The 72,089-nt window shown below is 41.4% G+C and overlaps 4 protein-coding genes and 2 long non-coding RNA genes across 13 annotated transcripts; 3 read left to right on the top strand and 3 right to left on the bottom strand.

Moving 5' to 3' along the window:
- Positions 3,475-3,876, bottom strand: LOC8055218 (keratin, type II cytoskeletal 2 epidermal). The gene has a single exon (XM_002445899.2). The coding sequence runs from the start codon at positions 3,874-3,876 to the stop codon at positions 3,475-3,477; it is 402 nt and encodes a 133-aa protein (XP_002445944.2).
- Positions 21,347-28,534, bottom strand: LOC110437103. 6 transcript variants are annotated; one of them, XR_002455213.1, is made up of 7 exons: positions 27,895-28,534; positions 26,952-27,136; positions 26,387-26,696; positions 23,225-23,450; positions 23,081-23,151; positions 21,899-22,126; positions 21,347-21,728 (listed from the first exon to the last, which is right to left on the bottom strand). It is a non-coding gene; the product is annotated as an uncharacterized LOC110437103 (long non-coding RNA). The 6 variants fall into 6 exon arrangements; XR_002455212.1 differs by lacking the exon at positions 21,899-22,126 and having other exon boundaries at positions 27,895-28,527; XR_002455214.1 differs by lacking the exons at positions 21,347-21,728; positions 21,899-22,126 and adding an exon at positions 22,185-22,795 and having other exon boundaries at positions 27,895-28,527.
- Positions 37,029-40,392, top strand: LOC110437364. 2 transcript variants are annotated; one of them, XR_002455460.1, is made up of 4 exons: positions 37,029-37,395; positions 37,648-37,767; positions 38,182-39,784; positions 40,255-40,392. It is a non-coding gene; the product is annotated as an uncharacterized LOC110437364 (long non-coding RNA). The 2 variants fall into 2 exon arrangements; XR_002455459.1 differs by lacking the exon at positions 40,255-40,392 and having other exon boundaries at positions 38,182-40,069.
- Positions 46,396-56,068, top strand: LOC8067015. Its single transcript, XM_002444770.2, has 7 exons — positions 46,396-46,690; positions 46,806-47,732; positions 47,877-47,884; positions 48,183-48,206; positions 55,015-55,096; positions 55,189-55,268; positions 55,379-56,068. Exons 2-7 carry the CDS (start codon positions 46,821-46,823, stop codon positions 55,947-55,949), a joined length of 1,677 nt encoding a protein of 558 aa, XP_002444815.2. The 5' UTR covers positions 46,396-46,690; positions 46,806-46,820; the 3' UTR covers positions 55,950-56,068.
- LOC110436842 (uracil phosphoribosyltransferase-like) lies at positions 59,809-63,411 on the bottom strand. Of its 2 annotated transcripts, XM_021464409.1 has the most exons (12): positions 63,172-63,411; positions 62,239-62,318; positions 62,094-62,172; positions 61,947-62,005; positions 61,648-61,725; positions 61,484-61,565; positions 61,134-61,182; positions 60,677-60,738; positions 60,463-60,530; positions 60,303-60,358; positions 60,169-60,216; positions 59,809-60,093 (listed from the first exon to the last, which is right to left on the bottom strand). In XM_021464409.1, exons 2-12 carry the CDS (start codon positions 62,281-62,283, stop codon positions 60,042-60,044), a joined length of 678 nt encoding a protein of 225 aa, XP_021320084.1. In that variant the 5' UTR covers positions 62,284-62,318; positions 63,172-63,411; the 3' UTR covers positions 59,809-60,041. The 2 variants fall into 2 exon arrangements, with proteins under 2 accessions (XP_021320084.1, XP_021320083.1); XM_021464408.1 differs by having other exon boundaries at positions 62,094-62,318.
- On the top strand, positions 67,140-68,416 carry LOC8067017 (tricin synthase 1). Its single transcript, XM_002444772.2, has 3 exons — positions 67,140-67,384; positions 67,488-67,567; positions 67,667-68,416. Exons 1-3 carry the CDS (start codon positions 67,283-67,285, stop codon positions 68,235-68,237), a joined length of 753 nt encoding a protein of 250 aa, XP_002444817.2. The 5' UTR covers positions 67,140-67,282; the 3' UTR covers positions 68,238-68,416.

Consider the following 72,089-nt stretch of genomic DNA (forward strand, 5'->3'; position numbering starts at 1 on the left):
ATTTCTTATCACATTGAATCTTGCGGCACATGCATAGAACATTAAATATAGATAAAATATAACTAATTATATAATTTATTTGTAATTTGCAATATAAATCTTTTGAGCTTAATTATTTCATAATTAAACAATAATTTTCAAATACAAACAAAAATATTAGAGATACTAAAATTTTTTCATCACAAACTAAACAAGCCTACACAGCCCTCAGCGAGCACAGAAACAAAAAAAACTTCTCTCTCATGTGACACAGCATCTCTCTCTAGTGATTCTCTCTCTAGCACATGTTGCACAGCAGACGTGGCAGAGAGGGTGGAGACAGTATCGACGATTTGAGCGATTCTCCCGTGGCCTTTCTGGGTGAGGATGACTCACATGTTGACCAAGGGCACGTGACGTGAGAGACACAGGGATAGATACTTTGGAATTTTCATATTATATTCCTTTATTTAATTAACTTAGGGATAGATATGTCTATACAAATAATATTTATGACTTTAAATCGTTATAGTATATCAAAACATACTCCTTACGTACCAAACATATCTTGCTTCGAGAGAAATCAAATTTTTAACTTTAATTATATAGAAAATACTATTAACATTTGCATCTATGTTCATTATAAAAATATATTTTATTGATAATTTATTTCTATTTATTACAGATGATAAATATAACATACTTTTTATATATATTATCAAACTAAAATATACTACTTAAAAAATCTTGATGCACACATGGGACAGGAGTATCTCACAACGAATTCTTTTATATAAGGCCTTGTTTAGTTTCCAAAAGTTTTCGTAAAAAAATCAGATTACTTGTCACATCGAATCTTACGACGAATGCATAAAACATTAAATATAGATAAAAATAACAACTAATTATGTAGTTTGTTTGTAATTTGCGAGACGAATCTTTTAAGCCTAGTTAGTTTATGATTAGACAATATTTGTCAAATATAAACGAAAGTGCTAGAGTGTCCATTTTATAAAAAAATAAAACTAAACAAGGCCTAAATTTAGTTTTTAAAAAAATCATTAAATGGAATTCATTCTAGCAGAATTGCATCATTTCTGGCTTTATGGTTCTGGCCGACTACACTCTGCTATAATAAACAGCTCCAAATTGAGACTAACGGTATTTGTGCAAGTGCCTAGAGAATTAGGCCTTGTTTAGTTCCAAAATATTTTGCAAAATGGACACTGTAGCTTTTTCGTTTGTATTTGATAAATATTGTCCAATCATGGACTAACTAGGCTCAAAAGATTTGTCTCGTCAATTCCGACCAAACTGTGCAATTAGTTTTTATTTTTGTCTATATTTAGTACTTCATGCATGTGTCTAAAGATTCGATGTGACGGAGAATCTGAAAAATTTTGCAAAATTTTTTAGGAACTAAACAAGGCCTTACTATGAGATTTTTTTTCTTTGTTCAAAGTTTCTGTGAGACCAGAGGCACTAGCGTAAGTGGCCAGAGAAACTATCTTTGTCCTTAACATAGTGCATTATGATTTCTAAAATTGTATTATAATATATTTATGTGATGCTCATGTTCAGTATAACAAAGTACGTTAAAATATAAATCACAATTTGTGAACAAATTTCTCAATTAGGTTTAATACATGGGTATTTTTTTCTTTTGAGTATTCCTTTTGTCTTAAGATTTTTGAATATATTGTATTACGGAAGGAATACTATGAGGTCCTTTTTCTTTGTTCAAAACTACTATATGAGATAATAGGCAGATGCAATGGAAACCTAACATGCAACACTTTTGGTGTGCAAGCCGAATTTAACGGAAGGAGCACTCGTGTTGTCAATGCTTTTGGTGTGCAACACTCAAACGCCTATTTAAATTAATTCATACTATATTTCAGGGTTGTCTAGTTATGGCATGTGGTTCTTGCATTTCCCTAACTCCGCCAAAAAATGTTTTCCATTACTGAAGGTTCTGCACGGTGTAGGACATGCATATACGGTATCAATAATCGTTGTACTATACTTCCTCCATATTTTGTTTACTTCCAAAATTTTTTGCAAAATAGGAATAGTTGCACTTTCGTTTGTATTTGACAAATATTGTCCAATTATGGACTAACTAGACTCAAAAGATTCGTCTCGTCAATTTCGACCAAACTGTGCAATTAGTTTCTATTTTCATCTATATTTAATACTCCATGCATACGTCTAAAGATTCGATGTGACGGGGAATCTGAAAAATTTTGCAAAATTTTTGGGGAACTAAACAAGGCCTAATAAAGAAAGTCGTTTAGGACAACGACACTGTCACCAAAACCTAACTTTAACTCCTTGTTTTTTATAAAAATATTTATGAAAAGGTGGTATATATATATTTTTATGAAAGTATTTTTCAAGACAAATCTATTCATATGGTTTTCACATTCCAAACTCAATAACTTAAAAATTATTCATTATTTATATTCTCAATGTCTGACCCAAATATTGTCCAAAATGACTTTTTTTATGGGTATGAAGAGAGTATATGCTAGTAAACTCTTTTTTTATATTGTTTAGGTGTGGTTATTAACTAGCCATATTAATTGTTTTCATGTACTCCCTCTACCTATAAAAAAATTGTTTAGGACAGCGACACGGTTTTCAAAGCCTAACTTTAACTCTTTGTTTTGATAAAAAAAATTTATCAAAAAATAATATATATATATTTTTAAAAAAGTATTTTTCAAGACAAATCTATTAATATGGTTTTCATATTTTCAAACTCAACAACTTAAAAACTATTCATGATTTTATATTTCCAATGTTTGACCTAAACTTTATCTAAAACAACTTTTTTTACACTAGTATATTACCCGTGCTAACGCTACGGTGACATTTAGAAAAAATTACAAAACTAAAAAAATCATAAAACTAAAAAACAAACCTACCCCACTAACAAGAAAGTCTATATGAAAATTACGGTACTTTATTTGGGAATATATATTTGGTTTTAACAAATGCTATGTAGAAAAGTTGAGAAACACAGCTCATCTACAAATGCCCATCATTTGTCTTGTAACTTTGGTAACAAGTCTATAAAAAATGAGATACTTGATTGTAGTTAGTGTAGGTGTATACCTGCCTTATTGGACAAACAAGCAAGAAAAACAAAATTGTAGAGATCGATTAAAGGAATAATAAAACAAAAAATGCCTAACAAAATCAGGCACCTATGTTCAGTCTATCACGCAATGCCAAGAAGACAAGCAAGGAAGGGTATGTAGAAAATTTCCAAAGATTTTGTGAGATCCATATGTTTAATTTCATAGTATTGTGTTCTTATAGTGCGATCCATATGTTTATGTATTAAAGTTTAGTTATTTCGTTGCAACGCACGGGCACGAACCTAGTATAATAATAAACTAATAACTACGATGATCGATATTAAAAAAAATACTACGATGATCGATGCCATCGAGATCATGGCACCCTACGCAGTGCGTCCGCGTGTGTCTAGATGTACAAGAGCCAGACGACGGCAAGAAACGTGGCAGCGACTCCAGTCTTCCAAGCGCCGCCGCGAGCACCGGCAGACGAATCGTCGTAATCGAGCACGTCAAGCACGCTATCATCATCATCATAGTTCATGGTGCCTCTCGAACCGCCGCCTCTTGATCCACCGCCGGAACGGGAACCGCCGCCCTTTGACCCGCTGCCGGAACGAGAGCCACCGCCTCTTGATCCACCGCCGGAACGGGAACCGCCGCCCTTTGACCCGCTGCCGCCGAAACGAGAACCGCCACCGCCGCTTGATGATCCACTGCCGGAACGAGAACCAGAACCGCCACTTGATCCGCTGCTGCTGGAACGAGAACCCCCTCCGCCGGAGCCGCCGCTGCCGGAGGACAAGCGCATGACCCCCTCGCTGACGTGCTCGTGGACTTGCTTGTCGTCGACCTCGTGCTCGAGCGGCACGGCTTCGCTGCTGGCCGGTGCTTGTCCTTGGTCGAGGCTGAGGACGGAGAGTAGGGCGGAGAGTAGAGATGTAAGGTCGTCATCATACTTCTAATCTGGGCCGTCTCTGTATGACATGTGCTGTGAGTCGTTGATCTTGTAGGTGGGATTTGACTGAAGAAGATTTTAATTATAGTAGAGATGTATGTACGAAGTACAAAATAGTACCGCCAATAAGAACACCCAAGAACTGACAAGGAGTAGATACAATCAAGGGCATGTGACATGTTTCTGTACGTCTTACATTATAAATTAACCATTAACTCTAGTAAAGCAATTTGGTTAGTACTTCCTGTTAGAAAGAACACTGTAGTACCATAAAAGCTTTTTCTGTGCAAATATTTCAAAGAAAAAGGCAAAAGGTAATGCGTTTATTGAAAAAGTAATTACTGCCTAACGGAAGCATTATTGAACATTTACTGGTCGAGCTTGTCTGAAGTGTATTTATTTTTATACGCTATTATCAAAAACCTGTTCAACACAACATGTTATACTAATATTCTCCCCATGTTCTACAGTTATTCACTTTGACTTTGTCCTATAAATCAAACTTTAACTTTGAAGATGTAAATGTTTCTTTTTCTACCAAAATGAAAAAGGTTTGACTTTTACATTCCACAAAGAAAAATCTGAAACCTTTTCTGTTTTTCGTCACTATTCTTCTTGAGACTGTTCAGAGTTGTCAGTTCCTTATAAATAAAAACAGTCATGCCATGTTTTAAAATAGCGGGTTCTGATTTCTGAAACGACAAGGTGCCATGTTCTTCGTCTGAAAGTCTCTTGTGTGATCACCACTCCTCTTGCTCCTGTATTTGATAATAACAGAGGCAGAACAGTGTGGAGCACACTTGTGTGGATGGTCATAGGGTGATTTTCATAGTAGTGCTGCTGCCTGCTGCTTCAGTGAGTGGCTCTTTGTGGCATCACTTCTAGTAAAGGTTTTCTTGGATTCTGACTGTATAATCCTTCTGAAAGTGAACTAATGAAACCACCGACCAATGGTATTTATTTTAACAGTAATTAATGGAAAACCAAACAATATTTTCCTACTCTAAATAAAGAAGTCGTAATAAGAAACTAATCAATCAAGACAGTTTTGTTTTGGAAGGAAATGAACATGCATGCATCCAAATTCAAGCCCTTCGAATTTTTTAAATGGAAACTAATCAGTCAATTACTCGCCAATTACACGAGTCGATCGATTTTGTGGTCCAACAAAAGAAAGTCCCATCTGATCACTGATCAATTGTTCCAATTATCTTAAATAACGGTCAACAACTCTACCGATTGGACCTGCCATTTGTGTTTTGATTTTTTTTTTGTCACACTGTTCTGGTCTTTCAAACTTGAACCATATTTTTTTCAAGCGCCTGACAGTTCTTACGTTCAAGAATACGTAATACTCCCTTCGGACCAAAACTACTTGTCATATTTGAATTTGAACGGTCCCTGATGTGTAATTGACCACTGCTTTATCTAGAATAAAATTTTGAAATATATAAAATTTACGACAATTTGTGAGCAATGATTTTTTAATATAAATTGTGGTTAACATCTCTAGTAGTAGCTTGCTTTCTGGATTTGATAACAGAGGCAGGCAGGCAGCACAGTGTGGGAGCCACAGCACACACCATCACCATGTGTGTACATGGGCAGGCCATGCTGCTTGCTGCCATATGCCCATATCCGATAGCAGAGGAGCATACGGAATCCGCAGACGGGCCAATTATTTGTTCAGTCAGCGAGAGAGTTACGGCACTGAATGAGGTAGCCGTTGTTTGATCTGTAGTACTCCATCCGTCCTTCCGTGAAATAATGCAATAAGTTGAGATTGAATAATGCAACTCATAGTTGATGTACAATAAGTAAGCAATAAAAATTGCAGACGACCTCGATCGATATATAGGTGAGGCAGCCGCCACTTTCGAGTTGCCTGGAGATGAGGCATCCCTCGGCAGACGTGCATCGTCCTCACTCCCAAGCAAAGAAGAGACCGATAGGGTGGGCATTCAGCTTTCAGTTCGGTTTTGATTTGGTTATTTATGAAATTTGATTTCGAACTGATCGGTTTCATAAAATTTTAGAAACCGAGTATTTCGGTTCTCGATTATTTTGATTCGGTTCCGGTTTTTACTAAATTTTTCAGCAAAGGTTAATATTACAAAAATAATATGTAGGTTTTAAAGCAGATATAGACAACACCACCTCTAATTTAAATAATAATAATTGATAAGGGAACAATAACAATTAGTAACATAAATACATAGTAATTCAGTATGAGACATCACACAAAAATCAAACTTTGTCTTACAAAATACTAGTAAGTAAAGTAAAATTCATAATTTTTTCGGTTCTTTCGGTTAATTGGTTAACCGAGGGCAAGAACCTAACTGTTCTTGGTTATTTTGGTTTCTCAAAACTTGGAAGCGAATAAGGAACCAATTTTTTTGGTTTCGGTTTCGGTTCTTTCGGTTCGGTTCCTTCGGTTTGGTTCCTTAGATTCGGTTAATTGTCCCACAGTGAGTAACGGCACAAGACAAGCTCATATGCCGACAGCCAAACGAGGTGAGTGCCCATATGCTTGTGTTACGTGAGTTGTTCTCTCCGGTTTGACGTAGGCGCGCGCAAGCGGCGCTGCCGCCCGACTATTAGGTCATAGGCCTCATTGTCATCGCCGTAAGTTTAGGTCGATCTCTATCCAATATAACAACCTAGATTACAGTACATTATAGAGGGTCTGAGCTTCCATACAAATCTTTAATGACTCCTATAGCATTCCAAAGCGTGTTGTATTAAATTTTTTTCTCTATTTTAACATAAAGATATACAAATCTTTTGCGTGATCGAGAAAAAAGCTAATTTTGATCTGCTCTATATGCTAATGCGGTGTGGTAACTCAGCATTGATGTGGACCTGGTATATTGAAGCGCCCTGGTAAACCAGGAACTCAAATGTGATACAATACTAGTCCCAGGAGGCTAGTGACACATTTATTACATCAGATAAGTTTCCGCGCAGTAGTCTCGGAAAGCGTGGACAAGGAAGGCACGCTATAATAATAAGACACCAAAATACAACATAGGTCCAAAGGACCCAGAAACAAACGATATCGCCATCGAACATCTGACGAGTCCCAATGCCACAGGCTTAGTTGGGTGCAGACATGACCTTACTCGAACGCCACTTCGGGATCGAAGTCCGGATCTTCCTCTGTTTAATAAAGCAAGGGTGAGTACAAAATACTCAGCAAATCCAACCTTACCCTACGGAAGGGGATAACAGTATATATGCATATGGATAAATCAAGGATGAGGCTTAGTTTTATTTGCATAAAGCTATCTTTTTACACATGCAAGGTTTCATTTCACAAATACTGTTGTAAAAGACCTCTTTTTCCACATATGATAGTATTTCTGAAAATGGGGGTTTGATCACAATTTTAAGTGTTGTTGAACCCTTGTTCCCACAACATAATGGCAGTCAACCATTTATTTCCAAAATCACAATCACTCTCATGGTTTCACTCATCCCAACCCATCTAGTTGTTGAAACCAAACCATAACCCGTCTGAGACCGCGGACACGGCTATCCAGATAGATTTACACTCTGCAGAGGTTGTACACTTTTCCCACAAGTAGGATATCATAACTTACACCGTCGTGCAAGCACAGATCCATCAAAGTCATTACCCTCCATAGCTAAGTAATGGCGCTCACCACGGGAACACTAAGGCCACATTTCATGATACCACAATAATTCACAAAGCTCTTTTCATATATTTCCATAATTTCACATACATCACTTAGTGTCCCGTTGCACACCTGCCTCCAGGTGATTGCCATACTAACTAGAGAGATTTAGACTAAGCCTTTCCCATGCAAGGCGAGTGGTTGTACGATAAATGAGTTAGGCAAGATGAATCATCAACTCAGTCCTTAATCGAGACAAGGCGGATATCTTCACGCTTAACCCCACAAGGTATAAGCCACAACACCAGGGCATCCCCGAAAGAGATCCCATCCGCCCCATCTCCATAGTAATCACATCTATAACTTGTTCATTAACCCTTTCATAATACCCATAATTTATTTTCACCACTCACACCTTTTACTTTTAAAATCATTATATTTGAAAAATATAGCGATGAGTATCCAGGATGAGTAACAAGTCCTAAGCATACTAAATAATGATATTTCTGTCGTAGCATATTATTTGTTCCTAGGTTTGAACAAAACGATTACCGGGTAATATCAATTCAAGGATGGCTATTCAACATGTTTTAACTAAGCAGCGAAAATACTTCGTACATATATCGTACATGCAATATTTAAAACGGCTTCTACGGGTTGTGTTTAAAAATAAGATCAATATGCATCAAAGGGGATCGGTTGGACTTGCCTCCGTCGGCGTCCTCAGCAAACTCTTGCTGACAGTCCGGGTCCTCGGCGTCCAACTCGCGGTACTCGTCTCCAACGTTCTCGTTTTCCGGCTCGTTCACTCCGTCAACTAAAATACGCGACGAACGACACAGACAATAGGCACAGATAAATAATCATATAAATTCAAATGAGCTCCAAAAATCATGAAATTAATATGGGAGGTAGATCATGATTTTAGATGAATTTAGGAAAAAGAATTATTAAAATCAGAGTTAGCATGTGGCATTTGTGAAATGGCCGGAATTTAATCATGCGAAAAAGGCTAACGGTGATTAAGGAATGGATGCTTTACGTGGGCATTTGTTTGGCTGGTAGTGCATGGTGCATGCATGTACTATTTGGAGCTAATGCTTATGGCCCACGCATGCATGGTTAGAGAGAAATTAGCAGGGGTCATTAGAGCTCTTCTGTATGTCATGGTTCTATTCGTGGAGTTCTTGACAGTGAACCGGTACAGACAAATATAAGGAAAAATACAGGAAAATACTACAGAAAGACAGAGAATAGCAAGGAGATGCTCATGAGCTGCTCACCTCGTCTTGCGACGACAGTCGAGCTCGGCTTGTGCGTATGGCCGTATACGGTATACGCGAAGTGAGAGTGAGTGAGCGAGTGAGTGAACGTGTTTCTCGGGTGGTGAGAGTGAGCACCCGAGGCTGGCTTTTTATAGGCCAGAGTGCTCAGCTCGTTGCCATTAAAATGCTACTGTAGCGCATGGTCGGTGCCTAATTTGCATGCACGATGCATGCAAATGGACGGTGCCTAATCACCGTGTCCTTGCATGCAAGTGCATGCAAATAGACGGTGGCATGTCCTGCATGCATGCATGCATGAGATATCTATTCGTGTAGGTGCACTGCTATGTTTTCTTGCATGTAAACTTGCTGGTACTCGCTGTTATTTGTGCGCGAAAAAAATATGGATGGATTAGATGGAGATATTATAGACTCAAATTATTTTATAGTTTTTGAAATATATTTTGAAAATAATTTTTAATGCGAGTGATTTTTGAATGTGAATTTTTGGGATGTTACAAACCTACCCCACTTAAAAGGAATCTCGTCCTCGAGATTCGGCTGGGTCCTAAACAGGTGAGGAAACTCTTTTCTCAGGGCATCTTCTCTTTCCCATGTTGCTTCTGCTTCGGTGTGTCTACTCCACTGAACACGACAAATTCGGACTGTTGTCGTTCGAGTTTGCTTGGTGACTGTATCTAGGATTTTTATTGGCACTTCTTGATATCTTAGGTCGTCTTGTAAATCAACTGTGTCTGGCGATATTTGTTCCTCTGGTACTCTGAGACATTTCTTCAATTGGGAGACATGAAACACATTGTGTATATCTGACATTTCCTCTGTAATACTTGATATGGTCCAATATACCGAGGTGCTATCTTGCCTCTGACTTGGAACCTTCGAGTTCCTCGGATAGGAGAGACTTTGACATACACAAAATCTCCAACTGCAAAACTTAACTCTCTCCTTCTTTTATCAGAATAGCTCTTTTGACGTGATTGTGCCTCTTTCAATTTTTCTCTGATTTCAGCTACACGATCTTCTGCTTCCTTTATAAGGGCTGGTCCAAGCAAGTTTCGTTCTCCAACTTCTGACCACATCAATGGGGTTCTACATTTTCTTCCATACAGGGCCTCAAAAGGTGACATGCCCAAACTAGCTTGGTAATTATTATTATAGGAGAACTCTGCATAAGTTAGGCTTTTCTCCCAATCTTTACCATACGTGAGCACACATGCTCTTAGCATATCTTCCATAATCTGATTTATTCTTTCAGTCTGACCATCTGTTTGAGGATGATAAGCTGAGCTAAAATCTAGCTTGGTTCCCATAGCTTCATACAAACTTTTCCAGAACTTAGAGGTAAATTGGGTACCTCGGTCAGATACAATCCTACTTGGCACACCATGCAATTTGACTTTGTTATCCACATATAACTGGGCTAACTTGTCTCCACTATATTTGGTGCGCACAGGTATGAAGTGAGCAACCTTGGTAAGGCGGTCCACTATTACCCATATTGAATCATTTCCTTTCAGAGTTTTGGGTAATCCATTCACAAAATCCATGCCTATCTCATCCCATTTCCAAACAGGAATAGGCAATGGCTGGAGCAAGCCTGCTGGTTTCTGATGCTCTGCTTTAACCCTTTGGCATACATCACATTGTGCAACAAATCGTGCCACATCAGCTTTCATTCCATTCCACCAATATCTTTCTTTTAAGTCCATGTACATCTTGGTGGCACCTGGGTGGATAGAATAAGCTGAGTTATGAGCTTCATCAAGGATTAATTCTTGAAACTTTTCCTCTTTGGGCACACAAATCCTATTTTTATACCACAATACTCCTTTGTTATCCACTCTAAAGTATGGAGCTTTATTTTCTCCAGTTTGCTCACGAATCTTCATCAGATCCTTATCCTTATGTTGTGTCTGCTTGATTTCTTCCACAAGAGTTGGCTGCACCATCAGACTGCCATTTTGAGGTTGGCGTACTATATGCATGTTCAATTGTGCTATCTCTTTTTGTAGGTGAGTGTTCTTAGGCACCAACTGCTGACCATATGTCCTTCTGCTTAGGGCATCTGCTACCACGTTGGCCTTTCCTGGGTGGTAATGAATCTCAAGGTTATAGTCCTTGATTAATTCTAACCATCTTCTTTGCCTTAGGTTCAAGTCTGACTGTGTGAAGATGTACTTCAAACTCTTGTGATCAGTGTAGATTTCACACTTGTTTCCAATGAGGTAGTGTCTCCAAATCTTGAGAGCATGTACTATAGCTGCTAACTCCAAATTATGGGTAGGGTAATTTTGCTCATGAGGTCTAAGCTGACGGGATGCATAAGCAACCACTTTTCCTCCTTGCATGAGAACACATCCTAAACCTTGTCTTGAGGCATCACAGTATATGATGAAATCTTGGTGAATGTTTGGCAAAGTTAACACTGGTGCTGTTGTCAGTCTCTTCTTTAACTCTTGAAAACTCTTCTCACATGATTCTGTCCAACTGAATTTCTTATCCTTCCTAAGAAGCTCTGTCATGGGTCTGGCTATCTTCGAAAATCCTTCTATAAACCTTCGATAATATCCAGCTAATCCAAGAAAACTTCTAACCTCACTCACATTGGTGGGTTGCTGCCAATGGGAGACAGCTTCTACTTTCTCAGGGTCAACTGCAACTCCTTCAGCTGTCAAGATATGGCCTAGAAATGCAACCTTCTCAAGCCAAAATTCACACTTGCTGAATTTAGCATACAACTTGTGTCTTCTTAGCTTTTCCAACACTACTCTCAAGTGTTGCCCATGTTCTTCAGCACTCTTAGAGTAGATAAGTATGTCATCAATAAAGACTACAACAAACTTATCTAACTCTTCCATGAATACCTTATTCATGAGGTTCATGAAATAGGCAGGGGCATTGGTTAATCCAAAAGACATCACTGTAAATTCATATTGTCCATATCTGGTTACAAAGGCTGTCTTGGGAACATCACTATTCTTGATCTTGAGCTGGTGATAACCTGATCTCAAATCAATCTTAGAGAAATACTTGGCTCCTTTAAGCTGATCAAAAAGGTCATCTATCCTTGATAGGGGATACTTATTCTTGATGGTGACTTCATTTAGGGACCTATAATCCACACACATCCTCATACTTCCATCTTTCTTCTTCACAAACAAGACTGGGGCTCCCCATGGTGAAGAACTAGGTCTGATATAACCTTTCTACTGCAATTCTCTTAGCTGCTCTTTTAGTTCAGCTAACTCTGCCGGAGCCATTCTGTAAGGTCTCTTGGCTATGGGGGCAGTCCCGAGGATAAGATCAATGATGAACTCTATTTCCCTGTCTGGTGGCATTCCAGGTAGTTCCTCAGGGAATACATCAGGGTATTCTTGCACTATTGGTACTTCCTCTATGGTCCTTGCATCCAAGTTGAAGACCATTGGATTAACTTTAGACCCTCGGGTTTGGCATTTCACTTTAATCCCTTCATGGTTAACTAATGATACTTCCTTGGTTGCACAACTAATAATTCCATTGTGTCTGGTTAACCAATCCATTCCAAGGATAACATCTATTCCTTTGGACTTGAGAACTACTAAGTCTGCTAAGAAAACTACTCCACTTAGAATGATCCTTACATTTGAACAACCTAGATGACATTTGATGTCAGACCCAGGTGTTCGGGTTATTAGGGGTAACTTTAGTAGTACTGTGGGTATTTGATGCTTCTCAACAAAACTTGATGATATGAATGAATGTGATGCTCCAGAATCAAATAATACTGTTGCAAGTACTGAATCGACTAAGAACTCACCAAGTACCACTCCTGAAGCAGTCTGAGCATCTTGAGCATGAATATGGTTGACACGGGCTCTACCATAGGATTGTTGAGGTTGCTTCATCATCTGGCTATTATTGTTGGTGTTGCTATTGTTGCGAGGAAAACCACGGTTGACTCCAGACACTGCAGGTCTTGGTCCATTAACTGTGTGGGACTGAGTGGATACTGCTGGTGGGTTGTTCTTGTAGGGACAGTTGGCAATGTAGTGTCCAGTCTCATGGCAATTAAAGCAAGTCCTAACATTGTTTGTGACTTGACCAGTGCTGTTCTGTTGAGTCTTGCCATAAGTTTGATTCTGATAGGTTGTCTTGGGCTGATATGATGGCTGCATTTGGTTATTGGAGACACTAGCAGGAGAGCGAAACTGCATTGGGGCTTGAGTCCGCTGGCTTGGTTGGCTAAAGGTTTTCAGCCTCTGGGATCTAGCACCATCTTGAACCTTGCGCTCTAGAAACTTGCGCTTGTTCTCTTTCCTTTCTTCAGTCTTGGCCACATCAGTCAGAATGGTCCTGTTCATCAAGGTGTTGAAGTCTGGATAGATCTGTGGGGTCATGAGGGTTCTAAGCTCACAGGTCAATCCTTCTATGAACTTTGTCTGCTTCTTGGCATCAGTGTTGACCAATTCTGGGGCATAGCGAGACAACTCAGTGAATTGGAAGATGTATTCACTCAGAGTTTTATTTCCTTGCTTCAAGTTGCGAAATTCATCAGCCTTTAGTTTCATGATTCCATCGGGAATGTGGTACCGACGGAATTCATCCACAAATTCTTCCCATGTGATCGTGTTGGCATTATCCACAGCTCCACTATAGGCTTCCCACCAAGAAAGGGCAATTCCTGTCAGCTGATGAGATGCTAGCACAACTCTATCCCTTCCATCACAGTGGATTGTGTCTAACTTCCTTTCAATCACCTTAAGCCAATCATCTGCTTCCATGGGGTTGTCAGATCCAGTAAAGGTGGGTGGCTTAAGCCTCATGAACTCAGTCATCTTGTCTTGGACTCCGGCTCCACGGTTGTTCCTAGGGCGGTTCATGCCTTGAGCCAAGGTCTCCAGAAGGTGAGTCTGAGTTGCCATGACTTGTGCTAAGTCAATTGCTGGAGGAGGGGGGCAAGTCATCTCCTTCATTATGGTTCCTAGTCTGACTCACTTCATCTTCATGAATACCATCCACATTTGCATTGGCTTGACTTCCATTTGGATTTTGGCTTTGTCTACTAGCTGCACGACCACTTGGTTGAGAGTGGGTAGCTGGTTTGGGAGGCATCTGTTGGTTAAGATGAGAAAGCATTAGATAAGGGTTAGATCTATTGAGTGATGTTCTTTTTTTTTGTTAAAGCGTTATATTTTAGAAAGGTGCAAGTTTTAAGACTTGCTATCCCGTAAGGGAACAACATAGAGCACTCAATTATTTAGCACAACCAACAAGCACAAATATATATTTTGAATAAGAGGGCGGTTTACAACATAGTAATGGAGGAAATAAGCGTACTACAATACGGTTCATCTACTTTGGGGGTTGAACAAAAGTGAAGTAAACTTCACTTCCCCAAGACATAAGGAGGAACTAGGTGCTACTATTCTTCAACTTCTTCGGACAGAACAGCTTCATTCCCTTGGTGTTGAGGAGGATCACGCTTCCGGCATTTGTGGTTCTTCTTTTGGACTAAGAGGTGGGTCACCGTCTTCTTTTGGTGGTGGCTGGGTGAGGAGGGAAAATCCTTCTTCCTTGCTGGGCTCCAACTCTAAAGCTTCATGAGAGGCTTCTGTGGGTGGGGGAGCTGATGGCCCTTCTATGTCCATCTTTCTTTTGGTTTCTAGGGACATGATTGGGATACCTTTTAGGACTATGGGCTCTTGGTCTTCCTCTGCTAACATCCTTCTTTTGATCCTGGTGATAAGGTAGGCATCCTTCAACTCCTGAGCATGGCGGTCTTCAGCTGCCTTCAAGACTTCAGCAATGGCAGTTTCACGACTCTCGGCTGCAGCTGCTTGGGCCTGAGCTTCCGCAAGCTGCACATGGAGCTTTCTAACTATGATCTCGGCTTCCTCCGCACGATGGATGCACTTCCTTAACTCTGAGGCCTGCTCATCATATTGCTTATCTAGAGCAAGTAGGTATGTGGTCATGAATACCACAGTTGGGTCATCTTCAAGTGAGTAACGTCCTTGTAAGAGCTTTATGCGGGTCCTCCAAACTGGTCGGTCTTTTTCATCGGGTGGAAAGAACCTCATGGGTGTACGGGTGATGGGCTTCTCGTAGATCTGGCATAGGTACCTCAAGGCTTTGCGGGCGACGGCTTGATATGTATCTGCAAACCGAAATCCAGTCGCAGTCATGCTCCAAGCTTCAGCTATATTAGGGAAGTCCTCACTTTTCCCAATATAGACGGTAACTTCACACCGCTCAGTCTCATGCTCTTCATATTCTCTGCCTTCATATTCTGGGCGATCCTTGATTCCAAGTTTCTGCATGGTAGCATACAAGAGCTTGGGAAAGCCTTCTACACTTAGACAGTAACTGCTGGTCCAAACTCCTTCTGCCATCTGAGAGACATAGATGAGAGTAAATATTTTTTTCAAATAGAGGGAAGAGGGTAAGAACTTTTGTAAAATACGTTTATTTAGTAAAATACCGGTCCAGAAAAGCCTAAGGTCGCGTCCTACAGCCAACTACGGCTCTGATACCACCTGAAGCGCCCTGGTAAACCAGGAACTCAAATGTGATACAATACTAGTCCCAGGAGGCTAGTGACACATTTATTACATCAGATAAGTTTCAGCGCAGTAGTCTCGGAAAGCGTGGACAAGGAAGGCACGCTATAATAATAAGACACCAAAATACAACATAGGTCCAAAGGACCCAGAAACAAACGATATCGCCATCGAACATCTGACGAGTCCCAATGCCACAGGCTTAGTTGGGTGCAGACATGACCTTACTCGAACGCCATTTCGGGATCGAAGTCCGGATCTTCCTCTGTTTAATAAAGCAAGGGTGAGTACAAAGTACTCAGCAAATCCAACCTTACCCTACGGAAGGGGATAACAGTATATATGCATATGGATAAATCAAGGATGAGGCTTAGTTTTATTTGCATAAAGCTATCTTTTTACACATGCAAGGTTTCATTTCACAAATACTGTTGTAAAAGACCTCTTTTTCCACATATGATAGTATTTTTGAAAATAGGGGTTTGATCACATTTTTAAGTGTTGTTGAACCCTTGTTCCCACAACACAATGGCAGTCAACCATTTATTTCCAAAATCACACTCACTCTCATGGTTTCACTCATCCCAACCCATCTAGTTGTTGAAACCAAACCATAACCCGTCCGAGACCGCGGACACGGCTATCCAGATAGATTTACACTCTGCAGAGGTTGTACACTTTTCCCACAAGTAGGATATCATAACTTACACCGTCGTGCAAGCACAGATCCATCAAAGTCATTACCCTCCATAGCTAAGTAATGGCGCTCACCACGGGAACACTAAGGCCACATTTCATGATACCACAATAATTCACAAAGCTCTTTTCATATATTTCCATAATTTCACATACATCACTTAGTGTCCCGTTGCACACCTGCCTCCAGGTGATTGCCATACTAACTAGAGAGATTTAGACTAAGCCTTTCCCATGCAAGGCGAGTGGTTGTACGATAAATGAGTTAGGCAAGATGAATCATCAACTCAGTCCTTAATCGAGACAAGGCGGATATCTTCACGCTTAACCCCACAAGGTATAAGCCACAACACCAGGGCATCCCCGAAAGAGATCCCATCCGCCCCATCTCCATAGTAATCACATCTATAACTTGTTCATTAACCCTTTCATAATACCCATAATTTATTTTCACCACTCACACCTTTTACTTTTAAAATCATTATATTTGAAAAATATAGCGATGAGTATCCAGGATGAGTAACAAGTCCTAAGCATACTAAATAATGATATTTCTGTCGTAGCATATTATTTGTTCCTAGGTTTGAACAAAACGATTACCGGGTAATATCAATTCAAGGATGGCTATTCAACATGTTTTAACTAAGCAGCGAAAATACTTCGTACATATATCGTACATGCAATATTTAAAACGGCTTCTACGGGTTGTGTTTAAAAATAAGATCAATATGCATCAAAGGGGATCGGTTGGACTTGCCTCCGTCGGCGTCCTCAGCAAACTCTTGCTGACAGTCCGGGTCCTCGGCGTCCAACTCGCGGTACTCGTCTCCAACGTTCTCGTTTTCCGGCTCGTTCACTCCGTCAACTAAAATACGCGACGAACGACACAGACAATAGGCACAGATAAATAATCATATAAATTCAAATGAGCTCCAAAAATCATGAAATTAATATGGGAGGTAGATCATGATTTTAGATGAATTTAGGAAAAAGAATTATTAAAATCAGAGTTAGCATGTGGCATTTGTGAAATGGCCGGAATTTAATCATGCGAAAAAGGCTAACGGTGATTAAGGAATGGATGCTTTACGTGGGCATTTGTTTGGCTGGTAGTGCATGGTGCATGCATGTACTATTTGGAGCTAATGCTTATGGCCCACGCATGCATGGTTAGAGAGAAATTAGCAGGGGTCATTAGAGCTCTTCTGTATGTCATGGTTCTATTCGTGGAGTTCTTGACAGTGAACCGGTACAGACAAATATAAGGAAAAATACAGGAAAATACTACAGAAAGACAGAGAATAGCAAGGAGATGCTCATGAGCTGCTCACCTCGTCTTGCGACGACAGTCGAGCTCGGCTTGTGCGTATGGCCGTATACGGTATACGCGAAGTGAGAGTGAGTGAGCGAGTGAGTGAACGTGTTTCTCGGGTGGTGAGAGTGAGCACCCGAGGCTGGCTTTTTATAGGCCAGAGTGCTCAGCTCGTTGCCATTAAAATGCTACTGTAGCGCATGGTCGGTGCCTAATTTGCATGCACGATGCATGCAAATGGACGGTGCCTAATCACCGTGTCCTTGCATGCAAGTGCATGCAAATGGACGGTGGCATGTCCTGCATGCATGCATGCATGAGATATCTATTCGTGTAGGTGCACTGCTATGTTTTCTTGCATGTAAACTTGCTGGTACTCGCTGTTATTTGTGCGCGAAAAAAATATGGATGGATTAGATGGAGATATTATAGACTCAAATTATTTTATAGTTTTTGAAATATATTTTGAAAATAATTTTTAATGCGAGTGATTTTTGAATGTGAATTTTTGAGATGTTACATATATGGGCTCCAATATCTAAGGAGATGTTTGGTTGCTAGCCATAATCTACCACAATTAACTTTAGACAAGTGTGGCTAATAAATTGGTTGCCACACTTTGCCATGCCTAAAGAAATTTTGCCATACTTTTTAACTCTATGACATGTGGAGCCCAAAAGAATCATGCCTAAACTTAGATGTCAATCAAACACTTACCAACTTGATCAAACTTGACTAAAATAAAATGTGGTAAACTGTGCTAGCAACCAAACAGCCCCTAAAACTTGTGAAAGAATTACTAAAGTTTAGTGGAAGAAGTACTAGAAAAATAAAAAAACCATAGATACTCTCTCTGTTCAGAGTTATAAGTCAATTTGACTTTTTTTATAAAATTTGTTATGTAGTTAGATATATGTTATATCTAGATGTATAGTAGAATGAGTATAAAAAAAACTTACTACGTAAACGACTTATGATTCGGAGTAAAGTACAACGAATAGAAAAAAATGTATTATTATATATAATAATTCTGTAATGTGTCGTGTGCGATGAGACCATTAGACATTGTAGCACTTTCGTTTGTTTGTGGTAATTATTATCAAACTATAGACTAAAGGCTTAAAAAATTCGTCTCATAAATTTTAACTAAACTGTGCAATTAGTTTTTATTTTCTTCTATCTTTAATACTCTATATATGCGTCTAAAAATTTGATGTGACAAAATTTTTTGAAAAGTTTTAGATTTTTAGGGCCTGTTTAGATTGAAGATGAAAAATTTTTGGGTGTCACATCGGATATGTCGGATGGATGTTGGGAGAGGTTTTTAGAAACTAATAAAAAATAAATTACATAACTCGTCAGGAAACTGCAAGACAAATCTATTAAGTATAATTAATCTGTCATTAGCATATGTGGGTTACTGTAGCACTTAAGGCTAATCATGGACTAATTAGGCTTAAAAGATTCGTCTCACGATTTTCAACCAAACTGTGTAATTAGTTTATTTTTTTATCTACATTTAATATTTTATGCATGTGTCCAAAGATTCGATGGGATGGATGAAAATTTTTTGGGTGGGCAGATGCAAGTAAACAAGGCCTTCGAGCCCGTCCATGAATGAAAGGTCTAATCGGTCTATCGCTCGCAGAACCGAAGGCAGCGGTACGGCTGCTCATATGCAACTGCACTCGATCGGACTGTAGGCGTGGACTTTTTCAGGTGCCCGCCCGCACTCCGAAGGCCGGAAGCTGCATACTGTGCTCGTTCCGTAAAAAAAAAAAAGTGACGTTTTTTACTTTGAGACATCATATTTGACCGTTTGTTTTATTCAAAAATTTTATGTAAATTACAAAATAAATTAATCATGAGTAAAGTATCTCTAATGATAAAATGAGTCTTAACAAAATATATAATATTTATATAAAAAATTTGAATAAGACGAATGGTTAAATAAGATGTCTGAAATTCTAAAACAACACTTTTTAGAACGGAGGGAGTACGCAATACGCTTTGTAGTGGTAGTTGTAGCCCTGTCTTTACTAGGGCCTTGTTTAGTTCCCGGGCGAAAAAATTTCGTGACACTGTAGCATTTTTGTTTGTTTGTGATAATTATTATCTAAATATAGACTAACTAGGCTCAAAAGATTCGTCTCGTCAATTTCAATTAAACTGTGCAATTAGTTTTTATTTTCGTCTATATTTAATACTCCATGCATATGTCTAAAAATTCGATGTGACGGAGAATCTTGAAAAATTTTGGTTTTTTTGGTGGAAGTAAACAAGGCCGGACGATATAGAGAACGCTGTTTTTTTCCAAAAAAATAAAAATATTATTATTATTTATATTACAAGGAAAATTGCAAAGTTAGGTGTGAAAACGGGAAAATAATAAAGTATGTTTTTTAACTATAGAGAAATTTTTTAGTTACCACATAACTGAAATTGGTGGTAAACACTTAATAGAGATATATATGCATGTGATTGGTACTTTGGAGGAAATTAATTCACCAAAAATAATCAGTAATTTCAAGTAAATTTTATATGTATTCCAAGATGGAGAAAGTAACATACAACTTACTTCTCTCGTCTTTCTTTCTCAGCTCTCTTGTCCACCTTAATGTAAAAACATATACGTATATATATTTGTATCTTTTTGTTATACTTGCTCTTATCATTCTCCGATTCTCGTGTGCTTGTCGCCTCTGTCACGTTTTCGAAGTTTTGATTCATCACATGGAAGGCGATGAGCCACTGGAATTTGTCAGCCACTGCACGACCAAATCCAAGTTCGTTTGTATTCCGTTCCATTCATGGTAGAGTCTAAAGACCGAAGCAATTCATTTTTTTCATAACTCAACTGGGAATACTAGCACTACACTACTGACTTGTAATCCCAATTTTTAGATACAACAACGGTTTATGAAATTGTCACGGAACGAAGGTAGCTGACCCAACACTCGATCGACGCCCGGACAGATTTTGGAGCTCCTAGCAAAGCGTGCTACCATCGAGACGATACAAGCATGCATCGACACCAGAGCCCGAATAGACGCCCACTAGGCCACTACACGCCCTGCGTTTTCCTGCAGGGGTGCAAACCCCTCCAGTTTATTAAAAAAAAAACTACACGCTCTGCGTCTGCCATTGTGTCATGGTGGGCTATTTAGGGGTGTTTGGTTGGCACATGTCATTAAGGGTAAAATTAACTTTACCGTGTTTGGTTGGGTTGTTAAAGTTTAATAGATATTGTAGTATTTTTGTTTTATTTGACAATTAGTATCCGGTTATGGACTAATTAGGTTTAAAAGATTTATCTCATAAATTACTCTTTATCTATGTTTTTAGTTTTGTAAATAATCTACATTTAGTACTTTATACATATATCCAAACATTCGATGTGACATGTGGTGAACTTTACTCTTGAAACCAAACAGGCCCTCTGTCTATAAATTATAAAAACCTATGTTTTGTGTCACTAAACTTGTCTAGTAGTGTAGCACCACCCCTAATCTAATAAATAATCTGAAATCTTAAATAGTTTATCATCTAATTTAATCTATATTTGTATTTCTATTGTTATGTTCCCTTTTGTGTTTTGTTTGTCTTTGTTTTTTATACTTATAATCAGAAAGAATAAAATAATCTATCCCTAATATTTAAAGATGAAAATTTCAGTCTGCCGGACGTTCTATCCGTTCCATCCGACATGTCCATATAGATATATAATAATATCTCTGTCCGTATACAATTTTTCTGTATGCAGTCTGCATGTCCATATAGATATATAATAATATCTCTGTCCGCATACAATACTTTACAATCCAATCATAATAGAACATGTCCGTATACCATTCCAAATAGGATTGCATATATTTTATATAAACAGCCACCACTATTCCGTATAGGAATATGAAATTGTCCAAATCCAAATAGGATTGCCTGAGAGAGATCAAAGCAAAAAAGAACAGAACAATTTTCTCCAAATCAACTAGCGGGCCGGTTTCGCCGCCACGTCCCCTGCCAGACAAGCCAGCGCCGGTGAGCGGTCCGATCTTGCCGCCACGTCCCTTGCCAGACAGGCCAGCGCCGGCTAGCGAACCAGCCTCGCCACCACGTCCCCGGCCTACCAAGTCTGCCCCTTGCGACGCAAGCTGGGGCCAGCGCCGGCTAGCGAGCCAACCTCGCCATCACGTCCCCCTGCCAGGCAGACCAGCGCCGTCTTCTTTATCTACAGATCCATCATATATATATTAATGGATGCAAAGGAGAAAAGAAGAAAAAGAGACAGAGAGTGGTATGCTAAGATGACAAATGAAAAAAAGCAGGAAAGGCTTAAAAGGCTTCGTGAAGCCTACCATGAAAAGAAAAGAAAAAACGAGTCTCTCATCAAATCCACACCTGAATCTACCATCACAGGGCAAGCCCGGCTAATAGTTGGCAATATTATAGATCATGAAGATGACAGGATTGATGCTCGTCAAGATGTATATGCTGGAGATGGCATAGAGGAACTTGGAAACATAAAAAAAGAATTGCCTCTAGGTAAAATTAAATAAATATTGTTTTTTCTTTTCTCTATTACTTTAATGCAAAATATCTCACTATGACCAGCGCCGTCTTCTTTATCTACAGATCCATCATATATATTAATGGATGCAAAGGAGAAAAGAAGAAAAAGAGACAGAGAGTGGTATGCTAAGATGACAAATGAAAAAAGCAGAAAAGACTTAAAAGGCTTCGTGAAGCCTACCATGAAAAGAAAAGAAAAAACGAGTCTCTCATCAAATCCACACCTGAATCTACCATCACAGGGCAAGCCCGGCTAATAGTTGGCAATATTATAGATCATGAAGATGACAGGTTTGATGTTCGTCAAGATGTATATGCTGGAGATGGCAAAAAGGAACTTGGAAACATAAAAAAAGAATTGCCTCTAGGTAAAATTAAATAAATATTGTTTTTTCTTTTCTCTATTACATTAATGCAAAATATCTCACTATATTTAATATTAATTCTTTTGCTTTATAGATTCAAACAAATCAAAAAACAATGAGGGAAAAAATCCATTAGGGTCAGGAGATTCAGTAATGGATGCCCAGGAAAATAAAAGGAAAAGAGAGAGAGAGCGATATGCACATATGAGCAATGAAAAAAAGATGGAAAGAATCAAAAGGAACCGTGAAGAGTATGCAAATATGCAAACAGAACAAAAGGCAGCTAGAATTCAGAAAATCACAGAAAACAAAGAGTTGAAGCGTAGAGCACAAACTAAATATTCAATCGCCTTGGAGAACCCTGCATATAGAGACATGGAAGTCAGAACATCAACCTTTGATTTAAATCAAAGGAAGCATGTGACACCTGGAGAAAGACAAACATTGCTACACCGTCGCAATGAAGAATTCACAAGAAAAATAGGAAATGATGTTATATCATCAAAAGAAGGGACTTTCAAAATGAGAAATAGAGATGACGACGGGGAGCATCCACATTTACAAGAAGCCATCATTAATGGTAACAGTATAATTAAACGATACTTCTAACAGCACAAGTCAAATTACAAGCTCATGTATAACTAACCATGGTTCTTTTACAGATATTCCCGCTTCGATGTGTCCCGCCACCAAAATCAAAGATGGACCACAAACAGCCTACAGTAAAGATCATGGTAAGTTTATCGATTTATTATTTTCAAGTCAATATAAAACCTTATGTATAACTAACCATGCTTCTTGGACAGGTTTTTTGACAGATATTCTCGCCTCGATGTGTCCAGACACCATAAACAATGATGGACAACAAACAAACTACAGGAAAGATCATGGTAAGTTTATCGAGAAATTATTTATAAGACAATATACAAGCTTATGTATACTAATCATGCTTCTTGGAAAGATATTCCATCTTCGATGTGTCCAGCCACCAAAGACAAGGATGCACCGATATCAGCCTACAATGAAGATCAAGGTATGCTTATCAAAATATTTTTTAAATGCTCTTATGAAACGGAGAACTAATAGAGATAAAAAATATTAATGTGCAGACAATGATGGAGTGGTTTTTGAACAAGACACCAACGAGGATGAATATATGTTCTCTGCTCAAGGTATGTTAATTATATTCAAAACATATTCACATTATTATATATTTATATATATTAATACATTTAAATTAGTATATACTTTGCTGATTTTTAAATTCTATATATATTACTAAAAACAGAGTGGAACATAGATGATGAGTTGAGAATAAACCAAAAAAAAAACCCGTACGAAAGCATGGCATGGCATCCTTAATCTAATCTTATCTAATGTAAATAAAGCAGGGAAACTATATCTATTTCTAGCACCGCTGCATCATCGAATTCAATTTTTCATCAGATATTTATATATAATCATGGACATAGCATTAAAAATTGAAGAAATTAAATACAGTTCTAAATAAACAACTAGAGTGGAGGGATAATAAACACTAAACATCCCACGAGCAACATCATGATGTTCTTCTCTTCTGAATTCCTATGCACATACACTCCTCGCTCAGTTCGACTTTTTTATATGAATCTAAACAAACGTTCAGAAGCGTGGAGCATGGATGGAGGCAAGTCGAGTTAGTAAAATTCAAAACGGTTACTATGAATCTAAACAAACGTACGGAAGCGTAGATTATGAATCTAAGTCTAAGCAAGTTACTAATAAAAAACAGAATCGAGGAGCACAGCGCAAGGAAGCGAGGAGTAGAATTAAATAGCTTATCATTTAATAATCTGACATATCTATGTACTTATGGTACGATGACCTTTTTATTTCTCTTTTTTGCTTCTTGTTTTCTTACAAATAGAAAAATAAATAATAAATATACTATTATGGATCTTCGAACTTTTATTCTTGTCTAATAAACAAACCATAGCTGATACCTTAAGCAATTTGTCATCCAATTTAATCCCTGTACATATGTCTAACAGGGAGAAAGAAATTTCGTTCGCTTCTAGAAACTCACCCGAGGGCTCGAGTACATCCTCCATCTCCTACATACAACTAAAAAGAAACAAAAGTAAGACCACCAAATGGTGCGACTTTTTTTTAGGTCGCTCCCCCGCTCCCGTAGGTACGATCCTTCTAGCCGTGCGTATAGGAGGTGGAAGGGTGAAAATTGAAAAAAAAAACAAGATAGGATTCCTGACGTAAATTTACAATAGAGAATAATATATAAACAGAGAGGTGGAAGGGTGCGAAAAGAAAGGATTCCTGACATAAAATTTCATCTACAAAACGGTTCCTCCTAAAGGAAAGAAAATTAGTCGCACTCTAAAGGAAAGAAAAAACAATTAATTCCATCTACGACCAGGATCTCTAAAGGAAAGAAAAAACAATTAATTTCATCTACGACCATCCTGGAGTCGCCCTCGCCCAACCTCACCGTCGAACATCCTTCCTCGCCCTCGCTCGCCTGTCCTTGAAGCCGTCGAGGACCACCGCATCAGCCCTACGCGATCATGCGTTGCCAGGTCCTCGCACTTCGCACGTCGCACCTCACAGGACCTCGCACCTTGCCCCTCCGCGATCCTGCGTTGACAGGACGTTGCTCCTCGCTCTCGTTGCTTGCCCGTCCTTGAAGCCGTCGAGGACCACCGCGTCAGCTTCGCGATCTTGCGTTTCCTGCCTTCGTTTCCAAGGAGTAGGCGGCTTTAGCCCTGGCCAGTCCTCGGCCAGCAGTGGCGGCATCCCCGGCCGCCTAGCAGCCATACACGGCCGTCCACAACCCTAAAACGAGGTGAGTTAGACGACTGTTGATTGGAGTTACACATACTTTCAAATCTTGGTGCATATATTCAAAACAAGCACATGCGAAACTGATTTATTGGTTTCTTAACTTATAGGACATTCTATTTCATTTAATTGTAGGAGTTTTTTTGTGCAGCATTAGATTATTGGAACTCGACGTATTTGCAGTATCTCATCCCTAGCATGCAGACACAATTGTTTTTGAGTTAGTTTGATTGTTGTGTTAATTACTATTAACTTTGCTTTTCACTAGGCTGTTAACTAATTTGGTCATGCAAAACTAATTTGGTCATGCAGGTCAGGTTGTTCACTAGGCAGTCAATCTTCTCAAGTTCTGTCAGTTTTACCGTCTTTTCAGTGGTCTTGGTTGGATCTTCTTTCTGTTTGTGTTCCCATGACTTTCTAGGTAAGCATCCAAAGAACCAAACTCTTTGTAGATCTATTGTGTTGCTATCCCAATCAAATATTTTTTTTATCTCACAACATCACTGGAGATTATTTTTATTATTCAATCTTGATGGCTAATACCTGATGAATAGATGAAAAACATCACATAAATATGCTTGGTAATTTATTGCTTATTGCTCCTAAAAAGACAAGCCAGTAGACTGTAAAGGTTTTCTTTTTGCACTTTGGATGCTTAATCTAAAGAGAAGATGCTTATTGCATGTTTCTGACCAAAAGAGTTACAAGTTTTCTGATTTAAACAAGCTGAATATATAGGATCAACCTTAATGAGTCATTTTGTGAAATAAATTACCATTCTCATAACTGAAAGATCTCAATTTATAGATCTTGTCCACCGAATCATATATCCTCGCTGAGCTATGAGAATTGAGAAAGTACCAAGAGGCCTTTATAAATGAATTATATAAAACAAACACTTGCAGCATGAAAAATAGATAAAACAATTAATTGGGAACAAGCAGGATCGGTATTGTGGCTACTAACTATCATAAGAAGCTAATGCCAAAACACAAATGAATTAAATAAAACTTTCAGAGTCCACACTGGCTTCATTAACCAACACAAAAACTAGCAGTGAACAAATTAAACTACTTAATAGCAGGGCATTCCAACTAGGAGGAAGGTGAAGCCATACCTCGAAGTGAGGGTGTTGGGTGTGGCGCTGTGGGGCTCTGGCACCGTGGCGGCTGCAACACCTTGGGTTTCTGCCTCTGCCGAGGTATGCAGATTTAGGAAGGGATGAGGTCGGGGGTGGTTTGTGCTTCTTGCCGGTGGAGACTTGCACGGCCTGGTTTCATGCCAGCGGCCTCCTGCCCACCATGCCTTCTACCCAAAACCCTGTCCACGTACATGGACCACGATGATGGGTTTTGCAGCTGAGGAAGCGGTTGGTCGAGCACTGGCTCAATGGGGGTGGTGGTGTGAGCACGACGCGGAGGGGGACGCTGCAAGCACGAGGGAGAGGCACGCTGAAAATAGGTCCTATTCGTGAGAAATCTTAGCGGGTGTTGTGTCCATTCGTGCATAGGGTAATTATGCATATGAAAAAAATCTATTCTGTCCATAGTAAAGTCAATGGAGACGAATATTCTTTCCAGCCATTGCAAACCTTTGATCAAAATGCTTAATACACAAATACTAAGGATATCAAATTTTGTGCACATATCTAGGTGAATGAAAAATCTCTCACAACAAATTACCTTGCAATGAAGACAAATCTTAATCTCTTGTCAAGATATCTTCAGTATGTGCGCAATGTGGAACTCATGGGAATAAGAATGTTTGCCTCTGCTTTCATTGACACCACGAATTAAGTCCATTCTTGGGCCAATCCAATTGAAAGGTCTCGCGATTGTGAATTCAAGGCCATTTTTCGTGCCTTCAGCTGCCAGATACTCAAATGATAACAACAGCAAGTGTTATAACAAGAAGAGGACCATCAACTGTACAGTGGCAAAACATAAGACAATTTACTTTATTGACCAACTATCAGGCTCTCGATAAGCTGCTTTGCGCATGCATAGGACCATCGTTGTATCACGATTGGACCAAAAATAAAGGGTGACTCATCTTCTTTCAGAACATAAAATTCAGGATAAATGCTAATATCTTCTTCCATAAGGACTCTTACAAAAGAACATCTGAGACCTACTTCAATCAAGTTCAGCAATATGTTCATGAATGTTTGACCAGTGAACTTTTAATGACGTATTAGCTAATAATATTTAGTTAAAATGCCTAAGAGAGAATGGTGTTTATACTTAATAGAAAGTTAATTGATTTACCAGTTCAGCTATCCAAATCTAAAGAGTTTTTTTTAAATACCCCGCACATCTCAATGTCCTATACATAGCAACTCCGGTACAAATCTTACTTGATTTATATGGTACAATTCATTTCACTGATCTAAGCAAGCTTATAAAAATAAAGCACCAGGTGTACACGACAGTAATGTCCTTTTCCAAGATTAAAACACCTACGCATTGACAAATAGGCTGGACCACCTCAATCCAGTTTTGAGGCATAAATTCAAACCATATAACTAGGAGTCTGCAATAAACAATACCAATCTTGAATCTCATTGTGCAAGATAGAAGTTATATAATACTTATCTAGCAATCTAAGTCAAGCAGAGCAGCTCACCTTACCGAACATGGGACAGAGAATCGGGATGATGGCACCGAAGATGGGGGCGGCCACAACGAGATGCAGGGGATGGAGTAGCTCAGGCTTCGGGGATGGATGCGGGTGTACAACAAGAATCCGAGGACGTGGGTCGACAGGTGCTAGACATGGGGAAGAGACTGATAAGAGATGAACTCGACCTCCCCCGGCGGCGGTGTGGGTCTTCAGCTCCATCCTCTGCTTTCTTCTGCTTTGCTTTTATCCCTCCTCTCCCACGCGTTTGAAACCCCAAATCGAGTTCCCACACGGACATCAATCCAAATCCAGCAGCGGCGTGGGTCTTCACTGGATCTGGCTTGCCTCGACCGTGGAGATCATGGCCGCCGCCAGAGCCGACCTGAAGAAGAGGAGTAGGAGGCCCAGATCAAGTCCGCACATAGTATTCCATCACCCGCCGGCATCACGCACTCGCTCACGCTAGCTGCGCTGCTTCACGCGGAAGCAGGGAGGGAGGTAGGAGCAAGGTGGCGAGGAGGCGAAGTTTCTCGAGAAGGGGATTACGGACAGGAGACCGAGAGTTGTGGACCGAGTCAGTGGCGTCATGATGTGTTTTTTTGTTTCTCTATCTTTTTCTTTTTTCAATTATATCTTGGTACAGACACTTAAGTGGATTTCTCATCCTACAGTATATGTCTATATAGAATAGACTCAAAAGTCACACATATTTATACAGTGAGTATAACACTTTATTTTAAGTTTTTGTGGAAGTTTTTTCCCAAAACATAGTATTACCTGTATATATATACTCTCTAATGTGTGGCAGGATGGTACAGAAATGGATGGAACTTATATGTGGATTTATTAGCGCACAAAATAAATGGATATAAGATATTTCTTTCTGCCGATATTAAACATTATCTTAGCCGTATCACGAAAAGATCTATAAAGTAGAGTTTGTGAGCCTACGACGCCGTCCTCTTTTGTGACTGTGTTTGATTTCGCAAACTTTACTTTTTTAAGATAATGTCACTTTAAAATTGGTATTTAAGTTTTATAATATTATTATTTTATTGTGCAATCCGTGTATTTTAAATATAAAACGTTAGCTATCCCGTAGCAACGCACGGACACGCTACCTAGTCTGTCAATAAACCTAAGCCAAATCTGATACAATAACCCTACCATGCCCTTACACCCTACATGCGACCCGAACTCATGATTCATGCTCAAACTCGAGTCCAACAATAGTACAAACAATCCCAAGATGTATCAGGTTCCGTCGTAACACACGACTATATTTGCTAGTATTATAATTAAAATGCTATCACAAACAATTCCGAGACATATCGGATTCCGTTGCAATGCACGACCATACTTGCTAGTATTATAATTAAAATTCTAAAAAATAGAAAAAAAATTCATGTATAATAAAATAGTAATATGAAAAATAATATAATAATCTATACTCTATATATATATATATAATACTAAAGAGGCAAAATTTCAGCCAAAATTTTGGTCTGGAGTTTTTTTCGTCTGGCCTCTTCGGTAGACCGGCTTCGAACATGTCTAAATCCAAATCCAAGTCGGACAGTGCTAATGTGAAGGCAGACGCCAAACCAAAACAAAAAAGTAAAGAAGACCAAACCCAAGTAAAGCCAACGGGATCTCCTGAATCTCCCGTTCCAGATGTCATATGATTTCGCCAAAAAGTCCTAACAGAGCTCCCCCGATTAACATCAAACATGGCGAGACAAGCTCGAGCACACAAAATTTCTAGAGAAACCACAACCTCGGATCTACCTGCTGCGGAGGCGTCGGGGGCATCGGCTGAGCTGCCTTGGCGCCCGCACTCGTCAGCCCCGAACTCCTCCACCTCTAGCTTGACCGCCACCGCCACCGCGCAACGTGTAGGAGCCATGGCCGACGCGGCTCGGTCTTCCTGAGCTCAGAGATGCACCATTGAGGTCGTTGGGATCGATCACTGGAACCCTAACCAACCCTAGCGCTGACTGGTCCCGATCACCGTGACGGGTGAATCGAATCTGGCGGGCGGGTGAGGCGAGCGGGTGAGGCGAGGCAGGGCGAATCGAATGGTTCGATGGAGGAGTGCAAAGGCAGGCAGACGAGGCTTCAATGGGGATGACAGCCTGCTGCTTGGCCTTTCGAGGAGAAGAAGTGTCCAGAAATAGACGCGGTGCGCACGAGAAGGCGACACTGGTGGATGACTTGTGGGGTCGAATTCCCTTGGCCCCATCCGTCGGCAACAGGTGGTGGTGGCTGCCCCCACCACTGGGAGTGGATAAAGTGGTGGCGATTGTTGGATTGGATCCAGGCACGCGCGTGGCTGTCAGTCAGCAGCACAGTGACAATACTTATATAGATGGCCATCGGGCCGTGCCGGCCCGGCCCGGTGGCCCGGCGTGCCGTGCTGTGCCGTGCCTGCCCCGGGCCGCACCGTGCCGTCGTGCCAGCCGGACCGTGCCATCACCGTGCCTCGTGCCGGGGGTATAGCCCAAGGCACGGCCCGTGGGCCATCGGGCCGGCCCGAAGGCACGGCGGGCCACCGGACCAAGGTCGTGCCAGGCCAGTAGTAGGCCTATATTTTCTTTTTTTGTTTAGAATTAGCAGGCTATATTTTTTAACAGGCCAATTAGGATGGGTGGATGGACCAACAGACCTACATTTTCTTTTTTTTTAAATTAAAAAGTTATATTTTTTACTAGGCTATTAAGCATCGGGCCGTGCCTGAGCCGTGCCACGGGCCACGGTGGCGGCCCAGGCACGGCCCGGAGCCTCGGGCCGTGCCGTGCCGGGCCCGATAGTTGCCGTGCCGTGCCCGGGCCGGGCCAAAATGTCGTGCCGCGGGCCGGGCCAACGGGCCACGGGCTGCATGGCCAACTATAAATACTTAGACTTGTTTAGGCCTGGCCTTGTTTAGTTTAAAAAAAATTGTAAAATTTTTCAAATTTCCTATCATATTGAATCTTGCGACACATGTATAAAGTATTAAATATAGGTAAAAGAAATAACTAATTGCACAGTTTGTCCATAATTTCCAAGACCAATCTTTTAAACTTAATTAGTCCATGATTGGATAATATTTATCAAATACAAACGAAAGTGATACAATGTCCATTTTGCAAAATTTCTTGGAACTAAACAATTCTGAAAAAAATTACAAATTTTTCAGATTCCCCGTCACATCGAATCATGCATAAAGCATTAATAAAAAAGTAACTAATTGCATAGTTTGTCTGTAATTTATGAAATGAATCTTTTGAGTCTAATTAATCCAGATAATATTTGCCAAATAAAAATGATAATGCTATAGTAGCGAAATCTTTTTTTTTTAGTTAAACAAGGCCTTAGAGAAGAGGATATTAAGATATAATTCTTAAGGAAGAAAATGTCTACCTTAGGGAATGGTTGTCTCTGCCTACCATATGAGAAGGTCAAGGCCACCACTGCTAAATATAAACAATAAGACGGATAAAAGTTACAAAAGCGATAATAACTCCGTTGCAACGCACGGGCATTTTTGCTAGTTTATATAAAAAAGGAGTTGGTAGGAGTGGGCTATCGACGATTTATTACGAGAGAGCTCTCTCGGTCTTCTATACTTTTGCACTGGACAAACCAAGAGCGACCCGGTGAATCCAGCCCGACCAACCAGGAGCGACCTGGGGCCATAATAAGGCCGCACACATGTATAGCCGAGAGAGCCCATCATCGACAAATCGAAACGCGGCCCAAACCTACTAACTCCTGCCCCCCAAAGCTAGGGTTACAGGCCTACGCTACCTGGCCTGGCGATAAGAGGTTTAGCACCTCCTTTCTTATGCTAGTTTATCGCTCTTATAAATAATCCTTCCGGTACTAATACTTTTTGTTTCACTGCGAGGAAATAGGATATACATGTATACTCGGCACATATACTTGGACCTGTTTGTTGCATTGCATCATTCAAAACGGGCCTCAGATGGGCTACAAGCCCTTAGAGTGGACTCGATGGGCCTGTACCGGAACCAGACAGACCATACCAGCACGAGAAAAACATGTGTACATCCAGATTACAACGTGAGTAGGTCAGATAGTACACTAAGGCCTTGTTTAAATCCAAAAACATTTTGAATTTTGACACTGTAACACTTTCGTTTTTATTTGACAAACATTATCTAAATATGGAGCAACTAAGCTTAAAAGATTCGTCTCGTGATTTACAGGTAAACTATGCAATTAGTTATCTTTTTATCTATATTTAATGTTTTTCATGCATGTGCCGTAAGATTCGATATGATAGTAAATCTTTGTAAAGTTTTTGGTTTTTGGGTAGCTGCTACCACCGTGCCATTCTACAAACCTTTTTCCCTAGTATACATAAAAACAAATGTACTTATATAACAACAGGATACGCATACAGTGATGATACTGATATTGAGAGGTTCAAAGGATCGCAGATTAGAACCCTGGAATATAATCCTTCCGATTAGGAAGCCCAAGGTGGATTAGGAAGTGATCGCAAAAAAAAAAAGTGTGGATTAGGAAGAGCCTATCTTGAACAGCTCGTTCGCGTCGGAATGCGTACATGGAAAAGAGGTCCGGAGGTTTGCCTCCACTCGTCCAGGCGTGGCTTGCCTGTGCTTCATTGGCTTTATAGCTTAGGCTTTGTTTACTTCCATCCAAAAATCGAAAAAAATTTCAAGATTCCCCATCACATTGAATCTTTAGACGTATGTATGAAGTATTAAATATAAACGAAAATAAAAACTAATTACACAGTTTGGTCGAAATTTACGAGAAGAATCTTTTAAGCCTAGTTATTCCATAATTAGATAATAATCACCACAAACAAACGAAAGTGCTACAGTGTCGCAAAATTTTTCACTTCATCAACTAAACACGGCCTTATTATAAGCTTGGTTGGAGCCAAATGATTGATAGTCTAAGGCCTTGTTTAGTTCCAAAATATTTTGGGAAATGGGCACTGTAACATTTTTGTTTGTATGTGACAAATATTGTCCAATTATAGACTAAATAAACTCAAAAGATTCGTCTCGCAAATTACAGGCAAACTATGTAATTAATTATTATTTTTATCTATATTTAACACTTCATGCATGTGTCGTAAGATTTGATGTGACGGAGAATGTGAAAAGTTTTGCAAAATTTTTTGGGAACTAAACAAGGCCTTGGTTGTGTATACAATACATCTCATCTATTATTATATAGTTTTTTTTGAGCTCATATCTCCTATAATTCAATCTACAACTTATTTGAAAAGTATACTCAAAAGTGGTATTTTCTGTCTCCTGTTCGCTCATCTCATGGTAAGATGTTTCTTTTCCAATTTAAGAGAAAAAAGTTTTCTATTTGGCTCAGCTTTGCTAGAGGTAGACTATCCTCAACGTTAAAGTGTACTTATCGAAACCAGTGTTTTCATACTAATAGTTATATATAGTTTTAATGGCGTAATGCTTTCAGTGGTAGGCGATATGCCCGTCGACAACAAGGCGCATGTGGCAACTTCGTAAATCTCGAGATTTACCGGTCCAACTCGGTTTTCGGAGGTGCTCATAGGTATAGGGTGTGCGTACGTGCGTTCACAGAGGTGAGTGTGTGCTTGTGTATATGAGTGTCCGCGTCTTTGGTCTCACAAAAGTACCGTTTTTTACAGTACACCACAAATTCAAACTTAAATTATTGTGCCATTATATTTTCTTAGAACTATCATTTTTTCTAGAAAAAAACAAAAATATTGCATAACACAAAATAATAATAATATATACATTTTGGTAATTGGATACTGTAGCACTTTTGTTTGTATTTGACAAATATTATCCAATCATAGACTAACTAGACTTAAAAGATTCGCCTCACAAATTACAGGTAAACTGTATAATTAGTTATTTTTTATTTATATTTAATGCTCTATGCATGTGCCGCAAAATTTGATGTGACAGAAAATCTGAAAAAATTTTGTAATTTTTTTTGAAAAATAAACAACGCCCAAAACCTCAGATGGGCTACAAGCCCTTGGAGTGGATTCGATGGTCTGTACCAGACAGACCGTACCAGCACATGTCATGTAGCCAATTAATCCGGCCCCTTAAGAAAAGCACGTACGCTACCACCGTGTCATTCTACAAACCTTTTTCCCCTAATTAATATCAAAACGAATGTATGATTATATAAAAACAGGGTACATATATGTATTTTCACAACAGTGATAGCGAAACGTTAAAACGATCGCAGATTAGAATCCAGAACTGTGTGCATGGAAAAGATGTCGCTGCTCTCTAGGCTATCATCTCTCTCAAGGCTAGAGCAGTTCGTTGTTTTCACAGCTAGGCCTTGTTTAGTTGTATATTTTTTTTTGGTTTTGGGTATTATAGTATTTTCGTTTTTATTTGATAAATATTGTCTAATCATGGACTAACTAAAGATTCATCTTGCGATTTATAGACAAACTGTATAATTAGTTTTTGTATTCGTCTATATTTAATGCTCCATACATATGCCGTAAGATTCGATGTGACAGAAAATCTTGAAATACTTTTAGTTTTTTGGGTGAACTAAACAAGGCCCTGCTCACCCGGGATCGATACTAGCACCACACGCTGCTACGCACTAAGAGCACTCACAATGCAAGACTCTATCACATAGTCCAAGACAATTAATTACATACTCACTCCGTCCACGAAAGAGTCAATTTCTAGAGTTGTCCTAAGTCAAACTTTTTAAACTTTGACCAAATTTCTAGAAAGAAATGCTAGGATTTATAGTATCAAATTAGTATTATTAGATTCATCATAGAATATATTTTCATATAATGTGTATTTTATATTATAGATGTTGTTATTCTTTTCTATAAAGTTAGTCAAACTTTAAAAAGTTTGACTGGCACGGATCCTAGGAATTGATTCTTTCGGGGACGGAGGGAGTATTATTTATAGTATTTTGCTGATGTGATAGCATATTTATTGAAGAAAGAGGTAGAAAAAAATAAGACTCCAAGTCTTATTTAGACTCTAAGTTGTTCGAGGTAATAATAACTATGATAGAGTCTGTATTGTGAGTGCCCTAAGCCATTTGATAAATTTAGTTAGTGTGAATTGTGATGACATAAAAATAAAAATTTTAGAATCTGTTAGATCTATTGGTGTATATCGAACTCTTTCCCCTATATAAATAAACGGCTCGTTTCTGCGTTTTCTATCCATGATGTTTTAATGTTCAACATCAAAATTTGACTCATGATGCGGCTAATCATGCATCATGATGATTTTCTAATGAAAGTCTGAAAAGTTCAAACTTTTTTCTTGTTGCCCTCATAAAAAACAGAGTCTACAAAGTTCCACGTTAGACAACGCGCGGGGCTCTCGGGCTCCGACATCAAGGTATGGGGACCCGTACCATGTACTCCACACCCATGGAGGCAGGCCGATCGATGCTATGGCCATCGGGTTCATGGTGGTCAACCATGACGAATGCGCTGCCGCGACGAGCCCATACCTCGTAAGTAGCGGGCGCTCGACTGCAGTGCTTAGGGTGCACAAGGACCATCTAGCACTCGCTCACCATGCTCCTACGTCCCCGCCTAACACGGCGGTAGCGCTCGCCCAAAACACCGCAACGACACTATCTCATGGGCCCGGTAACAGGAGAAGGGAGAAATGGAATCAAGAAAAAACTATGCCACTTCTCCTTTCTCTAGGGATTGAGGGAATTTTTTGAGGGATTGAGAAAATATATAAGTAAAGATGATTAAGAGGGTATGCTAGAGTAGTTTATTTTTATGTTATTCCTCTATATGACAATTTTTTGGGGGGGAAAGAGAATCGATCTTCTTGATCTGATGGAGATGTTGTTATAGCTGAAGTATGAACAAAATTAACAGCCCTTGGCCGCTCTCATTTCCTCTCTGTGTGATCCCTCAAATATATAACCATAAGCTAGTCACAAAAAAAAATGTATAACCATAAGTTTTTTGTGAACTAATCTATTCAAGACTCAAATAATGGTGATAACTGACTTCAAACATAATGTTGTGAACACCATACTATAAAACTTATTATTACTTGCCCATAAGACATCATTTATTGTGGCTTTCTTTCCGCCGCAAAGTATGGACATGATCTTAATTTATTTAAATGTTGAAAAGAGAGAAAAAAAAACTATTGATGTAACAAATTAATATAAAAAGAATGTATTTTGCAATATACGAACATGATCCTAGTGTGTTTAAATATTGAAAAGAAGAGGAAAAACATCAATGTAGTAACAAAAAAAGGAGTTGGCAGAGGGCCATTCATCATGAACTCACGAGAGAGCGCTCTCTCGGATTACACTGATCTTTTGAGCTGTAGCAAGGCAATTTCTTGCACCCGATTCCTCAGGTTAGTGTCTAGATGTGGGGTGCCCAAGAGGCGCGGCAGATCACAAGTGCTACGTACATCCGAGAGAGCCCATCATCGAGAGAAATCCAGACGGCCCGGCCCAAACCTGACAACTCTTGCCCCCCCAAGGCTGGGGGTCACAGGCCTACGCTACCAGGCCCGGCGAGAAGTGGGTCAGTGTCTCCTTTTTTATGCCAGTTCAGCGCCGTGAAATAATCCTTCCGGTACTAAAAAAAATTACTTACTACGCCTCTGAGCGTGTGGCCCTTTTACCGGACGCGTTGGCTGCATGCCTGCAATGCATCGTCCAATTCCAATACGGGCTTGCAATGGGCTACAAGCCCCCTTCGAGTGCTTCGATGGGCTGTACCAGACGGACAGGATACCAGCACGTGTCATCATGTATCTGGGCCTCCTCTCAAAAAAAAAATCATGTATCTGGGCCTTATTTAAAATTTTGTAAAAGGTTTCAGATTCCCCGTCACATCGAATCTTTCAGCACATACAATAAGCATTAAATATAGAGAAAAATAATAACTAATTATATATTTTACTTATAATTTGCGCGACAAATCTTTTGAGCCTAGTTAGTCCATGATAGGACAATATTTGTCAAATACAAAAAAAGTACTATTATTTATATCTCTTCTCACAACTAAAAAGACTAAAGAGTGGACATTTTTTAGTGCAACAATCTCTCTTCGTCCTTCTGCCTGCCGCTTGCGATCCCTCCGCCTCCAACCGCCCCCCACGTCCGCGAGTGCGACCAGGTTCCTCTCGCACAGTTCTCCTTCCCAAAAAAGCTCTCGCCCGAAGCCTCCCTTGCCCGTGCCCTCGTCCGCTTGCTCCCCCACCCGACTCCTCTCGCCTTTTGTAACCCTAGCCGCCGCCAGTTGACGCGAGGCCACTGCAGGGCGCGCCATCTCTAGGCATCGGGAGACTGCGGCGGACGGCACCGTTGTCATGGCCGGCCTTGCCGGTGGATGGCCCATGCAGGGATGGGGCACCGCCTCTCCCTCTCCTCGCCGATGGCTACACTCGATGACCCACCTGCTTCCGTCATACACTAGGTGCTCATGCCTTCATCTCTGGCCTTCCGTCGGTAGCGAGCACCAAACAGGTACGCACAACCCTTATCTTTTGTTCCTGCCTTCCTGGTGTGCGAGATCGGCCACCAAACCCTGCCTATTTGTATTCCGATCTGATCTGATCCAGTTACAAGTGCCGATACATGTATATGTATTATGCCTAGAAACTTTTTTTGTTTTGTTTTTGCGAAAAAGATTGGGTTTACATGTGGACGACCATGTTATTTACTCGGTACGACCCTGCCTCAAATTTAATCTGATTCGTCCTTCATTATTCGTTGCAGGTACACCAGGTGGCACACCTTCTGTCGGTGCTCTGTTGCCATGCCTAGCAATGCCTAGCAGTTGATATGGTGTCCATCCCATAGCCTCCCACCACGCCAGGATCATCTGCATTAGAGCAAGTATGCATTCTGACCCCTATAAAATTCAACTACGTTTGGTAGTTACTGCACGATGGTCACTACAATATGCATGGAATTTTGTATTGAAATGTGTCCTCCTAACTGCATATAATTATGCAGTTCCTGTTCTGTGGTATATATCAACTGGAAACTAATAAAAAATCTATAAATACTAATAGGTTATTCAACCTGGCTTTGGAGCCCCCATACTTTCGACAACTACGATATTTTTAATTTTCTCATTTGTTTGAAGCCGAATTAAAAGCATGTTACTTAGCCGAATTACATTGCAGATGCTATGTTTGATTGACATAATAAATCACATTGGACTAAACCTTTGTGCATTGAAAATAGACATTTGAAACTGACATAATAAATCTCACTGAGATTGTTTTCTGGTGATTGCGTTTGCAGGAAAGAAAAGGACTACCTGATGGATGTCCTAGACAGGTAGAAGTCCCTGAATCACTTTTTGTCAAGGAGACCAGCCAGACTGACAACTCCGCTTGACTGTCACCATGGAAAGTTGCAGCTCTTCTATAGCTCTCTATTATAGAGTGTTTTCCCTCTTAATTAATTGGTACTTGCTGGCTGATAGTCTTAATTGAGCATACACAAGCCTGCTAAAATGATTCGCTTTTGGGCCGTGGCTGGCTGCACAAGGGGTCACTTGGAAAAGGAATGGACATGACAGTGAGTATTCCTTTCTCTTCTCTATGTGAAAGATGGTTACAGTGAAACATTAGGACTTGGGATGATGTTTCTGAAGTCATTTTGAGATGTAAAATCAAATGAAAATTCACTAAACTAATCCATAGACCATAATCAAATTTGAAGATAGCTAGCCATGAGATATCATAGCTATTTCTGCCGATTGGTCAGTATGAGGTGTACTGAAGCCGCATAATAGAGTTCATGACTATCATTGGTACTTCATGACCATCAATTTGGTTTTAGTGTTGAAGTTTCTCTGTTTGATTTCACCCAAGCATGTTGGCACCAGGTATTGCATCATGTGAAAAAGGTAAGTACCTAATCAGCTATTCAGTATCTTCTTTATTCAGTTGCAGAAGATTGTGTTTTATTATGTCAGTCATCTAGGTTTTTTTAGCTAATGAATAGTCAAGCAATGAATAGTCCTTAATGAGTTATGGCCAATTCATTTGCCATTTGCATTCACTGATGGTGGGTGGTTGAATCTAATTACAGAAACTGAAGATTGGTGCTGCTACTATAGTCAATTCAGTTAGGAACTCATGATATAGGATAGAGATGTTGTTTATTTATCGGGTCTAACTAAAAAAATATTTATGATGTTTAAAAAAAACACATTCTGGCTTGTGGTGATGTTCACTTGCGTTTTAGATTAACTTCAGTTTCATGTCCTCGTCTACCACTGTTCTTGTTCGACAGTTTTAGATTAATAGTTTTTTTATTCCATTCAAGTTACTTCTTTCATTCTTGCATGCATGTTTCTGTCTACCATTATTTAGTCAGGACACTTAATATAATGGTTATCAATCTATAATACTACTTGCATCACTGTGCATTGCCATTAGCCATCACTCTAAAACATGGGTGATATTGCTGGGACGAGGATGCACATATTTTTTTTATGATAATCCAGATCTCTATTAATTTCAGTATTAGAGTCATCAACCATCATGATAAAATATGGTCACTCGTGTCTTGTGTACACTACTTAATTAGGGTTAGGCCGTGCAGCTCCCCTCTGGTTCTCCCCTTCATTCTGTTCCTGTTAGCAAGTTTCCCCAAGATTTCTGAAAACTAATACTCCAGGTTGGTTGTGTGCTGAATTTGGAGAATAGAAAAATAAATTATATAATGGGAAGTGCACCAAAGTTTGACTCGGCATTTTTCAATCAGTGTTTTATAAGTTTCTAAATCTTTCGCAGGCTGGTAAAAACAATATATCACTGCAACTCTGCTTCTTAACGAAATAGAATGGAAGTGCACTCGATGACAGCTTTTACTTGCTTCGACAAAGACAAAAGTGGTAATATCATAATCACAATCATCTCGAGGACAAGTTAGCTGGACACTACACTTCTTCTACTGCAGCTGAAGTAAAAAATCGAGTTGTGTGTTGTCAATCACGTTGTTGATCATCTGCAACGTTAATAATTTGTCATTTATAATTTGGTCTTGAATTACCATAAAGTTTAGTTCCATATAAAATTCTACTTGCATAGTATAGCAATATTATTGCTTGTACTATGAGACATGTCTGCTGCCGAGTTGTCACCGTCAGGGACTGGTGGCTACACTTGCAATATTTGTACATGAGGGATCTATAGATTGTGAAAATTTAGCTATGATTGAGAAGAATTCTTGTGTTGTGTGCTCTACTTTCCATGCCATTGCACATATTGTGAAAAAAATATTTTTTTCTTTTTCCATTCAAATTGATCATGGCTAAATGATGCTGATTTTTTTTTGAATTTCTACTTCCTAATCGTTATTCAGGTGCCAGGTACAAGTGCATGCTCAACACCTCAAGGGATGACGAGGGTCAGTCTGACAGACTAGGTACAAGTGCATGCCTGGCGAATTGTTTCAACATCTATAAAAATATTTAAAAGTAGCTTATTAAATTGTGTTTATGCCAGGGATTTAACTTGCAATACGTGGTCGTGCATTCCGTGACCGTGTTAATTTTACAAGTTTTACTTTTTAGATTAAATATATTATTTTAATGTTGGTATTTTATCGTGTGATCTGTATGTTTTTAGTACAAAATATTTTGTTGTCCCGTAGCAACGCACGGGCACGCTACTAGTTTTGTAAAAAAATTTGGAAGTAAACAAAGGCTTGGTTCCGGGCCCGTAAAGAAAAACTCAGGATGGATTATGTCACTCATAATGCATAGTTTATACAAACATTAATTATATTATATAAAAATATTTTACTGATGTGATAAAGTAGTTATTGATGAGAGAGTAAAAATTATAGAAACTGAGTTTAAGTTAGAAACCATATTTATATGATACGAAGGAATGTGATTAATAGATAATGAAGAGAAAATATATATTAGATAAAAAGTTATTTTGTAAAAATTATCTATCGGAACTATGATTTTATATAGTGTCTATTGAATTTAATAGGTATAGAAACTATGAGTACTCTATCGAAACTATGAGTACTTTCTAGCATTAAGACTGTCTTTTGGAACCTGGAATGGTCCGAAGGAAACCCCAGGGGGATGACCTATCTTGAATAGCTCGTTTGCCTCGGAATGCGTGCGTTTGAAAAGAGGTCGTTGCTTACCGACGGGCAAAGGCGGCATGTCTCGGAGGTTGTTCCCACTCGTCCAGGCGTGGTTTGCCTGTGCTTCATTGGCTTTATTAGCCAAATGATTGAAGCTTGTTTATTTGGAGCTAAGTGGATGATATAGTCTACTGATTGTATATATGTATATATTTACAGTACATCTCATCTGTCAATATACTTGTAATTGACTATTAGAACAAACTTTATATTAATATTTTTTCCTTATAGAGTTTTTTTAGCTCATACTACCTTTGTCTATAGCGCATTTTATAAATTTTAAGACAACTTAAGGGAATACCCAAATGACACATGCACCTATATATTATTCCAATTATAGAGTTTCTTCTTAAATCGTGACTTTCTTTTTAATAAACCTTACCAAATCGAAACATAGTCATTGTGTAGATGCGTTGTATTTCAATACAATTTTTTGAAGTCACAATGCATTCTATTTCAAAACGGATGAAAAGTATGCGGAAAAGTGTTTTCTTTTCTGCCACGCATAGCCTTTGCCCATCTAATGGTAAGATGTTTCTCTTTCCAATTTGAGAGAAAATAGTTTTCCGTTTGGCTCAGCTTTGCCAGTAGTAGATTATCCCCAACGTTGAAGTGTTCTTATCGAAACCAGTATTTTCACACTGAGAATTTTATGTAGCTTTATCTAGAGCCACAACAAGATCTAGCATTAGAATTTTGGTCGTGTATGGGGAAGGATGTGAAAAGGGGAAAAACACATCTTGGTAGTAAACAGTACATACACGAAGAATATCGTCTATAAAGAGGTGATAGCTCTATAAATCTCTAAATGAAGTAGTAACTTAATTTATCATATTGCCTTAATATATTATTTTAATAATTTGTAAATGTTTATGCTTAAAAACTAGTTTGTTCATTTTTTTACCTGTTGCTATTCATTGTCTTATCTTTTTTTTTTCAGATGTTACTAAATGATTTAATATTTAAACAGCTTATAAGTATGACAGTTCTAACACAACCAAGAAAAACTGTAGATATATGACTACCTAAGTATTGGTGCTTGTTTGTTTCTGTGTTATTTATCCTTAAGAATACTTAGGACATAAACATTTGCTCCTCTTAATCTCTACCATGCGCTGAACTCAACTTGTAATGCTCATTCGTCTCGCAAATTACAGGTAAAAATGCTACAGTATTCTTTTGCAAAATTTTTGGAATTAAACAAGGCCCAGATTAGGAAACCCAAGGTGGATTAGGAAGAGCGACTATCTCCGAGTGCTCGACCGCCTCGGAATGCATGGAAAAGAGGTCACTGCTGCCCGCTGCATATACTTGTTCGTCCAGACGTGGCTTGCCCGTGCTTCACTGGCTTTATTAGCCAAATGATCAAGTGTGTTTAGAGCCAAATGATTGATATAGTCACTATAGTCAAACATCGAAAATATAAATCATCAATAACTTTTAAATTTGTGAGTTTGCAAATGTGAAAATTATATGAATAGGTTTGTCTTGAAAAATACTTTCATAAAAATATACATATAACATTTTTTCTTAAATATTTTTATAAAAATAAGAGGTCAAAATTGTGTTTTGTAAACCATGTCGCTATTCTAAATGACTTCTATTTGCTATACGAAGGGAGTATATGTCTACAATACATCTCATCTATCAATCCATTAGACTATTATGATAAACTTTACTATTAGCAACAAAAGCAATCTTAAAATATATCATCTGTTTGTTTCCAGAGTTTTTTTTAGCTCATTCGACGTCCTAAAAACAAACCTACACGTTTTTCCTCTTTTGCTTCCTAAAATCAATCTTATAATGTATTTCTCTTTTCTTTCCTTTTCTCTCAGCGGTGGAGCTTGGTCATAAATGGAGAGGGACGTGTTTCTTTTACACGCGCGTGTAGTTACTCTCATCTATGTATCTCTAGGTTTAAGGTGTATATGACCGGACGAAATGTATATAGACAAAGTATATGATCATACTAGACCATCTAGAGTGATATGTATGTTAAGTATGCATAAATACATAGAGTATATGGTTATACTTATTGTATATAATATAGTAGTGGCATTTTAGTAATATATTTAAAATATAAGTTTTTTGAAAAACATACTCAAACTGATAAACAAGTATGAATACATACACAATGTAGTTTATTGAAGATGAGAGTAACAACACGTACGTGTACAAAGAAATTTCCATATATATATATATATATATATATATATATATATATATATATATATATATATAAAATATTTCATTACAACAAAAGTAGTAAATCTAAGACATTCATTAAGAATTGATCTAACTTGGGGGGCCATGGCCCTCACTAAGCTCAGGCAGTGCTTACACCCTCTCTTTTATATTTGCTCTTAGGAGGTACCTCTAAACATTTTATTTTATATTTTAATAGACAAAAAAGTTATCAATCCATTGAGAGCTAGTCTAGTGCACATATTTTAATGCCATGCGAGGTTGTTATGTGGATCCAATCGTTTACTAAAAGTTAATTTATTGGAGAAGTTATCTTAGAGCTATTAGCTAGCTTGTAGTAGCATTGAGGGTGATGTACTTAGCATTCTCGATCCTATTGTCTCTGTCACGTTGTCGAAATTTGATTCAGCACTTGCAGTGGAAGGTGACGAACCACTGGGATTTGTCAGCCGTCTCTGCACGACGAAATCCGAGTTCGTGTATTCCATTTCCATGCACGGTAGCGTGTCCCCTCAAGGCCAGAGTACCAGTTCATTTTTTTTAAAATTTTCACAACTCACCCTAGAATACTATTTGGTTCTTTACCCCATCGTGCCACAGCTTCGCATCTCTGGCACCGCCAAAACTGTGGTGAAACAAATACAACGCTGGATGTTGGGCGAGTTTCGCTCCGTTTTGACATACATGCATGCTGCCTAGTACAACTTCTCGCACGCTATATCTCTAACAAAAAACAAACAATAGCTTGGATGAAAACATCATAGTTAAAAATACTATTCATTAATTTATTATGAGAGAAAAATATTATTGAATGATTCGACAAATAAGATTAACTATACTTGTTCTATACAATATATCTCTGACGTGGCACCGTGCGGAAGGCAATCAAATAGAGCCTAGTAGGATTGCAATGCTGCTAAGTGGATGGACAATCTGTTATTTGATAAATTTAATGAGATGACATAAAAATATATTTTTTTTAAAAAAATTATGTTTATATTAGATCTAAATAGCACACCGTGGCAGACTATTGGTGCACTGAAACTTTTTCCAATATAAATAAACATTCTATATACGGAATCGTCTCATGTTACGCACCGACACACAAATCGTTTCTGCGTTTCCGATCCATGATGTTTTATATATAATATATGCACACACAAATTGACTCGTGACGTGGCTAATCATCATGATGCTTGCTTTAACGAAAAGCCTGAAAGGTTCAAGCTTTTGTTGGCCTGTCAAAAAAAAGTGTCTGGAAAGTTTCCACGTCGGAGGCCGTGCGCGACCTCCAACAACCTCGGGGCATATCGGGCACCCTACATACCCTTGGTGGCATGGCAATGGCAAATGCGGTTTTAAATTCGATGGTACGGCACACCAACCACGCTTCGGCGCTTCGGGCATAAAACCCCGCGAAATGCCCTCTCGACACTGATGGTCAGTTCGATGCTGATGCTGGAGACGGCGATATCTCCCGGTCAAACACGGAGTGTAACGATGTACTTAAGTCCAAATTATACTATATAGCAATAAAAAACCTCAAGTACAAGTTTTTTTCCCACACTGACGTGATAGCAGAATTAAAAGGGAGAGATGAAATTCAAAGGAACTGTTTTAATCTCAGGCCTTGTTTAGTTTTTATCTAAAAACTTTTTACCCTATCACATCGAATATTTAGACATATATATTCAATATTGAATATAGATAAAATAAAAAACTAATTGCACACATTAATTGGATTTTACGAGATAAATCTTTTAAGCCTATTTAATCCATGATTAGATAATAATTGATGCAGTAATAATACATAATGGATTAATTAGGTTTAATAAATTTGTCTCGTGTTTTTTCTGACAGCTTCTGTAATTCATTACTCTATTAGTATCCGAACATACCATGTGACACCCCCATATGACATCTTTTTGGCCTCTCAAAGTGACAAATGGATTTGACGCGGATAAGGGAGAGAACGAGACTCTAGAGATTGACTGGATCTTTTTTGGGCCCTTGTGTGCTAGTTTATTGCTGATGTGGTGGTGGCTATGAAAACTTAGGGTCAACAATATCCTAGTCAGTTTAGCAAGACAAGAGCTCCTGAATTTACTTTCATGCACTGTATTATATTTTGTTTCGTGTGTTGTATCCCACCACAGGTTGAATGCGCTGTGGCTGACCTAGCCTAGTCACCTTACCACAACATTACGTTCGCGATTGATTCACCACCACCATCAAAGGCTCCCGGTGCACGATTTCTTGGGTCTTATTGGAATACTAGGTTCTCGAATTCTAGGAATATAAAGGGTTAAAAATTGTAGGACCTTTTTTTTTTCTCAAATACGCAAAAGATTTGCGTATCATCGTAATTAAGAAGAAGAATTGAACCATACAAATGACGCACTCCGACAAGCATGCTACGAGGTCTACAAAGTTAACCTTCCTAGTATACAAATTCAAAATTTGATATTACATAAATGGTACCCAACCAAGCTGTGATCTACGCTCCTACTCTGTCATTCGAGAAGAGCGTGCTGGTGTATGAGCGGTCCTTCTATCAGCCCTATTGTTGATCGCTGGAAACAACTCTTCCTAATATACAAAAATCGTAGGACTAGATCGTGATTGCATGACTTCTTGGGTTCATAGAGATCATACACTAGAATTCCTATGAAATTCACTTGCACCAAACTTATCAGCCACAATTACTTTTCTCCACGATTCTTCTTCTGTTCCTAACAAGCCGATTTTTTTTTCTATGTCTTCCATTCTAGTATAAGCCGACAGATTTCACACAGACTCTTCTTACAGTAGCTGTGTCCACCAAGTTGAGGCCAAAAACAAATACATTGAGAGGGCTGCTCAGAGTCTAGAACGAGCGACCATTGACTGGTCCATCTCTTATAACAGATTTCTTACAAATGGACTTTGAGCTCTACAGGTCATCCTGATTATTCCAAACCTGAACGCAAGCACCATCACGGCTAACTACAAGCAAGCAGAACCATACAATTGCATGGCAGTGATGAAATAACTGTCAAAGGCCGTGGCTACTTCCAGCGCCCACTAAACAATATTTTCTTCTTCCAGTGTTCAAACCAAAGGGGTTGGTGGCGTGGCGTGCACCTGGTAAGCTAAGGTTAAGAAAGGTCACAGTTCTTGATCCATAAAAATCAAACTAAAATATCAGCTGTTGACTCAAAATCCCATTCTTCTGTTTAGAATTAGAACTCTCCATCCCTGCAGTTGCCTGCCACCTCGAGTTTTCTAACCATTGATCAGATCGCCCATGATTGCATCTCTGCATGTGTTGCTCTGCCAATCTTGCTGCTAATTGCACACTTCCCGGTGTCTGTCAGTGTCAACTCAAGAACCGAGGAGGGAGGGAGCAAGCAACCGTGATCCTCGCTCAGTCCTTCTAGCTCATCAGGTAAGCTTCTGAACCTTCTTTGTTCTTTGGGTTAGTCCAATTCAGATGGTTTCAGTTTGTGATCATGATGGTTGTGGACAAACTGAACAAAAAGAAGTCTCTTTGATTTCTTCAGATTATTGCAGAAGAGATGGGGTGTGTGTCGTCCAAGATCCTGGCGAAATCAGGGAGCTTTCAGGAGAAGGTGGGCAGCAGTCTGGGCCACAGCTTCCAGAGGAGCAGCGCGATCGAGGAGATCATCCTGTCCACCTCCAAGAGCAACGGCGATCAGTTCCTGGCCCTCCTCCGCGCCTCCACCTCGTCGGCCAGGAAAGCCAAGGAGCCCGCCGAGGCAGCGGCGGCTGCGGTGGCCGAGCCGGCTGCCAAGATCGAGACGATCGACGTGTCCGAGCTGCTCGCCGGTCTGGAGGAAGAGGGCTGCTGCACGGCGGAGCAAGCGCGGGAACGGCGGCAGAGCATCAGTCGCGACGGGCCACCGGCTCCGTGGCCCGCGTCGGACGGCGGAGGCGCGGCCGGGAGGGCGAGGAGCTTCCGCACGGTGGAGGAGTTCGACGCGATGGTACTGACGCAGCATCAACAGCAGCAGACGCAGAGCGAGTGCGGCTCGTCGTCGGGACGAGTGACCGTGCTGGCAACCGAGCAGGAGGAGGAGCTCGCTACAGCCACCGCGTCGGCGGCGACGGCCTCGACCGCGGAGGCAGAGCTATCAGGCGGGTCCGGGTCGAAGGCCGCCGTTGGAGCCAAGAGGCGGGCGAGGGCGCGGCAGCTGGGCGAGCTGAATGTGCCGGCGGCGGCGGCGGCGTTCGACTTCTCCATCTCCAAGTCCGGAAGCCTGCGGGATTGGCTGCGCCAGGGTGGGCAGATCTTCTCGCCGGGCTCCTACGTCACGCCCAGGTTCGGGACGTCGCCGCCGGCTGAGCGCGGAGGTGCCGCCGCCGGCGACCAGCAGGCGCTGTTCGACCCGGAGCTGGTCGCGCAGTTCGAGCGCGCTATGGAGCAGCTGTCAGAGGACGAGGGCCGCGTCCTCGACGAGATCCTCGAGGCGCTGGGGCTGGAGGCCGCGAAGAAGGACGCCGCGGCGGTGGCGGTCGGTAGGGTGGGCGACGATCAGCCGGCGGACGTGGCGGCGGCTGTGCAGCAGGTCTAGCGGGTGTCGGCAGAGCTAGAGCTGAATGCTAATGGCTAGTTTCGTTAGTTTTTTTATATAAAGAAAAATGGTACATCGGAGGCGCTTGTAAAATTGTACATGGTTACCAATGTTTTCAGTAATTTTCATACGAATTTTTCCTTGAGACTGCGACCATATGCTTTGTTGATTTGCAGTCGTTTTGAGGCACTCTTGTTTCAGTGGAAAATGTGACAGTTAGATGACTCAAAATGTTCAGCAATGCTTAAACTGATCGACCAGGTCGCTCTTAAGTTGAAACGTAGAAATTTCACGGAATAATTTAGCGTGCAATATTAGTTCCATTTCAGGTGAAAACGTAGGAAGCAATGGTAAGAGAGAAATGGAAACGTGTTCTTGAACGATACTCCTCCCTACAGCAGGTGATGGTCAGAATCAAGATCGAAGTGAAGGTTTGGAAGCAGGCGCCAAGCATTCAGGGAGCTTATTTAGACCGCTTACTAAGAGACTGTCAGGAATGGGTAGAAATCGACTCATTTTTTTTTCATAGAAATTCAATAAACAAGTCCCAAGGACATCAGGCATACACTCCGTCACTCACCTCATTCAGAAAAGAAGAGCTTTTAGCTTAGCGCAGACTTTATTTGAGAGATACACTCCAGGAAACGATGCTGAGTGACAGGGCAGGAGCTCGAAATCTGTTCAGCAGCGCGCAGACTTTGCACGGCACGGACTGCTGGGTGGAACCTTGAACAGAGGGCGCCCGACGATGTATGCCTTGTCGTCTTCCACGGCGCCGGTGGCGGAGACGCCGGCTCCGGTAACTGCCATGGCACGCGCGTACGCACGTGTTAGCAGCTCACGGCGAGACAAACATCATATGATAGCTCAGGTGGCAGAGAACTCATGATGGAGGTCAGTTTATTAGTACTCACCAACGCTTTTGTGCGGCCGCTCAGCAATGGGATCATTTGCCAAGCGCGCGAGCACGTGCTCGTGGCAGCCGACGGTCATGGCGGCGGCAAGGAGCAGAACGACGGCGAGCGCGAGGAGCGGCGTCCTGCTGGCGCCCATTGCACGCAAGCTGTGTTGACGGATATGCGCTCGGCAATGTTGCAACCACCCACGTACTCAATGCTTTGTGCGACACTGGGTGTTTGATGTACATACGCCAATTTATTTGTAGGACGATGGTCTGTCTGGCAGTCTTATTATTGGCGAGAAGATTCAGAGGAGGCAGATGATCATGGAGCTATAGATGAGAAGAGCACATGCATGGCTACCCATGAATCTTGCTCAACATCGCCCATTGTTCAATCTAGAAGGGGATTTATATCTCCCAGCAGAATGGCCAGCCATATAAATGCATATATATTTATGGCCATGGGGTGTTGGATATATGATGGTCATATTTGGCAAACCTAACTTTCTGTGTGTCGGCATCTAGGCCTTGTTTACTTCTCAGAAAATTTTGCAAAATTTTTCACATTCCCCGTCACATCGAATCTTTAGACGCATGCATGGAGTATTAAATATAAACGAAAATAAAAACTAATTGCACAGTTTGGTCGAAATTGACGAGACGAATCTTTTGAGTCTAGTTAGTCCATGATTGGACAATATTTGTCAAATACAAACGAAAGTGCTACAGTATCCATTTCCCAAAAATTTTCGGAACTAAACAAGGCCCTACTGAAAGACCTTTGGTCACACTGTGTGCACACAATCACACAACAGACATGTCTTGGTCTACGAGTTTTTAACTTAACCGTCATTTTCTCTTTATTGTATCACCGTGAATCTTCTCGTGGAATGACAATTCACGTGGGCCGTTAGTGGGCTAGCCATAACCCATGCACCAAGATGCTCCACCATGACACTACCAAACGCGCAGGATGCTCGACAATTTTAAAAACATAACCGGCAATTTTGACTTGGTGCAGTTATCAATGTCACATTTTAACCGTCAATTTCTCCTCTTAAATAATTTATAACAACAAAAGTTATTAAAAAATATAAATTAAACATAACTATCGTTGTAGACTTGTGGTACAGTTTTTTTATAGAGGTGTTTGGTTTCCCTCCTAAAATTTAGTACCTGTCACACCAGATGTTTGACACTAATTTGGAGTATTAAACATAGATAAATCAGGAAAACTATTTTCATATATAGATTCTGATTAATTTGCAAGATAAATCTATTAAACCTAATTAATCCATGATTTGATAGTATGGTACTATAGTAAACATATGTTAGTTATGGATTAATTAGACTTAATTGATTCGTCTCACGAATTAGTCATGTCTTCTGTAATTAGCTTCATCGTTAGCTCATGTTTAGTCCTTAAATCCAAAGGCTAAAGTTTAAATTTAAATTATATATGCATTGCCATTTTTTTAAAGGCATATATGAAGGCTCATCTTTTTTCTTTTATAATATAATAAGGTATATATCTTTGTTTTGGTTTGAAAAATTATTTTTAGACATGTATATACACAAAATGTGTAACTATCATTGTTATTTCCTTAAATATACAAATATAAAATTTTTGAGAATTAATTTGGTTGGGTACGCCAAGCCAAGCTATAGTGCAATGCTTAAGCGACGCCCAAGAAAACCAAGTGACATGCTTAATTAATATATATATATATATATACAAATTTTTTGAGAATTAATTTGGTTGGGTGCGCCAAGCCCAAGCTATAGTGCAATGCTTGAGCGACGCCCAAGGAAACCAAGTGGCAATGCCACTATTGTGACTCCTTTCCCACAAAAAAATTAGTTCAATATATCATCGTGAAGCAGTGCCTCACAATATCAGATATCAAACTGATAAGAACAGATACTATACTTGATCTTAGCCAAAAGGCTGAGAAAGGTATGAGTTGCTTTGGTTGTCCTCGTGTAGTTTTATTGCCTCCTTTGGACTGCAAGTTTTCTACCGTGGCGGTACGGTACAAAACTAAAACAGGATTAATAGATTACACAAATCATATCATCTTTTATTATACTATAATAAGTCTTATAGAGAACCGACACGCGATATGTATGGCCAAAGAAACAGGTGGGCTGGGTCAATCGGGTTGCAAAGAAACCGATACGGGCCGTTATGGGGCCGCCGGGGCGTTCATGGCCCAACTGTTTCTGCACGCGCACTGGCGGCGGCGGGTGGTGGTGGTGGTGGTGTGCAGTTGCAGTCAGTCAGACAATGCCGGAGCCGGACCACGTGGTGGCTATCTTTACCACCACATGATGGTGATGGGGGGGCGGTGACACGAGAGAGAGAGAGAGAGAGAGATACTGTAGTAATACTAGTAGCCATCCAAGAGGCCGGGAGAGGAGTAGAAGCAACTCGCTGCTCGAGAGCAACATGCTGTGCCTGGCCGGCGCCTGCACAACGACGGCCCGTCTGGCCGCAGCACCTATCGCCGTCGTGGCCAGCTGGGCGCGTAGTCGTCGCGTCGTCGGAGGAAGAACCTCGGCGCCGCCTGCGGCGATGACGCGTCGTCGGCTCTTCCTCCGCCAGTGGCCGGAGGCGACGACGGCGCGAGCGCGAGGAGGCCCCGTCGTCGTCGTCGGAACGCAAGGCGGCGGCGTGCGTGCTGTGCTGTGCTTTGCTTTGCTTTGCTTGGTGAGCCGATGAGCATGCGCACGCGCTACTGGGTTTCCTAGAACACTCCAAAACCGTGACTAAGCTCAACCGTGACTGTTCGTCCTCGTCCGAGAGCGTTCCGCATCGGATTCGGAGGACGACCAGACAGGCCAGTCGCTAGGGCCTTGGGCCTTGTTTAGTTCCAAAAAATTGCAAAATTGACACGATAGCAAATTTTATTTGTATTTTATAAATATTGTCTAATTATGGACTAACAACTAGACTCAAAAAGTCCATCTTGCAAATTACAAACAAACTGTGTAATTAGATATTATTTTTATTTATATTTAATGCTATGCGCCGCAAAATTTGATGTAATCGAAAATCTAAAATTTTTTATAATTTTTTTACAACTAAACAAGGCCTAGGTACATCAACATTGCTGAAATTACCGTGCTTGATGATGCATGCATCGCTAGCTCGTCTCGCTCTCGCTCTCACCACAGAATCACGGGCTCGGGCTGTACAAGTACGTGGGGGTCCACGTACGCCGCCCTCGTGATTTTTATGGCAACAGGACGGCCCACCAGTAGCATGCATGCTTGCCAACTTAGGGTCATGTTTGTACCGGCTAAATTCTAAAAAAAAATACTGTTGACTGATTTATTATGAGAAAAAAAACACTATTGAATGACTAACATATTCGACTGATAAGCTCAAGCGAACAACGTGATATATTCAGCTCTTTGACCGACTAATGTTAAGCATAAATATTTAACAAATTAAAAGTCTACATATAATATAATATGCTTTAGTACAAAGTTTTGCTATAGCTTTAAATCTATGTTTTTTGGTAATTAATTAGAATAATTCATATATACAGTTTCTATGGTCCAATTATGGTGATTTTTTGATGAGCTAATTATTATATGGTTAAAGTATAGTAAAAATTTCGTACCCATTGGATCACGTATAACTTAGTTATAGATTTATTAAGCTTTATTCTTGTTAAATCTACGCTTTATCTATAACTAAGTTATACGTGATCCAATGAGTATGAAACTTTTACCATAATTCAAGCATACAATAATAAGACCACCATAAAAATTCACCATAAGTGGACCATAGAAACTGCATATATGAATTATTCTAATTAATTATAGAAAAACATATATTTAAAGCTACAACAAAAGTTTTACACTAAAGTGTACTTTATATATTCACTATGTAGATCTACTCCTAACAAAATTGAATTTTTTATTTTATGACTTTTCTGTGATCGATTATGATTTTTCAAAGATTCGACGGAAATAAATGAAAAAAGATAGAGATAAAACCACCCCCGCTCGAGGGGGTTATTTAACCAGTTTCGAAAAGTTCAGGGGTAGAATATCCAGTTTTATAATTTGGGGGTAAAGTGGATAGTGGAGGGAGTTATGTAGACTTTTTCCATTTAACAATTGAGTATTAGGTTATGTTTGGTATAGTTCTACCACCAATTTTATAAGTTGTTTGTTACTTACTGTTAACTAATTTGTAACCCATTTGTTGGTCCTCCAGTTTAGCTCATCTGGAGCTAATTTTTAGCGGCCAACTATCAGCTCTAAACAGAGCACGTACTGGATTCCCTCGTGTATCCATGGCCTGCGTGGTGTAAAATTCTCTAGCAACGGAAAGATTATTCTTATTCTTATAAAAATACAAAGAGAACAAAAAAGGTTCTAGTACCACTACTACAATAGAGTTTTTTTAGTGGCGGTTCTGGAGGGGTTTGTATAAGCGGTAGACAGTAGTACCGCTAGTAGCGCCCGATTGTACAATATAAGAATTCTACAAGCGGTTTCTCGAGAACTGCCTGTGTTAACAATTTACAGGCTTTGTAGCGCCGTCGCCTGTGTTAACTATTTACACTATCGGATTTATTATACGATCCATTTCTGGAAATGTGTTACACAGGCGGCTTTATAACAAATGTGTTGGTTGAAGGTCATTTACATTGGCGGTTTGTATAAACAAGCCGTCTGTAAATATTTTTTGCACAAGCATATGCTTATAGAGACTGTCGGTCTAAATATTTTTTAAAAATTCAAATATTGGTGCCATACCCACGCTCTGTATATAGGTCAGAACTATTCCTGTCCTTAGGGCGTCCAATATTTATAAATCAGGGGCTCATAAGAAAAATCATATTCAAATATTTCACCATGATGAACAGTGTGCAATGAAGTTGCAGATCACTCTAAATCCTAGTGCATCACACCCAAGTGATGAACAATCTGCACATCAGTGTAAGTGATCCTATGAGTACTAGTCTAGCTAATAATACTCATTGTTCAGCTGTAGCATGTTAATATCTACGAGATCTTGGTACTCTGGTTTTGCTAACTCACCATAGTGATCAAAATACTTCCAATCTTTGTCAAGTATTTCTTTCAGGATGAAACAACAAAATTCATCACAAATGTTCATGAGCTCTTCATCCAAAAGGTGGTTATCCATTGCATCAGCACACTTGTATACCTGCAAAAAAAAAAGCCATCGCACATTAACATGCTAACCAATATCAAGATGGCATCAGTAATGACCTTCACGTGTGACTTTACTTACTTTCTTAGGGTTGTTTGTGTATAGACCATTGTGTCTGCGAAACTCACACACATAATACCCACAATGCATCGATCATGGTGCTTTGTTGTGACACTATATAAGTAATAAGTGCTTGTTTCAAGTACTATATATAGTAAGTGTTTGTTTCAAGTAGCATAGTTCAACTACAGGCAAAGGGACAAGATATATCAACTAACCAAAAGAGTATTTCATTTGCTCCTTGCCCAATTTCCATTCTTAACAATGCATATTGACATATATAAATTTCAGATTTCAACGTTATAGCAATTTTGAGATGAGAAGTGCGACTTATTATTTAGATGGCTGGATTACAAAAACCGCTAATAAAAACCATATATTTCTATAGATGGATACAATAAAACACTGTTTATATACATATATTTATTCAGTCGGCTACGTAACCAAAACTGCTAGTAGAAATTATGAATTTCTACAGACGAATTTTATAAAAAAATACTCATCTTCTTTTTTCTACTAGGGCATGGCTCATTTTCAACCGCTGGTAGAAAAGGAAGATGCCGCCAATAGAAATCCATGCTGTAGTAGTGTACGACACTCCCCCAAAAAAGAACAAATGTTTTGTTACTCCAATGCGAATGCGACACGGACGTAGCCCCGTGACAAGGCCGGCAAGGCGGCGTCCTCGCAACATTGCGTCGTCAGGCGGTGGCCGCCGAAGCCCCCAATCCCTATCGGACGGGAGCGGTGAGCACAGGCACAGCGACAGCTCTCAAGCGGATCGGATCAGCCACCACTTGGCCAGCGCCTGTGCTCCATCCTCCATGGCCCATATGTCCATGTGGGAGGCCATGCCATTCAGAGTGAGAGTACTAGTAGTTGCGCGCTAGCAAAGATCGACCACCAGCTACCTCGGCCGCCGTGACGCCGCAGGCTACGTACGGACGCATGCAGGGCTCGTCGTCGGCGGCGGCGGCGAAGACGAGGAAGGACACGGCGGCCATGGCTGCTGCCAGCAGCGACCGCGGCGGCACCGAGGTCAAGAATATCCACGGCAAAGACAGCACCAAGACGCTCCTCAAGAGCGAAGCACTCTACGAGGTACGTACGTACCCTCGATCACCTTGCCAGCAAGGTCCATCCGTCCATGTCGTCGTTGCTACTGATGATGAGATGTCTCTTTCCTCGATCAGTACATGCTCAACACGATGGTGCACCCGCGGGAGCACGAGTGCCTGCGCGAGCTCCGCCTCATCACCCAGCACCACACCTAGTACGTCCGTCCTGCTACGATATGATCGATCGGAGCTAGCCTTCCATTATTTCGTTCCCATGCATGCATCCATCCCCGTCTTTATTAGCTTCATCTCCATTCCATTCCAGCGGGTTCATCTCGTCGCCGCCGGACTCGGCGGCGCTGCTGGCGATGCTGCTGAAGCTGACGGGCGCCCGGAACACGATCGAGGTGGGCGTCTTCACGGGCTACTCCGTGCTGGCGACCGCGCTCGCCATCCCGCCCGACGGCCGCGTCGTGGCCATCGACGTCAGCCGGGAGGACTTCGACCTGGGCCTGCCGGTGCTCACCCGCGCCGGCGTCGCGCACAAGGTCGACTTCCGGGAGGGCCTCGCGTCGGAGCACCTGGACGCGCTGCTCGCCGCCGAGAGCAACCTCGGCGCCTTCGACTTCGCGTTCGTCGACGCCGACAAGGAGAGCTACGGCGGCTACCACGAGCGGCTCCTGCGGCTGGTCCTCGTCGGCGGCGTGCTCGCCTACGACAACACGCTCTGGGGCGGCTCCGTCGCCTTCCCCGACGACGCGCCGCTCACGGACGACGACCGGGAGGTCCGGGACCACATCAGGGCGTTCAACGCCGTGATTGCCGCCGACGCGCGCGTTGAGGTCGTGCAGCTCCCCGTCGCCGACGGCATCACGCTCTGCCGCCGCGTCGTCTGAAGAAATATAATAAACGACCTTTGGCAACCTTTGTGAAGCAATCTAATCTACCACGCACCAGATCATGTCAAAGTATGCGACCGACATACATAAATGGAAACAAAAGGTTAATATTTGAAGCTTTTCCCCTTGTGGCAATAAGAAAGATAGTGTCTTCTTCTATATATCAGTAAAAAGTTGGAACGGATCTCTATGTTATGATATTTTTTTTTGTTCCTTCCAAGTCATTCCGTTCATACTCACGGCTAATAATGACTAATAGAGTTGCAAAATAACTTAAATGCTCTCAACCTAAAAAAGCTGAGATAAAATTTTGTTTTTCTCTGTGTCACTTCCTTGATAACTTGGTTAGTGTACTGACACCGAATTAATTATCAAATATTCAAGCGAGTGGCACGGAGAAAACAATATTTTATCTTAGCTTCTCTAGGAGAAGGGCATTTAAGTCATTTGACAACTTTGTTAGCCAATCTCAACGGTGAATATGAATAGAATGTCTTGGAGGATAAAAAAGAAAAGTGTTATGGTACAAAGACCCACTCCAACTTTTTAGTAACATAGAGGAAAGGATTATTTTGTTTGATGGCACATGGAGAAAAGCCTTAGAAAACAATTTTATTCCAAACTAGGTTCACCAAATAAAAAAATAAAATCAATACTTTGCTAATCTAGGTAAATAATTCTCCGTAGTTTTTATTACTATCAAAATAATAGTATTAGTAAAACGAAAACAGTTTTATATATATTCTCCGTTGATTTATTCCAAACTAGGTTCACCAAATAAAAAACAGTTTTATATATATTCTCCGTTGTTTTATTCCGCAGTTATATAAAAAACAGTCATATTCACCAAGGAGAAGAGACAAGGAGGCCGAGGCCGAGGCCGACGCCGACGCCGACGCCGCCGCCGCCACGAAACATGTCGGTTGAAGCTACCTCGTGCAACATGGAAGAAGATTCCTCCGGTTCGCCGTCGGCCGCCGCCTCCTGCCCTCGCTGGGTAATGCTGGACGAGTTCGGTTACCATCGGAACTCCGTCGAGGAGGCCAAGGCTGCAGCTGCGGCTGCCGCCCGCACCTCCACGGATCTACTCTTCCATGTCTCCTTCCTCCTCGCGGCGCCTCCTGCGAGCTCCAGGTTGATCTACTACGGCTCGCCGGACGACAGCCCGTCCAAGCAAGACGACGGAGACGGGGAGCAGGTCGATGACGTCACCGTCGTCGCAGTCCACGGCGATGCTCTCCTCCTCGAGGTGATCACAAGGAGATCCCAAATGCACAGACCATACGACGACGGAGCCAGCACAAGCATGGCCGACTACTTCGTCTACGACGACGACCCTGCGCGGCCGCCGGCGCTGGTGCTCCTCCCCGGCTGCTACTTCGCCTGGCAGTTCGAGGTCGAGCACGACAAGAAGGCGCATGGCGGGCGCCTCAGGCCTACGAACGTTGCTTGTTCTTCACCGTGACGACGTGGAGCCTGAGCCGTCTCAGCATGGAGGCGGAGCCAATGGAGGAGTGGGTGAAGGACGGCGTGCTCGAGTGCGAGGAGCTCTGGGCACTCCCGGCCTACCAGCAGGCCGGCCTGCTGCCGCCGGTGAAACTGGAGCTCCCTTTCGTGAGCTCCGACGACCCCGACGTGATCTGCTTCATGCATGGTGTGCGACCCCGATACGACGAGGGTGGTATGGATGGTGGAGGTGGACAGAGGAGGAAGGCGGTTCTGTCCGTCGTCCCCTTATAGTTTTCCAAACGTGCCGCCCGGCACGGCACGGACACGGGCACGGCCAGGCACGGCACTATGCGGCCCGGCGGCCCGGCCGTGCCGTGCCTATAGTGCCGGCGTGCCGAGCCCCCAGCCCAGGCACGGCCCTATGCCCGGTTGGCCATGCCGTGTCGTGCCGGCTAGCACGGCAGCCCGGCGTGCCTCGTGACGGCCCGCAGCACTCGAGGCCGAGGGTGTGGCACTGTCACCGCGTCCAGCGCTCGTGTTCGTCGTCGTCGTCGTCGTCGAGGTCGCATCCCCATCCACGGACGCTGGAGACGTCGTCGTCGGGGGTCGCATCCCAGACGAGCGCCATCGCTGCACATGGCGCGACGTGGTCGTCACGCGGCCGGAGCTGCTCGCCGCGCCGTCGTCGTCGTAGCGTGTGAGCTCTGAGCTCTGCTCGCCGCGCCCAAGGACGCGTGCCGCACGGAGTCGTCCCGACGAGCGCGCTGCCGCCACCCCCACGTCGAGCGTGCTGCCGCTCGCGCCGCCGCTCGCCACGCCGAGCTCGCGCCGCCACCCCGCGCGGCTCGAGAAGGCTCGCGGTCGCGGCGGCCGGGGTGAAATGAATTAGGGTTAGGGGGATGTGAGGGGAGTGTGGCCGCGACGCCTTTTATACATCCCTCCAACCGGCTTTGATCCAACGGCTGCAGTTCGTTAGGGTTACAGATCGGACGGCTGGTATTACACGAGCCGTGCCGCTAGCGGGCCAGGCTATATTCCGTGCCGTGCCTCGTGCCAGCCCACGGGCTGGATTCTCGGCCCAGGCACGGCCCATTGGCGTGCCGTGCCAGGCACGGGCACGGTGCTAGCGTGCCTGGGCCGTGCTCGGGCCGTGTTTTCTCGGGCCGTGCCCGTTCCAGCCCAGCGGGCCTGGCCCGTTTGGAAAACTATACGTCCCCTACACGGACCGTCAGTGTCCGGAGGACCATGTAGCAGCCAAGCTTCGGTTCTAACCGTGAACGACAGCTCAATTCGTTCTCTCTCAAAGCATCATGCACGTTAGACACACCAGAGAAGTTAATTTGCAGACATTTGCTCCCACGTGTAATGCTGAAAAGATTTTGCTAATATATAAGACATTAAAATGCTTAGAAAGCGCACGGAGTTTTTTTTTTTTGTCTCTAAAAAGATAAAGTTGCCTGAATTGTGAGTTGTGACAATCTTGTTTGACATGTGTGTGTCTCTATGCGAACGTTGTTTCAGTCCTTGTTTCAAAGCTGTATGTGGTATGCCTCAAGCCCTGAATGTTTGGACTAGAAAAGCGTATTTCTGAAGAACATTCCATTCTCAGTTTCTCGCTATGAAAAAGGATTTTAAATGGTTCAGACAAACTACAAAAAGCGTACAAAGCATGTGTGCCATTGAAATTAACCACTCGTGTGTCATTTTGTCACTCTTTTGCAACAACAATATGTTTCCTGTGGAGTCTATATTTAATATTTTATACATGTGTCTAAACATTTGGATATGGAAGGAACTAAACACCGCAGACAGGGACGCCTAAAGCTAGCGACAACACCCATCGTTTTGTGTCATGTCTAATGTCACAACATTGTTTTCTTTTTTTTTGAAGAAACTGGAGGGCCCAAGGCCCCTACACCAAAATTTTATTATATTAGAAAATAAAAGGGGCAAAGTGTGCAACAAAAATTAAGGACCAAAGAAAGAAGCAAAGAATAAAAATCTAATTCTAAAAATTACAAGAGATTTTGAATTCATCGTTCAAACTGCAAATTCAGGCTTAGCTTTACTCTATGCGCAAGCAAGAGTAATTCTTTCTGGAAGAGACGTCTTGCATTATGTATTAAGACATGTCTTCTAGCAACTATGAATCCGGTTAAGAAAAAACAAATAATAGATCCGGATTTAACTTAGTTTCATAATCATTATTATATTTTTTCCAAAAAAAGGTGTGTGTGTGTGTGGGGGGGGGGGGGGGGGGGTCTTCTTTTAAAGTCTGGTACCCTGCCGATCCTGGTAGTAGTACTGTCAAAATCACGAGGAGCGGTGTGTGTCGTACTGCTAGGAAATCTAGCACAGGAGTTGCACGCACGAGGCGGACCCTCACCATACACCATCACCATCAGGAAGCAGCAGCCAGAGCAGTGGGTTGCGGCCCCTCCAACAGAGAGGGATGGGTCCTCACGACAGGGAGGCAACGGCGGTAGAGGTTGAAACTATGAGTACATATTACATTATTATATATATACATTATTACACAAATCTGGTCTACGAAAATAAGCAGGCATCAACTAAATAAATCTGGGTTTTGCTGAAATTCCTAACAATGGTCATCGGCAAAGGGCCAGACCGCCAGCAGAGTCATGTTCCATAGCTGCGGTCTCCAGCATCCCCAAGGCCTGGAACTATGAAACTGCAGTACATTAGCGAGAATGAGTTAGCAGTGCAACAATCATGATTTATACATATTTGGTAAAAATACAATTACCCTTTCTCATTCACAATTTGATCCATAGTTCCTGTATACACACAAATCCTGCAGAAAACAGTGAAAAGATATACAATCATCAAGGTAACCTTGATACTAAAAATGCAACAAATTTATAGAACTTCAGAATGCACCCTGGGAATCTTTGATTGAGCTTCTTGATTGCAGGAGGAGCAGCAACAGCTGATATCTGCATAACAATGACTGTTCAGAAAATAATAACCATTTTTTAATCAACAAACAGATCTGTTTCATCTTCTTTTTTTTTCTTCTTTTTTTGCCTCATGAACTTACGATTCTTATCTGACTGATTTCAGCTCCACGCTCCTTAACCAGATCAACTGCTGCAGTGACTGTTCCACCTGATGGAAAACACAAGGTAAGAAGAAAGACGACCACTCAAACACAGCATGGGTATAAGACATAGGAGTGAAATCAATCAGGCAAACACAAAAAGAATGATAACCCAATATAAGGATTGGCTGTGATATACAAGGAAAAGGATTACCAGTTGCTAGCATAGGATCCACAAGGAGTATATTACATCCTTTTGGGAATCTATCAGGTAGCCTGCACTCAAAAATTAAGTTGCATTGATCATCAGGAAAACAAGTACCATTGGTAATTTCATAGAACACTATAGCTTGCAACTCAGCTATTTCAATAGATTGGACTAGAAAAAGATCTTGTGATACATCAAATTAACTAAAAGTGTACAATAATAAGATAGAAAAGAGTAAGCTGGAACACAGAGTGACTTCTTCATCAAGGAAATTAAATTAACTAAAGAATATTTAACAACCTCCATTGTTTGTTACCTAGCTAGAAACAAGGTACATTTTTATTGAGATAATATTTTGTTCTGTCAAATGAAGTTTAGCTTTAGTAGGGCCCCAACTACTGTGGTATAACATATCAACGATATTTTTTTATCTAAAATGCAAAACAAAAAGAATAGCACCTACTTATTTAAGTAAACAGAGGGCAGCAGCGTTGTCTCATCCCTGGACATACCTTCATTTAGTCAAAAAAAGGAACATTAGCAGGAATCGAATCAATAAGCATGCTTAAAGAAATAAATAAATTTATCTAGAAAACTAGACCAGTTTTTATGATAAACTTGTCCAGTAAAAAAAAAAGTTGAAGCACACCATGTGTTTCTGGACATATTAGTAGCATATTTATCAGCAGAAAGTGTTTCGATCAAATATGATGTTCTTTGTAAGTCAAAAGATGAAAACATATTGCATCAAAAACATCAGCAAGTGAGAAATTGAGTATTTTTTCTAACAAATCAAAAGTTATTTTTTCTCACCTAAATGGAAAGTTTTAGTTGATGGCAAAATTGATGTTGCAAGATCTGCAAGAGCAAGCCCTGCTCTAAGAATAGGTACAATCTGAAATATATCAATGAAATTCAAGGTTAATTAATAATAATGCCATATTTGCCAAAAAAATACATTGAAGAGGAACACGAACCATGATTGGCTCCATCTCACTGACAGATTCAACAACCGCAGTTCCCACTGGTGTCTGGATCTCCCGTGTTACTGTCGGCTACCAGAAGAAAGTGGAAACTATCTCAATGAACAGACTCAATGAAATAAAATTCATCATTACTGTCTGACCAGAATAAAATACATTACAAGTTTCCTTTTCACACCACAGTGATCATTATTTCCACATCTACTGTAAATTTATCTTAACATCAAACACTTGCATCAGCACCACCAAATGCAGCATTTCCATCTAGTTTTAGGCAAGAATTAGGAACATACCAGCCAATCCCGAGTTGCCTCATAGATTAGCAATCTCCCTAACTCTCCCATCGCACTCCCTGCAATTAATTGTCACCAGTAAAGCACGACACACCAAGAATAAGGATAAGATTCAGAATAACAATAAAAAAAAGGCACAGCACTCACTGAAGGCATGGGAAGGGGTGAAGCGATCGCGGAGCACTGAGACCCAGTGGCTGATCAGTGGATGCTCCGGCACCACCACCTGCCAACGGCACAATAAACCACCAACACCTTGATCTATACAACGTGTGAGCGGGTGGGTTCGTACCTTGAAATTGTCGGCAGCCGCCGGTCCGTTGTTACAGTTCTCCATCCTCCGTTCTCGAGATTGGGACCTTTGCTGGAGGCCTTTAGGGTTTTAAGTGAGTCAAGATTAGAACGACAAGCAATCGGTGGCAAAGGGAGGCGGCAGGATGGGAGTGCAATTGAGAATGCATTTAGATTAGATGCTCCACCATGACACTAACCAACCAAAAAAAAAACAACCAAACGCAAATAGAGAACACTAGCATTTTCGAAATATAAAGAGCAACTTGATTTGCTGTAGTCATTAATGTCATATTTTATCCGTTAATTTCCCCTCATATAATTTATAACAACAAAAGTTTAATAATTTTAAAAGTATAAATTAAATATAACTGTCGTTGCAGTACATTTATTCTTTCAACTACAACTTCTTCTAGAATACAGATGTACCCAATAATGAATTCCTTTTCCTGGTTCCTAGAATTAAGGATACTGTAAGTAATATGTGGAAACATAGTAAAAGTATTATTAACCTGAACTTCTACTGAAAAGCATCATCTATATGTCTTAAAATAAAATCTCCAATTATATAAAAGAAGTCTAAAAATCTTAAAACTAGAATTAGTGATGTTATGATACCGTCGCAAACTGATGCCTAGATGCTTAATGTCTTCAGCCATACACTCTAATCAGAACATGAAAAATATAAACAAATCAAATCAGTCGGCAACAAGTAGATTGAATTACTAAAACAAATCAAATCAGCACACCAACATGTACACCCAATAATTTTTGCAAAGCAATCGAAGTTAGTAGGCTATACAACTGTAATTAGATTCAGATCGGACTACAAATAGTATGTTAGGGTTTGGGCGCACGATCTATGAATTACGTTAAGGTTTGGGCGCACGGTTTCGCACAGCAGGAAGGGGACAAGACCAAGGGGAGGGAATACCTAGTGTTGTGGTGGTGCTCGTCGCCGGGCAAAGTGGCCGGTGGCGAAGTAGGACAGCAGCGACGGTCGCAGGGACACCGGAGGCTGCAGAGGGCGGACGCCGTGCCGGAGATGGTCGCGAGGATGCTGGGCCCCAGGTAGTGCTCGACTGAGCGCAGTCTCCTCCGGCCTCCGGGTTGCGGCGCGCGCGGCGATCGGCCGCGGGCGAGACGAGTCCAGGCGGAGCGGTGGGCCAAGGGGCGTGCGGGCAAGGGCAATTTATCAGGGCTTACCGGGCTTAGGCCTATTGGGCTGCATCTGTGACTTCGCGTGATGGGCTCATCCGGTCATCTGCCTTCCAAGCGATAATCGATCCTGTAGCCTGGGTGATTGCTCATAGGTAGGTGCAGTAAACACTTGCCTACAGAAAGTGTAGGTGAAATTGAGCCATCTATCTAATAATTAATTTGATTCCTTTCCTTGCTGTTGTAGTCCGGCAACTAGCTGATGGTTTAAACTTCGATTTACACCATAGTAAAATGGTAGTTGTAGGGTTAAGTATATGTGCACATGAAGATTAAGCCATAGTATGAGTGTGTTTGGTTGCCTGCATAAGGGTCTAGCCAGGCTCGTGGAATACAACCTGAGCTTGTTTGGTTGGCTGGTTGGCCTGCTAGCCAGGCTCCAGCAAGCCCAAATCAGGGGATTTGAGTGGCTTGCTGGAAACGGCCGATTCGGCCGTTCTCGTAGAGCCTGGCTTGGCCAGGGGCGAGTGGCGGTTCGCGTCACCTTCGGTCTTCGTTGCTCCTCCCACTCCATTCGTTGCTCCTCCCGGTGAACCCTCCTCCTCCCACTCTCTTCGGTCTTCGTTGCTCCTCCCACTCCCTTCGGGCGGCGCGAATCCACCGGCGAAGATGTCGCGGAACTCGTCCTCGAGCGGATTCACTCCCTTCGGGCGGCGCAGATCCACGGCGAAGACAGCGCACAGGTCGATCTCCGTCCGCCGCCCATGGCTCCGTCTGCAGGTCGATCTCCCAGGCAGCAGGTGTCGACCATGCCATGGAGACATGTACGGCGCCGCTCCCCCGACACCGAGGATGACGAGAGGCAGCGCAAGCTGCCGACGGCCGCAGGCGGTGGCAAAGGTCGTCCACGGCGCGGAGGAACCGGTCGGCCTCGACCCGGTCCCCCGTCGTCGAACAGCGCGGCGAGGACGATGTGTCGCTGCTTCTGATGGCTGCGGGCCCGCTGGGCGACGGCGCGGCGGTTTTGGTGGGGCTCGTCCACGCCACAGCCAAGCCTCTCCCTCTCCCGCGGGGAGCTACTTCTTCGCGACCATGCCGTGTTGGCCTCGGGGCGCATCTCCACCACCACCAGCCATGGACACACAACAGCTAGGTAGAGGGCTCGCGCCGTCATGGGAAGAGATGTCGCGCTCGTGTGCGGTGGCCTCCTGCCACTCGCCGAGCATGCCCACCACCTGTTCAACCAAGGTCCTCAAAGGGGTAAACTTACCACTCAAAAGAAGAGGTGATTGTAAACAAACTAGAATAGGCAACCAAACACACTGATTTCTGGCCAGGCTTAGCCATGTGCTGCTTGCATTGACTAAAGCTGGCTAAAGTTAGCCTGTCTTGGTTTTGCTAGCCAGGCTTGTCCAAAAAACGAACCAAACACACCCTATATGTGCACATGAAGATTAAGCCAGAGGAAGACTTTGGATGCACTCGTCGCCACGGCAACGCTTCCTTGTGACAACTTTATTTCTCTGCTTAATTAATACAAAAATATGCAGAAAAATATATATACTTATTGAGTTTGAAAATAAACCTCCTTTATTAGATTGTCGGGAAAGTAAAATTTAGCCTTTGTAGCTCCTATTGTGCATGAAACTCAGTGCGCATCCAACATGCAGTAGTAGGAGACCATGTGCCCTCAAGGACAAAAGAAAAAACCCACATTCATCTTAGATCATCTGCTAAAGCTGAGATATGTCTTCAACCAAAACATCAATCTCAGGCTGAGTTCGTTGGGTTATGGTTCACCCTCCTAGATTTAGTTATCAATTTTGCATGGGTGCTCAAGGTTTAACAATATTGTTTTTTAGTTGTAGGTCTACTGGACTTGATCCCATGGGGACCCTATTCTGGGGATTTGATTAAAGTAATACTCCCTCCATCTCAATTTGTAAGTCATTCCAAAAATTTTGGAGAGTCAAACTTTTCTAAGTTTGACCAAATTTATATTATAAAATAATTATTATTATGGTACTAACTAAGTATTATTAGATTCTTTCTTAATTATATTTTCATAGTATATTCACTTTACGTTACAAATCTTAGTATTTTTTTCTATAATTTTGGTCAAACATGAAAATGCTTTGACTCTAGATTCTTGGAATGACTTACAATTTAGGATGGATGGAGTAGCAAAGTGGGTTTAAAAATTTCCATATTTTTCAAATTTTTGTATTTTTTAGATTAAAGATCCGAAAAAGGTTCGGATAAACGGTTTCTCCCTCATCTTCTAAAAGGAGTGGATGGGTTAAGTCAGCTATAAAAAAATCAAGGAAAGCTCAACGTGCTTGCTCGCTCAGCGAAACACGTGTGATGACGAAACATCCATTATTGATTCAGAATTACCTTTTAGAATTTGCTTAGTGTACCAAAAGGGCCTTGGGCGTGTAGCCTTAGTTAACTATAAAATTTCTCTTTTGCATTGATGACTTCGTGAATCTCAAGGTTTGTAGCTTAGTTCTTTGAAGATACTTATAAAAATAGGATTTATGTACGTGTGTTTATAAGGTGAGTATGCATGATTTTTTTTTATTTAGGATAGAGGGAGACACCTAGGACGGCAAATCATTTGTGCAAGTTCAGGTATGTGCAACCTCCACCCCTCTTCGTTAAGAAAAAGAAGAATCAGATACTACACCACCATGTCCAAAAATATCTATGTGGCCTTTCGATGAGTCCAAGGAACAACATACATGATTTGTATTTTTTCTAGAACATGGACATATTTATGGGTATGTTTGATAGAGCTTTAGCTTCAGCTCTAGCTTCTCCGGATAAACAGCTTTTTCTAGCTTCAACTTTATTAGTTTGAAAAATATTTAGTAAAACAACTTCACTTAGCCGTTGAAAAAAGTAAAATGTCTATTATATTTTTTTTTATTTTTACCTTCACTTGGCCCTCATCGCGTTGCAGTAGGCCACACTGGCCTTGCCTTATCGGGGCAAATCAGACATCTCCTGCTGGCAAGACCCGGCCAAGGGATGAAGAGGCCGGGAGCCGATCGAAGCTAGGCACTCACAATGCAGAGTTATTTATTACCTCAAACAATGTAGACTTAGAGTCTAAATAAGACTTGGAGTCTTATTTTTTTCTACCTCTTTCTTCAATAAATATGCTGCCACATCAGCAAAATACCATAAATAATATGTAATTAATTGTCTTGGACTCTGTGATAGAGTCTTGCATTATGAGTGCCCTTATTTTCTCCTCTCTCCTTGCTTCTCTCAGCGTGATTCGTGAGAATTCTCCACTGAAACGAAGCAGCCAGAGGGCGTTTATTGGTGGGCGCTCACGCGAAGCTACTCGCGGAGCGCTATCAAACCACGTCTACGTTCGAGGCCGGCATTATTCTTATCATTTTTCTAATCTATGGCTGTGAAAATATTTTGGATTTCGCTAATGTAGCACTTTCTTTTGTTTGTGGCAAATATTGTCTAATTATAGACTAACTAGGATCAAAAGATTTGTCTCACGATTTACAGGTAAATTGTGTAATTATTTTTTGTTTTCGTCTATATTTAATGCTTCATGCATGTGCCGCAAAATTCAATGTGACGGAAAGTTTTGAAAACTATTTTGTTTTTAGGATGAACTAAACAAGGTCCTAATGGGAGAAATCATCAGAACTAGTGGAAGTAGGGCGTGTAGAGAGCAGCCAAAAGGACGGCGAAGCTTTTAAAATGGGAGCCAAGGAGTTTGTGGCATCCAGAACACCATTTCTATATATAGACGACGATAAGGTTTTATATATACACAACATTTACAACAAGGCAGGCATTGGGTTAATTAGCAGGGCAGGGGTATATATAGCTGAGGGGATCGGAGCTAGGCGGCGATGGATCCTGCCATGGCGACCGGCGGTGGCAGCATCCCGAATGTCCACAGCAACACCGACAGCAGCAACAAGACGCTGCTCAAGAGCCAAGCCCTGTACAAGGTGTAATTACTGAACTTTTTTTCCCGGCAACGAGTAAAGTTAAGTTACGCTAGCTAACGTACGTCGTCGTCGCCGGCCGGCGGCCGATCGCGGTGCGCTGCAGTACATCCTGGACACGACGGTGCTGCCGAACGAGCCGGAGTGCATGCGCGAGCTGCGCCTCCTCACGGACAAGCACGAGCGGTACGTGTGTGTGCCTGCTATATATGCAGCAGAGCTCTTGCCTGCTCTTCTTCTCGCTCGGTAACCTGTACGTGTGTGCGTGCGTGTGCGCGATCGCAGGAGGAACATGGCGACGCCGCCGGACGAGGCGCAGCTGCTGCGGATGCTGATCAAGCTGAGCGGCGCGAGGAACGCCATCGAGGTGGGCGTCTTCACCGGCTGCTCGCTCCTGGCCACGGCGCTGGCGCTGCCCGACGACGGGAAGGTGGTCGCCGTCGACGTGAGCCGCGAGTACTACGACCTCGGCCGCCCCATCATCGACAAGGCCGGTGTGGCGCACAAGGTGGACTTCCGGGAGGGCCCTGCGCTGGAGCACCTGGACGCGCTGCTCGCCGACGAGGCCAACCACGGCGCGTTCGACTTCGCCTTCGTCGACGCCGACAAGCCCAACTACGTGCGGTACCACGAGCAGCTGCTCCGCCTGGTGCGCGTCGGCGGCGCCGTCGTGTACGACAACACGCTGTGGGACGGCACCGTGGCGCTGCCGCCCGACGCGCCCATGTCGGACCACGACCGCCGCATCTCCGCCGCCGTCCGCGACCTCAACGCCCGCCTCTCGGCGGACCCGCGCGTCGAGGTCTGCCAGCTCGCCATCGCCGACGGCGTCACCATCTGCCGCCGCGTCGTGTGATCATCGATGACATGAACATATAATATGACATGACATCACCGGCCGGCCGGATCCCTAGAGACGTGCATGCGCGGCAGTGTGGATGTGTGGTTAACTATGTTAAACGAGTCCATATTATATCAAATGTTTGGACACAAAATATTAAATATAGATTATTTATAAAACTAAAAATTTAGCTAGCTAGAGAATAATTTGCGAGACGATTTTTTAAAACTAATTAGTCTATATTGGACGCTAATTGCTATAGTTACAAATATGTTACAGTACTATTAAACTTTAGTCTCTCTACCAAACACATCTAAAGACGTCCTGCTGCCTGAATTGGAATAATAACAACTGCAACGGCGCCTTGCTGGCCTTGATCAATGCATGCTGCCCAGCAATAATACTTCTACTGCTGCTGGCAAATTGTTATCATCCCGGTCTATGAATATAGCTGCCCAACGTATAGTATAGGATTGAGCAAGATCAATAATAGAGTCAAGTGCTTGGCTATAAACTAAGTGTTTAGAGTCAAGTTATACAATAAGTTGTCTTATACTTGTCTCTAAAATATCTTCCCTTTCCTATTCCTTCTCACAACACTTGCTATTTGGGTCCACCACTACCTATGCATCCGTGCCCAGCTTGGTGCGTACATAAGGGCACTCACAATGCAGACTCTATCATAGAGTCTAAAGTTATTTATTACCTCGAACAATGTGGACTTAGAGTCTAAATAAGACTTGAAGTCTTATTTTTTCTACCTCTTTCTTCAATAAATATGCTGCCACATCAGTAAAATACCATAAATAATATGTAATTAATTGTCTTGGACTCTGTCATAGAGTCTTGCATCGTGAATGCCCTAAGAGTCAAGCTATCATCTCTCTCCTCTCTTCTCTCCTCCACATCAACATTAGCTTGGCTATAAGCCCATTATTGTACCTCCTCTAATTGTTGTTATGCAAAAGCACAATTTTCGATTGGTTGTTATCTATGCACAATCTGCAGGTTGAGACATGTCAGATTCTCCAACTGATCGACCAACTCCAATCAGTACCATTGCATAACATAGGTGCTCGGATAACCTGGATAGTCGTAGGATCCTACCACATGAGCTCTTTTTTTTTTCTGCTAGTCACAATTTGCTGATCAGAAGAAGGCAGTCCGGCCCAGAAATAGGTGCTTGGATAAACTGGGGATAGTCGTACGTAGGATCCTACCACATGAACTCATCAAGTAATGAAAGAGACACTGAAATTGCCCAGATCGGTTCAATTCAACGGTAGCTCGTTCGGGCAATACCCAAATCTTTTCCACATTTCTTAATGTAGGATCCTGGCCCGAGCACAGGACACCAGGGTGTGCATTGTATTCCCTTTGTATTACCTACCTCCAACCCCTCCATCCATATCTTTGTACATGTTCTGTTGAGTTTCACTTCAAATTAAACTTTTAATTTTCACTTCTCTTATATTTGATGAGGTGCCTAATGTAATTTTGTCATTGTTGGACTATGTATAGAAAAAAAAAAGCGCTCTACATGCTTCATGAATGCTATAATTGCTATGTTTTGGACTATTTGGAAAGTCAGAAATGAGCTTATCTTCAACCACTCTCAGATTGGGATCAATGACGCCAAAGCACTGTTTTTTCAAGAACTACGACTGACTACTCTAAGAGTGAAAGAGAGCCTCACTGAACAGTTTGAGCAATGGATCCAAAGTCTACGATAGATTGCTGTCTTAGTTTACTTTTTTTTCCTTTCTTTCTTTGTCTCTTAGCCCTCTCTTTTCTTAGTTTGATTTTGTGGCTGTTCTTTTCTGTTTGATTAACTCTGTACCTCCTGTTTTTTCTCTTCAATAAAGTCCTGTAGGGGCTTTGGCCCCTCCAGTTTCTTCAAAAAATCTATACAGTGCTTGATTCTTGGTTGTGACTGAAAATCCAGACACCTTAAATATTGTAACTCCCTTTAATTTCAGGATGCGGCACAAGATTGGCATGCAAATCGCAATCCATCTATATTTTATAAGTTGCATCATATATATTCCGTTGCTTATTACACTCCGACCCACTGGAAATTCCCTTATGCTTCGACCTCAAGTCATCGTGGATATATTCTTCTAGACCAAATGATGACGATGGCGAATAATCACTTTTATATAGTCCATGGCATAGATAGCTTTCTATGACCATTCATCAGTATACAGAACAGTAGGATTCTGATCCTCCACTTCTGCACTTGCCAAAAGTGAATAAAACTTTGCTCACTTTATTTCTTATCCAGCGAGTCAAAATCCAACGACACATGTATATATATATTTGTTGGTCTAATTTTTTGTGCAGTACTAAAGATGAAGCGGGCCGGGCGTTTTAAAATCTCCAGTAGTGTACAAGAGATTATATAAAACTTTCAAGCAATTCAAGCTGGCAGCATCTTAACTCGGTGATTGCGTGTAAAGTGACCATCACCAAGAAAGGAGAAATGTAAGGGGCTCCAGGCTAGACAAAGAGTCTGTTCGCTTAAACTTATCTACTGAATCTGCGAGTCATTCAGTATTATTTTTCTCGCACAATAAATCAGCGAATAGTATATTGATCGATCAACTGCAGGCGGCGGAAGGTGGCAGAACGATTGCAGACGATGCCAATGAGGGGGGGGGGGGAGCTGCTATAGTGTTTCATCAATTAAGGCCTTGTTTAGTTTCCAAAAATTTCAAGATTTCCTGTCACATCGAATCTTTGTACGCATGCATAAAATATTAAATGTACATATAATTAAAAACAACTAATTGCAGACGAATCTTTTGAGCCTAGTTAGTCCATAGTTGAACAACAATTGTCAAATACAAACGAAGTGCTACTACAGTACCCAAATTAAAAAAAATGCTAACTAAACATGCAAGACCTAAAGAGTTTAATAATAATGACCGATAAAGAGGAGGGAGGAGGATGATTTAACAAAGTTGTGTAAAACTTTGGACCGGTAATAAGTCACCTGGCATGGCCTTGAACGGTAATTACGTAGAATCACAGTACAAGTTATCGGGACAGTGCTGAATGTACGGCTGAATCATTAATTCCTTGCTTATTAATTTGTTAAGTACAGTACTTAATAACTAACTAGTACTCCACTCAAGGACGTACACGTTTGAACGGATGGAAGAGGCAAACAGACGTAAGACTACCTAGCGAGCTAGTGTGAGCAGCACTCCACTCAAGGACGGACGTTTGGCCAGAGATTTGCACGTACGCAAGTGTATACACTTGCATGCATGATATGATTGCAAGCTACTGCTCTCCCCATCCCAAAATAGATAACATTATAAGATATATGTAGGTTAAACTTTTTCAATTTTGACTAGGTATATAGAAAAATACGTGTACCATTTATATTTATAAATAAATTTATTATGATAGTATATGTAACGATCTATCTAATGAAACTATGGATGAAAATGGTACGAATATTTTCCGACCGAATTCGTTTAGAGGGGTTTAGATGTGTTCGTATTCAACATTTGATACCGTATCCGTATTCGAATACTCAAATCACATACAGGCCCGGCCCTGGAGGCGGGCAAGCGGGGCGGCCGCCCTGGCCCCCAACCAGACAGGGCCCCACCCCAAGTATGCAAACCAATAAAGCATGTAACGATTTTTAAGGTATTTATACATTTATATAAATTAAAATTATTGTATATGAATATTGCTTTTGTATGTAGAGTTAAGTATTTATGAGTATATATATATACAAGTACTATTCTACATCTTCGAATTGTTATACTGATAAAATTCAGTTTTTTTTTTGTTCTGGGTATAGTAATGATATTCCACGTTGTTCAGTAATATTCATCATTTTTCTACTTA

Source organism: Sorghum bicolor, chromosome 7, assembly GCF_000003195.3.
Source record: "Sorghum bicolor cultivar BTx623 chromosome 7, Sorghum_bicolor_NCBIv3, whole genome shotgun sequence".
Classification (NCBI taxonomy): Eukaryota; Viridiplantae; Streptophyta; class Magnoliopsida; order Poales; family Poaceae; genus Sorghum; species Sorghum bicolor.

Excerpts from the sequence above, each read along its gene's own strand:
- LOC8055218 (XM_002445899.2), bottom strand. The coding sequence starts at position 3,876 with ATGCGCTTGTCCTCCGGCAGCGGCGGCTCCGGCGGAGGGGGTTCTCGT.
- LOC8067015 (XM_002444770.2), top strand. The coding sequence starts at position 46,821 with ATGGGGTGTGTGTCGTCCAAGATCCTGGCGAAATCAGGGAGCTTTCAG. Across the intron at positions 48,207-55,014 it reads GGTAAGAGAGAAATGGAAAC|CGACCGCGGCGGCACCGAGG; the intron begins GTGTTCTTGAAC and ends TGCTGCCAGCAG. Across the intron at positions 55,097-55,188 it reads AGAGCGAAGCACTCTACGAG|TACATGCTCAACACGATGGT; the intron begins GTACGTACGTAC and ends TTCCTCGATCAG.
- LOC110436842 (XM_021464408.1), bottom strand. The coding sequence starts at position 62,283 with ATGGAGAACTGTAACAACGGACCGGCGGCTGCCGACAATTTCAAGGTA. Across the intron at positions 62,006-62,093 it reads CACCCCTTCCCATGCCTTCA|GGAGTGCGATGGGAGAGTTA; the intron begins GTGAGTGCTGTG and ends AATTAATTGCAG. Across the intron at positions 61,566-61,647 it reads GTGAGATGGAGCCAATCATG|ATTGTACCTATTCTTAGAGC; the intron begins GTTCGTGTTCCT and ends GATATATTTCAG.
- LOC8067017 (XM_002444772.2), top strand. The coding sequence starts at position 67,283 with ATGGATCCTGCCATGGCGACCGGCGGTGGCAGCATCCCGAATGTCCAC. Across the intron at positions 67,385-67,487 it reads AGAGCCAAGCCCTGTACAAG|TACATCCTGGACACGACGGT; the intron begins GTGTAATTACTG and ends GGTGCGCTGCAG. Across the intron at positions 67,568-67,666 it reads CTCACGGACAAGCACGAGCG|GAGGAACATGGCGACGCCGC; the intron begins GTACGTGTGTGT and ends GCGCGATCGCAG.